Genomic DNA, 70,004 nt, shown 5'->3' with positions numbered 1-70,004 from the left:
AGCTCAACTGGCTTGGTGACCTTCAGCCTTTTAAACGAGTGACGTGCTCCTGACCTCTCAAGGACTTTTCTTCAGACCTTGCTGAGCTTCTGAAAGAATTTGGAAAGGAATTTCTTGATGTAGAAATAGTAACGAGAAGCTTATGAGATATCACTGGAACAAGACGGAATTATTTTTAATGGTAGATCTCCTGCTAAAGTATTTTTCCACCAACCAAAAGACTTGAGCTTGAACTTGAGCTTGAACCTCCTTGAACACTGTGTGGACACAATTACTTTCTATCTCTTATCATATTCCTTATCTGTGGAATGTGGAAGGACATCAAGGACTGTTGGATGCTGGATTCATAGCAACTTTGCCTGGACGCTATCTTCGATCGGTATTTAGGGCATTTTCTCGTTAGGAACACTGATAGTTTCAGGGTTTATGGGAAATAAAACTGTAACCAATTTTTAAATGAAATCTGAAAACTAATGAGCAAATTGATTTTCAAAAGAAAATTGTAAGGGATTTTGCATTTTCTGTCATGCTAACTGTTCTAAAGGAAAATTGGAGAATCCCATTGCTAATAATGGGATTTTCTGTAGAATTCTGGCTGTTGTGTTTTAATACCTCCAATGTATTTTGTTATATTTGATATTCAAATCCCTAAATGTGTCTGCTTGTCTTACCTGTCCATCGTGGTTATTTTGTCCTTCAACTTGAACTAAAAGAATAACTATTTTTTTTTTTTTACTGCTGTTTTCACATCTAAAGAACATGAAGGTGTTTTAGGGGTGGGCACACCCTGGATGCAGAGTGTACAAAATTGTGTTAAATAACAAAACCATCTGCAACTGGTGCTTAAGATGCCTCCATTCAACTATTTACTATCGTTACACAGTCCTACAGACCCAATCCAGCCTTGTTTTTCCACCAAATCCAATTCCAAAGTTCCCTTTGGCTCAGGTCTTGTGAGAGATGGTTATCAGAGTGCACAGCCCTAGTATCAGCACAAGTGGTTGGACAAGAAAATCAATGCCATCATCAAGAAACAGAAGGGGGGGAAAAAAGGAAGATTCTTGGCTTTCAAATGAGCTTTTTAATATGATGGAAATAAGTCTTTTATGTTACATAAAAGCACATGGAACAGCTCCTGAATACCATATTAGTTTCTTCAAAGCTATTCTTGACTCCAGCAAAGACTGGGAGCAGTGGATTGCAGTGAATGAAGGATTCAGTGAAAGAAAAGAAGCTAAATTAAATCAACTATATGACAACACTTTTTAAAGAAAAAAAAAATTTAAGCTTTAAGGCCAAAATTAAAATTCAGCCAGAAAGGATGAAAGAGTATAAAGCAACAGGCAGGCATTACAATAAAATAAGTTACAATGTTGATTACAATATAAAGCAAAGTCAAAGGCACTGGGAGCAAAAGATGGCCACAACAGAGAAGTCTAATAAAAGGTAACTATTAGAAAACCTCATATTTATAGTTGTATATTCAAATTAGGAGGCATTCCTTCCCTCTTAGAGATATAAAAGAAAACATGGGTTGAAGATTTTGCTACACCCTCCTCAATGTTCTCTAACAGAAGCAAGATTTGAGCTTTGTAATTTAAACAAAATGGAAGTATTGGACATCTGCTGCGGAAACATTGCTCAGAAGGAATTTTAAAAAATTTTCTTCAAAAACTGAAGGCTAATAAATAGATAAAAAAGGACCTAGTAGGAGCAGAACTGGGCAAGTAGAAAATCATTATAATCATATTCTGGAAGATAACATTATTTATTCCAGGAAAAAGGAGCTATTTTTATTACCCCACTTTACCACACGCTTGTGTAGTTAGAAAGGCCACAGACACCAGACACAGAGAACCTGCATTTCGCTCAAGGCAATCCTGTCTAGACAATATCACCACCCTGAATCAGGATGCTGCTGCAGGAGTCGTGAATGAGAATGGCAGTAGATGGGAACTTTGCAAATATCCACACAAACATTGGATAAGATCATCGGAATAGGCTGCCGGAAGATGTGGAATCTCTGTCCTTGGCTTGGAAGCAGTGGCCAGTCAATGTTACAGACAACTTGTTCTGGTGTTGGTGGCAGTCCTGCTCTGAGTGTTGATCTTATCCTGGCAAGAAGTCTGACTAAAGGAATTTAAGAAGTGCTCTCCAACCAGCATTACCATGATTCTGCGATTTCACAATAGAAAGGAGGCTCATTGTGACAAGCAATATCAACGTCATCCTCCCTCAACTCCAATGATACAATCTGGATTATTAAAAATTCATGTTAAGTTTTCAGAGATTTACTAGACATTAAGGCACAGGTTTGTACTTTGCCTCCATCTTATTTAGGGTTGCATTGATTTTATTACATAAAAATTCATTGAAATGGGTGATGCAGGCAGATGCCAAGCCTGACTTCTTTGTGGGTGATATGTGTATTATTAATAAATTAGTTGGAGATATGCACCAGAAAACAAATGGTATTGCATATTCTGGCAAGCAAACAGTACTAGTTAATAAATACATGACAAGTTATGAAGAATGGCATATCTAGTCAGATGTATTTCTTTGGAAGGTAATCTTTAAAACCATAACTAAATTCCCTTTAGGTGAGGACTGCAGCTTCATGACTGCTAAGGTATTCAGAAGACACAAAGCAATGAGAAATGGTATGAATGGCCACCCTAACTAACAAGAATACCAGAATGGAGATCTTCAGAAGAAAAGTTTTAGTCTGTTTGCATTGGAATCTTGGGGAGAAAACCAAGTCTTTCCATGGCAGGATGGACAAGTCGGATTCTGTGTAAGAATAATCAAGGTGAAAAGGACTGGCCTGAGGAGCAAAGCACTGCTTTTGTTCCCGTGGGTAGCTGGACTGCTGCAAGCAACCCAACGTGTAGATAATGCTACAGAGCAGCTGGAGCATTTCTGGGATGCTGATAAAAGTCTTTTCAGCCAAGTTTATTCATTTGTTCTCATGTAGCAAGAGACTGAAAGCAGATTTCAAGTCATGCTAAGTGCCATCTTTGCCATCTTTATATGTGAGTATCAAAGATCTGAATGAAAGAGCCCAGGACAAGGCTGGCTCATTCTATGTGACCTCCTGGGCATCTGACCAGTGTAGGAAGAATTGTGCTGATGTAAATGAAAAGAGAACTTGGCCTTTTCTGGGTGAGCATTTCATTGCTGCCTGTATAAGCTGGACTAATAATAGCCCACAAGTGCATGAAGATATAAAATTTCAAAATATTTATGTGCCTGAGGGATTTACCAAGAACCATAAGCTGTTGGGTGAAGGGGATACAGATAACTCAGCAGTTTAAATACTTTTTCTGAGTCTAAGTAAGGACATTTGAAACTCTGTCCCAGACACCTCCCCAAAAGGATTCACTTCTCTGCTGCTTTTGCAGTGCAGCAGGTGTACCCTGAGAGTATCACAGTGTCTGTGTTATCCATTATTGTGGAGAGGATCAAACTCATTGAAATAGTTAAAATTATTACTCCCATGAGCTTGTTTACTCACATGTACCATAGCTACAAAGTCAGACCCTGAAACAAATAATTTTTGCCTGTGGAATTGATTTGCATGTTATAATAAAGGCACTTCTGATGTCTTTTAGCCGAGACGGGGGCTGAATATCAGCTGTGCCTGTTATCAGGGCTTTGCTTTATGTTAAGACAGCCCTGCATTGTGCACTGCATAATGAATTCCAGAAAACACAGCTTCTTATTGTTGACAGTTATTGGGGGCTCATTCTCCTAATGAGACATGTAAATGTCTTTCATTAACATTAAGGGCGACTGTGTGCTTGGCCCCTGAGGAGAACAGTGCTCTCTGTCAGCTGTGGCAGAAAGATGAAAATTACAATGAAAATGCCATTACAGTTATTGCAAAAAATCTGCCTTTAAGATGTCAATTGTCTGGACAGCTTTGGGTATCATTTGCAGAATTATCCCTGTACCCTCTTGGCCTGCTTATTTCCTTGTTTTGGACTGATACAATAAATTCTTAAATGTCTTTTTATACCCATGATTTAAAAATACAGAGGAAGGAACTGGGTGTTAGAGCCTGTTAAATACAGGCAGAACATGCAGACCAGGGCTTAACACATAAGTGTGTACTTTACTTTAAGTCATCCAACTGAAATCAGTGGGACTTCTCAAACTTTCAAGCAGTTCAGTAGTTGTTTTACCTGACTTTATGCCTGGGCTGTTGTTACTGACTGACCAAGGACTGGAGAGGTGAGTACTGTACATCACGAAACTCTTGAGTACAGGAATCCACCAGACAGGTTTGTAAGGGGTTCTTGAAGAAACTCATTGAAAACTCTTACAGAAAACATCCCCAGAGATTTTCCTTAAAAAATACATGCTTTAAAAGCCCAGACATTTTCTGGGCCTGTCCATCTGTCAGTCCATATAGCACCTGTGGATGCTCCCCATCCCTGCAGCCAGCTGGCAGAGAACAGCGATGTCCCTAAACCTCCAGAGCAGGGCCACATGCAAACTGCAATGGTGACAGCCTGTGCTGACCCCTGCCAGCTCCAGAAATGACCTGAGAGAGTCCCTGTGGAGCAGAGCCAAGCCTGTGCCAGGGACTGCACCACAGAACGAGCACCACAGATCATCGATTTCAACACCTGCACATGGTCCCTGGTCCTCGTGCTCTCCTGGGAATGGCACAGCCCATGTGCTGGGCAGGGATGGTTGGAATCCTCCCTCCACGGGCTGTGAACTCAGGTGCTGTGGCTTCCCTCCATTCTGAGCACAAAACAAGATGGTTCTTGCACGGGCTGCCCTACTGTTTCCTCTCCAGAACAGCAATGACCTGACCATGCAGAGGTCTCACCAGGATGCTCTAATTTTGATTACCGAAGAGGCTAATGATTGATTGGCTCTGGGAGTATTTCACAGGACAAATTCTTTTCTCTCTACTTTGTGTGAAATTCTTTTCATGTAACTATCTGATTTTGACAGTTTGCATGAGAAAAAATCAGCATTTCATGAAGAATCAGCCCTGTGATCACAAATGTACGCACACCCCCTCAAATGTGCACAAGGTTCTAAAGTTGCACATGTGTTTACCTACACGTCCACACATATATAATATGTGCATGTTTAAAATATATAATATATATGATTAAGTGGATAATACACCAAACCCTCATCTCACCTAAATGACCTTTTGGAAGACTAGGTGGGAAATTTTCCAAAAACACAGTGTGTGAAGTCTATGCCCCACTGAAAGGCACTGAGTCAAATTTTCCAAACTATTTCAGTCACTAAAAATGCTGACAAAACACCTACTGCAAAAGTATCTAGGCAGAGTGTATGTTGAGTTAATCTCAAGTCCACCAACTCAGAAAGCACCAAGAAAATCTAGTTGTGAAGATTTCTCTAAACACCTACAGCAAAATCATTTAGATGCTTTTCAGAATTCAACCCTGAATAATTGAGTGGAACAGTTAAAATGGAATTTAAAATCTTCATACAATGGTATTTGAAAAATAGTTTGGAGAACAGACAAAGAGAGTCTCAAACCATATACAGTCACAGTATCCAGCAATGAACAGTGCCCTGTTTAAAATGGAGGTGAGAAAAACATGGACTATAAAACAAAAGCAAGAAAAACATTTCATTGGGCATATTTGAGAGGACTAACACACAGCTAAAAATTACTGGTAACCTTCAAAGCTGGTTTATAACCCCGAATAGGTTGTGATAAAATACGATGGCACATCATACTTTTCTTGTTGGGTTCTGTTTCTACTTAATTTTCTGCAACTGAGCAAGATCAGATGGTCTGAAGTTGCGAGTGCAGGATCCAAGGCAGCACAGTCCCAGTTCTGCTCTGCCTACAGGAACAGTGCCTAAACATAATGGATTAACAGCACATTCAGTGACTGTTGGAAAACAAGCAAGATTATTTACGACCGTAACGAGGCTCAGCAAACATCCAGCTAAATAGAAGGAAGTAATTCTCACTTCACTAGAGCAATAAACACAATGGGGTGCACAGATTGACTTCTAATTTTCTTCATATTTAGCAAATCAGCAAAATGCAAACTTAGGGAAACAAAGCCTGCCCTGAGCCTGGTTCTCATCATCACAGCCCATCTGAAGCTAGCTCCAAAGACTACACGTTACATGTGGCAGCTGAATTTATTTTAAAATGGAAGACGGATCTCGTACCAGCCATCAGCCTGATGCCCTGAAGAAAAGAATGAGAGTGAAGATCTGTGGATTACTTTTTCACAGATAGAATCAGGGTACACTTGTGACCTTCACAATAAGCCTCTCCAGGTCACCCACTGTGAAGCGCCACGCACAGGATCACAGCTCTTACACACACTGGTTATAACAGCCCGTGCCAAATTCCTACAACAAAACTAGATCCTTCCTATAAATTGGCAAAGTAGTCTTATTCCTCCATTCACACCAAATGCCCACTGATCAGAAGCTCTAAATGACCCATTTGACCTATTTTCAGTGCATGGTGCTGTTGAAAGGACCAGAAAAGTTAACAAAATTTAACATAGATACCCCTCCAACCATTAGCATCCTTCCCTCCCTTTAAGAAATTTCATCCTTCCTTCCATTACTCTGAGAGAGAAAAGGACTGACGTACCCCGTGGCGATGTTCGTAGTAAGCCAGCTTGGATTTGGTCAAGACAAAGAAGCGCACTTTAAAGTTGGAGGGTGAAGTTCTTCTCTTCTGCTGGGATTTCTTGATCAGCAGTTCCTCCAGGAGCACACAGTTATTCATGGCTGAGCCAAGAATGTTTGTCTCCCAGGACATGGGAAGTCTATGCTGTGTGCCCCGTCAAAGAAAGAAACACGAGAAAGAAGAGAAGACAGTTAATTAAAAAAAAAAAAGTGTTCAAGAGGCGGTGTAGGTGCTTTGAGATTTATCTTCCCATCTACAGCAAAGCTTCCTTTCTGCCAGACCATAACCACATCCTCTCTGAAGTCATAAAACAAACAGCACATGTTGAAATATACGCTAAGGTAAATGTTGTGGAAAAAAATAACACTTGAGGGACGTGCAGTAGATGTGAATCAATGATTAAGGATTAATTAAAGGGGCATGGCATGATTAAGCATCTCTCTCCTACTCGCTCATCTGGTAAATACAGTTAGAAATGCACGCGCCCAACATGGACGTGCAGGATGAGTGTCCCTGCTGTCCTCCTAGATGTAGGTCATGCATCCATATTTCTTTAGTGAAGGAATGATGCCTTTCCATTTAGAGTATTTAACACAGGGATTTCATACAATGGATTTTGAGGGGGTTCCCCATGTAATGATTTAGTTGACAAGGTGGTGTTCAGGTGAAGGTTGGACTTGATGGTCCTGGAGGTCTTTTCCAGCCTTAATGATTCTGTGATAACATGAAAATTCCTACTATGTAAGCAAAGAAATTATATCTACAATATACTTGTATCAGGAATGATAAATATTTGCAGCTGGTAGATATTTAAACTGACAGTTACAATAACCGACAATTAATTAATTATCAATGGTTACTTTTACTTAGGGATTACTGACTGCTTCAGGTGCATCTGATGAGGCTGTGGCTGGATGCTGCAGGAGGCACAGGCACAACATGCCCTCTGTGGATGCCATCAAGGCCAGTGGCATCAGCAGTGAAATGGGCACAAACACCCAACCAAGCACATCTGGTTTCCTCAGGCCTCCAGAGCACCATTCAGGGCAGTCAGCACCAGGCTAATTATAGAATTATGAAAAAATTATTATGTATCTAATGCAGTAGTACAACAGTACTGTTCTACTTTAAAACAAATGTAATTCATTTTTCTCTGCTCTTTAATTTTTAATATTTTGTGTATTTTTTGTATTATTGATGTATGATTGTATTGCTGATAGTATTGGGGCTTGGAGAGATGGAGTCTGGTGGAACGTGGGTAAACAGCAAGATAAAAGAAGTATTTTCATTAGTTTGATATTTCTGAAAATAATTCCAGTGATGAAAAATCATTTATTGGTGATGAGTTTAATGTAGCATTAGGGTATAAGGAGGCAGCTCCCTACTGCTGATGTATTTTTAGACTGTTTGCAAGCTCAAAAGAAGATGCTAGATTTATTTTAAATACAGTTCACGAGGAAAAAAATACCAGAACAAATATCAGAATTGCAAAAAAGTGAAGATTTGGATTTGTTTTAGGGCAGTTCACAGACTGAGGTGGGAACCATAGAATATACTGTTTATCTCTCCCCAAAAAAAGTGGCATATCCCTTCCTTGCTTTATATTTTTTAGGCAGTAGGCTCAAGGGATCATTTAATGTTCCTTGCCAATTTTGTTCAATGCTAATTAAGAACCTGCATTTGCCATAAAACCACAATTTAAATATAGCACTTAATGAACAGATTTGTAGAGACTTTGTTGAAGGCAATGCAGAACCATAGGACAGAAACAAGGACAAACTGAAGCTGTTTGCGCAGCTGATGCCTATAAAAAATAAAAATAAAATATTAAAAAAAAAAAAAAAAATATAGTTGTCTTGCTGAAGACAAGATGCAGCAGGTATTGAAACATTTGTCATGCTGAAGTCCAGAAAACCTCTGCTTCGTTCTCGGCAGAGTGACTGAGTGCCAAGAAACCCTTGTGGTGAGATGACACAAGTGTGTGATCTCCTAAAAAAGCATCACTGCTGTCAAGGGGGATTTCATACCTATTTGTAGCCTAGGATCAATGCTCAGGCCAAATTTTCCAATTCTTCTACAAGCCAGTCTGCCTCATGCAGTAGACGTGTACCAAATACGCAGAGTTTGATATGAGTTTTCTAGAATTGAGCCTTGTGTGAGCAGCAGCTATTTGGATAAATTCCAGACCCTGCACCTCCAAAATATAGGACCACCTTTGTGTGCTCATAAATTTCTTTATGCTTGAGAATTTGCTGGTTTAAATTATGCTCAGAGATAATTTTTGGTAATAAATAAAAAAAAATGTGCAGTAGGATGCCCTGATAAACTTACAGATTTCACTGTGCTTGTAACACTGAATTATCCCCAAAAAGATTTGGACCTTGATCAACAAGTATTTCACTTGATTTGTGTCAGTACAGATGAGTTTATAATGACAGTTTTTAGTGGCATTGCATTTTTAGCTAGTAACACGTATTTAGTACTATGACTCCTTCTAGTCTCTTCTTCACACTAACTGTAGTTAGTGTGCAGTTAGCCTTATCAGAAAACTGAACATAAGTAGAAATACAAGGGTGTGGCATTGCAGCTCTACAGAAGAAACAAGAAGCAGAGGACAGCAGAGAGTTGAGAAGCCAACATGGGGACGTCTGAGGGGAGTGATGCTGCTGGAGATGGAGGATGTGGGAGGAGAGGAGATTAACCAAGGTGGTGAGTAGTGGGGGGAGAGCTAAGAAATTCTTTGAACATAGTGACTGGCAGCTTGATTTGTTCATAAGAGATGAGTTCTCAGAGGGACACAGAGAAGGGAGCAATTTGATCAAATACACAGATAGGGGGCTTGGCAACTGCACTTCATTTGGTGCAAATATGGCATGATGTGGCACCATGTCTGACAGGAAGGGGCTGTGAGGGACCAGATATAAGGTAAAAGAGAGAAACAAGGAGAAACTGAGAATATAGATTTGACACAACACATGCAGGAAGACGCACAAGAAAATAAGAAAATAATTGCAAGAAAATAAGAAAATAATTGCAAGAAAATAATCATAGATTTTGTCTCAGAGTGTTAGAACTAGGAGGACTTAGCAGGAGGGATCAGCCACTCTGAGTTTTACATGGTTTAAAGTGAAGGTGGGCCAGCTAAGAGAGTAAACAGGGAAAAAATATGAATGACCCTGAGGCAGGAAACAAGTCAACACAGCCAGATTTGGTTAAACATGGGATTTGATACAAACACAGATTTCATATAAACACAGATTTGAAATAAACACGGGTGTTGGTTTCAGTGAAAGCTGCTAACTAGTTCTGGTTTGCAATATCTTTGTCAGCTGATAACTCTGCTGAACTGGGGAGGAATGTAGGGGCTGCCATATTTTTGTATCCAATCTTGCCACAGATGTACCCCCTCATTTTTCTTTTTTCACTTTAATTCCAAACCCTATGTGTAGCAAGCACACAAATACTTGAGTGTAGCAAGCCAAAACCAGAAGCGAATGCTAAGTCTAAAGAATGTATAGCCAGGTTGACATGGATAAACAAAAACCATATGGTTTAAGAATTGTATTTATATTTAATTGTCCATTTAGGAGAGAGCAACCTGTTTAAGTGTATTTGAACTTCAAAGATCATTATTTACTGACCAATTTTTAAATAACATTCTTAGTTCCTTTCATGACATAAATAATTTGTCATTATCCATCTGGGTGAATAAGGGTTATAACCCTTTTAAAGAAGGCCTCAGGCACTGAAGTGCTTCAGGACCCTTCTACAGCAGAGTAGGATATATAACTGATATAGATAGATAGATAGATAGATAGATAGATAGATAGATAGATAAAAATGCACCACTTGCCTAGGACCAAGTGGCTGCAGAGCTGGAATATGTGAGGATATCTGCAGAGCTCTACACACAAACTACAAAGCCTTCCTGAAAAGGCTCCTCAGGAGGGCTGGAATATCCCATTCACACAAGTACCTCATTTCTGGAACCTGACCTTGTAGGATGGTAGAGTTCCACACTGAATGCTCCTTTCAAGAATTTTGGCAGCACTTTATATTGCACGGTACAGAAATTCTGTATCCTTAGTAGAAAAGAATTAAATATAACTGTCCTGAATATCTTAAAACCACTGTAAGACTAAACTTCAAGATGAGGGGTGATGAATTTTTTAGGTATACTACATCTTCTCTGCTTCAGTGCTTTTATAAACCTTGCTACCATGTATCCTTTGACACTTTTCTGTCCATACACAGGAAAATCTGAAATACTTGAAATTATTAAGATTGAAGTTTGAACTGTTGTGTGCTCTAAATACTCTTCTGTGCTGGGCAAGTTGAGGTTGCAGATAAAGTTCTTATCAACTGTGGCCTCAATGGACTCCCTTTTTTCTTTCAATCACCTTTGTTCTTTCCTTGCTACCTCCTGCAAACTGCTCCATCTCTGTTTAAAAAAAAAGTTATTTTATGGATTGGATTTTTTTCATAGGGGTTTTACCCAGATTATGCAGTTCTCACTTTGATTACTGAAGACTGTGAAAATCTCCCCACCCGCACATCCTGCTCTGATACTGAAGTTTATATCCTGAAGGCGGCAGAGAAATTTATAAAGTTAAATATAGATAATTTTTGTTGCTGTAAAAAAACCAGTCCGTAAGGCGGAAACTCTCTCTCCACTCTCATAAATTGACCTATATCCTTCTATCATGTGCAATATTTGGGTCAGGCTTACTGCCTGGGTGCCAGCTCTTCTTTTACACCAGCTGCTCAATATGATGATTATTACTCAACTTCCAAGCTTCCATAATTCAACCCATTTTGCTACTTAGCTTAGAGTGTGAGAAACTCTTATTTAGGTTAATCAGCTGTCTTGCTTCTTCGGCAGTTCATTATCACACCAATAAACATGGCTCCAGTAGACCCAAAGCACAAGACAGAAAGCCGCAGAAAGAGGGAAGAATTAGCCTGGTCTTTATGAGCCAGATGCATCCAGCTCTCCTCGAGGTCTTACGACTGCACCTTTGAATCTGTTCACACTGCTCCCAGTGACCCAGGGAGTTGCTCTTGTAGAAGCAGAGCAAGATTCTCCTGCGAACTGCTTGGGAGCCCTGGGAAAGTAGATGCCTTGTTCTGAGCATCTGCTGGGAGGATGTAGTGAATTATCCATCATTTGAATGCCTGAAGTGAATAACTCCCAGGGTTGGCAGTAACATAGAGAACATGTTTTATCCTGAAGAACTTGCACGGGGTTAGGACATGCTCTTCTGTGACGAAGGGACAATTAAGCCTTTCCTCAGCTGTTCTCACTTAGGCGAAAATCCAGAAAGGAAAACCGCGTTTCACGGGGGTCATACCCAAACTGGGAATTTGTTCCAGCTTCTTTTATTAGTGCCTGGCTATTGTGGTTCCTGTTTCTGTCTCCCTCTGAAGACAAAGGTGGGACTTGCACTGCTGGCAAAACATGCTGCAGATCCCACGGTTTACCCTGGCGATATGACATGTTTGCCATACCCATGTCACTGATGGCTGGACAGGAATTGCTTCTTCCTGCCATGCAGATGCATTTTTTTTGAGACATGTTCAAATAAGCACTTACCACAGGCATGTGAGCAAGAAAACACCCAGCATTAATGTCTGGCTTAAAAATCAGGTCGGGGGGCTGCTTCCAGAAACAACAGTACAACTACGAACATAGGAAAGAGTGCTGGCTGATTCTATCAAAATACACCTGGATTTTGAGCCCCATCAGTTTACTAATAATAGTGAGATACCTGTTTTATTGCTAAATAACCATGAAAGCTCTCTTCTGATCTTTGAATCTGTTTGAACCTTGTAACAGGCTGTAGAGCAAGAAACAGTTCAGCTGTCATTGCACTGCACTGCATGTTGGTGTGCCCCAGTTTTCACATGATGGGAACATTAAACTCCTTTCCTACATTAGCAGGTGTACCAATAGGCTGCAGCTGATATTTTAGTCCAAGGAGTCAGGAAGAAAAGGCTGCACAGCTCTGCACTGCAAATTCATTAACTCCCAAAGCCACAGCGGGAGACAGGGAGATGGGAATTAACCACAGCAGATGGAGACATAAAGCTTGGTTAAGTCTCCTTCACCCCCAACAGACTCCTTTTCTCTCACCCTCCTCCCTGGTATATCCTGCAACAAAGCTTGTAACCAAAAAAGGAAATTCCTGAGCTCATTGCTTAACCAGGCTGTAAGGTATAACCATAACCTACACCCAACAAGAGACTGGAACTGAGTTTGACTTTGGGGCTGTTTTTCAGTCAACGTGAGAAAAGCACACACATTTATTTAATTATTTATTGTTTAGAGTGCAGTAGCAGCAAAAAAATGAAAGAAATCTGTTGTAGCACAGAAGAGAGCAGTGCTGTTCTAAGAGCATGCTTGAAAACGGGGTTTATATTTACTGTGCTTGTACAATGTTTGCATTCCAGTTCTGCTAAAATAACAGCATACTGCAATGGCACACACTGTACACACTGCTGCTGAATTAACAGAACTGGAGTGCCTGCTACTGAAACATGCCAATTTGCATAAAATTAGTTATGAAGAAAATGAAAATAAACTTAACCAAAGCTGTAAATTAAGATATTGAGTCTTCGAGGCAGAGAATGTCATGGTACTGCTTCACCATCTGCTGAGGGGTGTCCAAGTTCATTCCTACAAGTTGGAGATGATGTAGGAATTGTACTGTGTTATCAGTGGTAGACTTGTACTGGATAGTGTCCTTATTTCAGAAAAGAGCTGGAATGGAGCAGAAAGCAAACTGTAGAGTGCTACACTTGACACTCATCATCATTCTTAATTTCTCGTTTAGAACCACTGTAAGAAGTGTCAACAGCTCCCCGTGGGCTGGAAAGTGTCGTCCATGGGTCTTCTGAGAACCAGCCACACAACCAAGAACAAGACTGAAACATGCTTTTCTTATTTCATTAGCTGACATTATATCCCCTCTGTCTTGGCCACTGTCATACAGAAAATGGGTCAAGGATATCACAGAGATCAAGTAAAAATCCAAGTGCTTGGCTCTCACTGCCTGCTCCTGTTTGAAGTCACAGCATTTTACATCCTTTCTGCATGGCTCACTGAGTGCAGGGCACTAGAGAATCAAGCTCAGCTCCTGTAAAAAGAATGTGAAAGCAAAGTCTGGAAAGCCCAGTAAAACCAAAGGTTTGTTGGTACCTCCTACTACACGGGTTATCTCATTTCTGGAGGCGATAGCTTTTATTCCTTGCCCGTCTTTCCGAGTATGATGTAACAAGATGATTTGAGACAAGATAAGAGCTTTCTGCCACGGAAACGAGGAGAACCATTCCCCTCCCCATCTCCCCAGCCTCCTCCTTTCCTTCTGCCTATGCACTCTCCTCTCTCAAAAAGCTTGCCCTGATGCTCACAGGGTACACACCACAGTTCAGAAAAGCTGAAAACTTAACCCAGAAAAACTGCAGTAATGTTTTCTGTGGGGTTTGGGGCTGCATCAGTTTGCTTTGCAATCCAATGCCCGATGGTGATGGTACAAGCAGTGACAAGAAAGGACTGCACGGCCAGTGCAGGGGCTGGAGGAGCAGCGAGGGAATAAAGGAGAGAGGGATGAGGAAGAATGAATAGGGGTGAAGGAATGAGACCTCCTTTTCTAAAGCAGAAACGTCTTAGTTACAGCATGGAGCTGCAGCCTTGTCCGAATTCAATAAATTGCTTATAAATGAAAACAGATCAGCCTATTTTATAGGCAGGCTTGTATGCACTGTAGATTGTAGAGTGTAGCTTAGTTTGGAATATATAAATATTCAAGTCATTGTAAATTGTAAAGTGTAGCTTAGTTTGGAATATATAAATGTTCAGATATTCTGTAAAATGTGAGCCGTGCATCTTTTCAAGGTTTCTAGTCAAATAAATGTTAACTATTCTGGATGTTCTTTGCATCTTTTTAGAAATAACTAACAGGATGCAAAGCAAGTATCATTCAGTTGCAACTTTTTTGGGGCAGTGATCGATCTGGAAGAGTGAATCTGTAAATGACGCTGCGTGTGTGGCGATGGGTCCCGGTCACACCAAGGCCATTGCTGCCATCTGCTGAGGGAGAGAGAACAGCACAGAAACGGCCAACAATCCTTCCCTGCTGGCCATTCCAGGGAGAAAACCCTGCACAAGCGATGCCAGCAAGCCCAGCTCCACCTGATCCACGGAAAAACTTAAACCCGCGATGTTAACTTCAATTCCTCCTAGAAGAGAACTGAAACAAAAGCAACGGAACCCAACCGTTTGGCCACACTATGGTCAGATTTAGGGTATTCGGCTACAGGAAGGCTGCAAACACTTCCCGGGAGACCTCAGAACTCTTTTCCAACCTAATTGATTCTGTTATTCTGTGATTTCTGTGATTTCTGTGATTCTGTGTCTCCCAGCAGCGGGGCCACCCTGACCCAGCTCCAGCCCCGTCCACCCCCGAGAGACGCCAAGCGGGTCTCTCCCGCCCCGGCAGGTCCTGCCGCCTCAGCAGCGGCTTCTGGAGGGAGCCCCGCACCCTGAGAGGGGGCCACAGAGCCCTGAGGGGGCCACAGAGCGCTGAGGGGGCCACAGAGCCCTGAAGGGGCCACAGAGCCCTGAGGGGGCCACAGAACCCTGAGGGGGCCACAGAGCCCAGAGGGGGCCCAGCGGCCGCGGGACAGCCCCGCCCGGCCCGTGCCCGCCATGCCCGGAACGCCGCGCCTGGCCCCGCCCCCGAGCGAGCTGACTGGAGCAGCGCTTGACTGCTGTGCGCGGGAACCAATCAGAGTGCGGCACCGCGGGGCCGCGAGCCAATGGGGAGCGAGGGGCGGGGGCAGCCGGGCGGAAGCGGCGGCGGCGGCGCTGAGGGAGCGCGGCTGGCAGGTGAGGGTGGGCGGGCCAGTGAAGCTTCTGAGAGGGTCCGTGTCCTCCGCCGGGTCGTGGTTTCGGCTTTTGTCTCTTCAGTACTGGTGTGGCGAGTCCCGCTGCGGGGTTTGGGCCTCCGCAGAGCCCGGTCCGGCGTAGGGCAGAGCGGCGGCGGGTGTGGGCCCGGCTCGGTTCCTCTTGTGGGGTGCGAGTGAGGACGGGAGGCCGCAGGAGGAGCTGCTGAGGTCACTTGGTCTGGTCAGCCGGGAGAAGAGCAGACTGAGGGGGGACCTCACCGCGGGCTGCAGCTTCCCCCCGAAGGGTAGCGCCCATCTCTGCCCTCTGTGCCAGTGACAGGACCTGAGGGAACGGCTGGAGCTGTGCCGGGGGGGTTAGGTGGATATTAGGAAAAGGCTCTTCCCCCAGAGGGTGGTCGGCCACTAAACAGGTTCCCCTGGGTCTCTTTGGTCATGTAGCCCCAAGCCTGAAAGAGTTCAAGACGCCTTTGGGCAACGCTCTCAGGCACAGGCGGGGATTGGTGGGGTGCCGTGTGCAGGGCCAGGAGTTGATCCTTGTGTGTCCCTTCCAGCTCGGGATACTCTGTGATTCTGTGGGGTTTGCCCTCTAGGCCCCAGCTAAGGAAGGGGGTCTCCCTTCTCCCTTTGGCTGCCGAGTTTACAGACTGGTCTTTCATATTTAGGAAATTAAGTGTCCTGTGTGCTTCTGGTGCAGGTAATCCTTAATGAAAAAGTAATAGATTTGCCAGGAGTTTTCTGTATTCAGCACATGGATTTGTCTCTTCTGGCTCATTCTCTTACAGCCACCTCCCATATTTTGTCTTTGTTTATGTTTATATTATAACCTTGTGACACAAATTGTTAACGCCAGTTTCTTGGGTCATTCCTTAGGCATTTCATCTGGCAAGAATGGGTGAGCCTCAGCAAGTGAGTGCCCTTCCTCCGCCTCCCATGCAATATATAAAAGAATATACTGATGAAAATATCCATAAAGGCCTGGCTCCAAAGCCACCTCCACCTGTGAAGGACAGCTACATGATGTTTGGGAATCAGTTCCAGTGTGATGATCTGATCATTCGGCCCCTGGAGAGCCAGGGCATTGAACGGCTGCATCCTATGCAGTTTGATCACAAGAAGGAGTTAAGGAAACTTAACATGTCTATCCTGGTCAACTTTTTGGACCTCTTGGATATCTTGATAAGGAGTCCAGGGAGTATAAAGCGAGAGGAGAAACTGGAAGACTTGAAACTGCTTTTTGTCCACGTCCATCACCTTATAAATGAGTATCGCCCTCACCAAGCCAGGGAGACACTGAGGGTCATGATGGAGGTGCAGAAGCGCCAGCGCCTGGAGACCGCAGAGCGATTCCAGAAGCACCTGGAGCGAGTCGTGGAGATGATCCAGAACTGCCTGGCTTCCCTGCCTGATGATCTGCCTCATGCAGAGGGGGGACTGAGAGTGCAAGTGGAACCCATGGATACTGATGATGGCAGCAACTGCATTGGACAGAGCGAAAAGCAGAGGGAGCGTTCTGGAGGCAAGAGAGATCAGGTTTTGGACAAAGATGCAGCCATGTGCAGCATTATTGATGAAATGACATGAAGAGAACACCTTGTTTTGTTAATGTACCACAGTGAGAGGCAGAAGGGGTTCTGAGGCTACATGTTGTATTTTGTTTTGCTGTTGTATAAGCAGACAAAGCTTTCGTTGTGCACCTGTTGGAGGCTGTGAGTGACTGGGCAGATGAAAATGTTTAATGTTTTGTGACCTGTGTTTTTTTCGTAGAAACGAAAAAGTGTAATTTTTGTTAAATGTCTCATGTGAGGTGGTAGGCACAGATTAAAGTTGGTTTTTCCTGTTGTACTTTCTTTTGTCACTTCCTGCTTGTTTTCAGTATGCCATTTCATAATTCTGTATGCTCTGAGTCAAGAAAAAATACCTGCAGAAATGGTGTTTGTTTCTTGTACAAACAACACACAGGAACTTGGAAAACAGGCACACAGAAGCTCAAATTACATCAAGGCATTTCCTATGGTCTGTGTTTGAGGTGAAATCTAAAGCAGGTGGGTTAACTGTAGTTCTGTAACTCTCATATTCTTCTACTGTGTGACCAGAATGGCTTTCCTGGGATCCTGGCCAGCTGCCTTTCCTGTTCTTGCAGAGCAGTTTCAGGATCCTGCTGGTAATTAGCAGAATTGTTCCTCTAGCAGCTCTCTGCAGTTTCCTCTTTCCTCAGAAACCTCAGGAGCAGAGAGGAAGCCTTTTCTTAAGGAGTTCTGCTTCCAGCTGCTGCATGTGAAAATCACCCTTCATCCCTCTTTCTATCCATTCTTACCTACAGGTGTGTTGCTAATTATCTCTCAGCTATGTTAATCCCTTGGTTTTCCTAATTTTCACTTCAGAAAACGTGTTGGTATGGTGCCTCTGTTCTCCTATAAGGTAGCCATTCAAGGCAAGGTTCCAGTTCTATACCATCTTCCACTTAAATTCATAATTCATAATATAACTCCTTAGTACTTAATTGCATCTGTATATTCATAAATAACTCCTTAGTACTTAATTGCATCTGTATAAAACACTGTGGGGTAGATTAGATGCTTCAGCAAAGAACATTTCTTGGCCCTTGATCACAGGTGCAGTTCTAGTCCAAACAATATAAAAAGACCAGCTATCCTTGAGGAGAGTGTGATGATCCAGGCACAGGGAGAGGGTCCAGGGAACAGCGTTTCTCAAAAGCTGTATTTCAGCATTTGGTCAGAGTGAGCCTTGAGTTTGGGATGACATGGTTTCCACACTACTTTTTCAAGTCTCCTCTGTATTCTGGATGTTTTACTTTGCATTGCAAAGGCCCAGGTGCATATGGAATTTTTAAAAGTCAGATGAGAAAAGACAGCCACTCCATTAGGCTCAGCTGTGTAACAGTTTTCCAATACTACCAGGTTACCTCTGCCAAAGAAAATTTGCCAGAAGGTGCACTGAGTTGCTTCTAAGTATTAGAACCAGAAACTTACAATTAAAAGCTTGAGTAGCTCATCCTAGAAATCTGTTATTTAGCCAAGCCCTTTCCACTTGCCACAGTCTGCCACATACTATGGAATCTTTAATCCAGATGCTACCCACTCTGGCAAAGGCAGGTATGGGCAGCAATCTGGGGCTGTGGATTGCTGATAACTGTGTCAGCCCAGTGCTGCTGTCAAGTTTCACTTACTGTCACCAAACAGATCTGAAAAAAACGAGAAGCAGATTTGTGTGGTGCTGTGAAGTGTTGTCATCTCTCAGTCAAAGCCCTGCCGGCAGGAGCTCAGTGCGCTCGTACCCTGCCCCAGCAGCACTTGGCTGTGCTGCAGGACACAGCCCAACCTCAGGCAAAACAGCCCAGATTGGATTGAGAGGCACCCACAACTGTGCCTGGAGATGATGTGCTAAGAAGGAAACACAGAAGTTCACAAAGAAGATAATTTTTCTTGAATGAGAAGGGTGAACGGGAGCGTTGTTTGTCGTCTTCAGCCACAATGTTGTCTTACCTCTCCCTGAACTGGGTTCTTCTGGTGCTGTTTACAGGTAACCAAAGGGGCATAAACAACTGGATGGAGGTGGGTGGAGGTAACATGCATCCGTGATTCTGAGGGTAGCAAAGAGAAATTTTAATTTGCAACAGGAAGAGAGGCCACATCACAGAAGCTGCAGTTCTCTATGTTAAAATAGAACTTTATCACGGTGGCTCAATAGAGTTCTAATGGCCTCATCTCCTTTGGAAAACAGAAGCATGCTGAGGGTATGATGGTTTTAAAAATGCTCCTTCTTGGGCTGGCTGCTCATTTTGCTTTTTTAGTGGGCATTTTTAGATAATGATGATTTGAGCAGAGAACTTTCAATTGTTTTAGAGAAGGTGTAAAAGAACGACATTTCACTTTGGCAGGCTTTGTGAAGATGAATGCTTAGGTAGACAGTGAAAAGATCAGCTGTGGCTTCTGGTGTTTTTTAACCAATATGAAATTTTATTGGGACAAATTGATAATTTTTCCTTTCTTTTTTTTTATTCTGAGGACGTAGTCCTAGATTAAGAGCAACAGCCATGAAAACAACAGGTTGGGAAGTGGTACTAATAAAGACAGATAGACATTAAAAATTTGGTGCTAAGATAAATTCAGTAGAAAGAAAAGGGATATTACAGATAATTTTTGTAGTTCTTTATTAAGCCTTTTATGACGAGTTTCTGTTTTAACTTCCTTTTCATATTAAATAAGAAACATTGGTTTCAGAAAATTGTTTCCAGTGTGTTATTGTGGCAAAATCTCTGCATGCAGGTTTATTTTTAAATATAATAGGTTAGGAAAATATCTGAGCTGGACTGGGCAAAACAGCTTTTTCACGGTGATGAATGGGCTACTGGGAGTTAGGGCTCACTGTCTTGACCTGCGTAGTGTGACACAGCCTTCTGGAAATGTGACAAATTTATGGGGAAGCAAACAAGTTAGAAACTGCGTAAGAATTAGAGAATAAGGTAGTGGAAGAAAAAAGAGAGTATTTATAATATTTCTAAGAAAAGCCCTGAAAAATTTCTTCTGATAAGGGTGGGCAAAATCTGCCTTTAGGCAAGAGAAAGGAATTCATTCAGCAGTGATCATTCTGATGAAACCTGCAGTTTAGTTCATTGAAAGGGGGGAAGAGTTTCCCACTGTGGTTTTGAGGAAAGTCCGTGTCTTACCGTTCACACGTGTGTGGCTTGGGTTAAATGTACATGAAGGAAAAAGTGAAGAGCCAACAGACTGCACCTGGCTCAAGAGACGCCACAGAGTTCTTTACTTCATTGCCTGCCTGCAGAGGCTGCAGAAAATGTTCTTTCTCTGAACATGTCCCTGGCCTGATCATTACCCCTCACTGCATCACTCCTGCTGGGACACGTCTATTTGTGCAAAATCTGATCCAGCAATGCCTGGTGTTCTTTGAGAGATGGGAGGTTTCAGGACATGCAAGGTGCACAAGAAACTTCCACTTGTGTGTCCTGTGCTGAACAATCATGTTTGTCTTTTTGTCCACAGGCCCCACAGTATCGGAATTAGTTGTGGTAGGAGAGGTTGGTCAGGACGTCACTGTGCCCTGCCACTACAGTGTCCGGGATGGAAATGGCATCACATCCATGTGCTGGGGTCGGGACAGGTGTCCCAATTCCAAATGTTCCCGGCCCATTATCTGGACAGATGGCTGGAGGGTGACAGAGCAGCACAGCAGCAGGTACCAGTTGAAAGGGGACCTGCACAGGGGGGACGTGTCCCTGACGATCGAGGACGCCAGGGAAGCAGACTCAGGGATTTACTGCTGCCGTGTGGAGGTCCCAGGGTGGTTCAACGATCAACTGATTAATCACAAGGTTGTGATAATGAAAGGTGAGTGCAGAGGAGTGCTCTTGTGCGAGTACCACTGTGGTAGATCTGCTCTTGGGTCTGGACTTCAAAGCTTGTGGTGCAAATGATTTCTGCAATCATCCATAAGACTGATCTTGAGGACCTTGCACATCTGCTGTTAGTGCTGCCTCAATTAAGCTGTCTTTGGCAATGTTGTTATCCCACTGCAGACACTGCAATTAAAAAAGGACATGATGTTTTCATGGAGCATTCCTAGAGACACTGAAGAATTTAAAAGAAAGGGCAGCATAAAGTATTCATCCAAAGCTTTGCAATTGCTGCACCTTTTTCATAGACAGCTGTGTTTGATTTTCCCTGCTTGATTCTAGATTAAAGCCCAGGGAGACAAAATTGGTATAGAGAAGCTTTTTATCAATTCTTCCTTTGATTTTTAGTTTTTCCCTTGCTTGTGATGTTATACAGAACGAGTGGCTGAAAAGTGTACTTGTGCTTTGCTAGCAAACATTTATTATGGAAACACTGTCTCTTTCTCACTACATAAATGCCCAATAAGGTTAATGATGTGTTGATTTTGTTTTATTTTTTAACATCAGCAAGGATCTCTACTGCAAGTCCTCACACTTACACCTCTGAACAGACCTCAGGTAACTTTTTTCCAAGTGTTAACCTCATTGCAAATGGGGAATCTTAGGAAGGAAACAAAATGATGATAGAAATGTCTTGGCTAAAATTTACTAAACATTACCAGAGACCAGATCAGAACTTGGATTTAAATTCTGCTTGATATTATACAGAGTACAATAGAAGGAACATGAATATATGGGAGGAAGCTGCTTCCAGGTGTGATGTTTAAGTAGATGTTTTAGTGGTGCTGCAAGGTTTGCTTTTATTTGACTGTTCTTTTGGTTTGTTGGGGTTTTTAGTGGTATAAAATCTCACCTCATCTTCTAGAAATTCATCCCATGAATGGTAAAACACAACTCTTTAGGAGTTTGGTGTACCCACTATTTAATCAGAATTGTTTTATTGGGCTAGCTTAAAAGAGCATCTAATTAAGGCTCCTGCCTCCAGTAGCAGCCAGCAGCAGATGATTAAGGAGGATGGTAGAAAAATGACATTAATTTTGTGATACAGTGCCAAAGTATTCTTCCACCCTGGTGTGTGTCTCAGAGGCTGCCCACGGCCTCTGTGCACATTTAATAACGTGAGGTCCCTCATTGCAGTGGCAGAGACAGTGCTCAGCTGTTACTCACTTGTTTTCTACATTCCCCTCACAAAAGGATAAACTTCTATCACGTACCCACTCAGCTGCATCTTTTTCAGGTGGAAAAAGACAACTTTAATTTCCACTGCACAAGAGAAACCATGTGGTGTAGCAATGGCTTGTTCTCTGGGTTCTGGAAGAAAAAAAAATCAGGGATGCCATTTGTATTTCTCCCTCTGTCTTGGATGTTTCCAGCTAAGGAACTCCAAATTAGTGTTACAACAGCTGCATTTCCTTTTTGGAAGAAGAAGTGAAAACTTTCTCAGACGGTTTCTATTCTAGTTGCAAATAACATAGATTCCATTCTTAGAACTCAGGGGTTTTCTTATCCCCGTGACCTCTTCCTTAGCTGATGGTGGAACAGTGTTTGAAGTTTTCAGAATCCAAGTTAGTGTGTGCATGTTCACACTGCAGGAGATTGGAAAAGGCAGGTGGCCTTGTGCCTCTGATGTAGAAATACTCCAGAATCTCCAATGGAAGCTGATGATCCTATCCTCCTCAAAACTTCTGGGATAAGGGTAACAATTTAAAACACAAAAACAACCAGCTGGGGTTGGCACAGAGTGAACAGGAGATTTTGTTTTCAGGAGGTTTTTATATCATCTGACAACATGTGGAGAAACTGAGACTGATGATGGAGAAGACAACAATTTGTTAACTTAAGTATGGCAAATAGCTGTGCTCAGGGAAACTACCTCAGAATGTGCTGCAGGTCCTTATGCAAATATATCCCATTTTGTTCAGTGTGTTTACTGTATAGCTGCCTGGGACTTTAAAGGTATGCTTTCTGTGATTCTGCATCACGTGCTGCTTCCAGGCCCTGAGCTAATGTTCATCAGTTTTCACCTGAGTTTGCTTTATGCATCATTTTTTGCTTCAAGGCCAGGTTGGATGGGGCATTGAGAAACCTGGTCCAGCAGAAGGTGTCCCTGCCCATGGCAGGGGGTTGGAATGGGATAGGCTTTAAGATCCCTTTTAACCCAATCTGTTTAATGATTCTATGGCCACTGCTTCTTGGCTCCAGAACCAACTGGTAACTCCTTCCCAGTGATAGCAGCAAGAGCCAAGTATTTCTTGGAAGGAGTCCAAAGCTCTGAAAAGGGTGGAAGAAACTTCAATATCAGAGTTTTGTGCTGCCCTCTGAAGGCACCAACCTCTTATGATATGCAGAGACTGCTGACAGACACAGAAGTTCAGGGTCCCAAGTCAGCAGTACAAATTCTTCTCTGTCAAGACAGAAGAGTTCTCTGTGCAAGTGATGTGTTTGTCTTGCCTTTGCTCAGCTCCTGGCAGCACCAGTGAACCCTCCTTTACTGTCACGAGGACCTGGCCAGTGGTTTCTGCTTCAGAAGCTCCTCAGAATGTAAGCATCAACCTTGCTGTAGCACACCTAGAGTGGATGGACTTGAGAGGCTACTGGGTCATCCCTCCAGGTCACTTCCACTGGTTTTGTCTAATTGCAACAGATCCTTGGTTTGTAGTCTGTGTTTTTAGTGGTTATAAAGAGTGCTTATGTGCTCATTATTAGAGAGGGGGGAAAAAACCCTGCTTAGCACGCATAAAGTACTTCCTTCTAGAGGAGGAAGGGCTTTAGCAATATGTGTATTTCCTTTCAGGCCTCTGCTCCCTGCTCAGGCACCTCAGACTGCTTGGATGGGACTGCAAACCTGCAGGTACGGCAGGATGTGGGGAAGAGTGGAACCTGGGCCACCTGAGAGCACAGGGGTGCCCTGCACTCCCCGTGCACTGGGGGCCAAACAGGCAGCTCTGTGTGTCCTGCTGAGTCCTGCAGCACAGGTGGGAGGGTGTGATATCATGAGATATCTTACTCATTAAAAAAATTCACCAAATATTATTAAACCTGAATAAATGAGATTTGTCCTAACTTCAGGTCTTCTGAAAATCTCAAAGACTGAGTTTAACAGCAGGGTTCACACAATTGTTGCAGATTCTGCTTGAAGCTGGGCCTGTTTCTCAAGTTAGGCTTTTGGTCTCAGGTGTACTTTTCCTGCAGAGTTGCAAAACACACCAAAGGCCTTTGGGTACTGCATGGGCTTCTTGCTGTCAGTTCCACTAATGCTCCTTGGCTTGTGTTTGACAGAACACGTCTGTATCACTTCCCAGTCAGCAGCATCCAGAGCATGGGCTGTACGTTGGGATTGGCTCATGTGCAGCACTTCTGCTCATCCTGATTTTGGCTCTGTTCCTCACTAAACGTAAGTACTTTTCATAGGCAGTTACTCAAGGATTGCTCAGGTTTGTCCAGTCACAGCTGTGGCTGATGCCACCTCTCCCACTTCAGGGCAGGGAGCTGAGGTCCCTGGAAGCCACTGCTGTGGCTGCTCACAATGGGAATTTCCTATCCTGAGAACATTTGAAATTCCCTTATTTAGTTTCTTACACTTGAATTTATCTTCGAACCCACTACTTTACTTGCTTCTAATTGTTTAAACAAAATTATTTGTTTTAATTATTCTTTTTCATTCTTTCTTTACTTTCATTCTGGATGGTCCTTAGAATATTTTTACAACACGAAGAAGATGGGTGGCTCTGCAGGGTAAGTTTTCTGTTCCTGCTTTTGCTAATAGGACAAGTGAGGTTGCAGAAGAAAAATGTCAGTGTGCTGACCATTCCACCACATACTTTGGCTTTCTTTTTTAACCTCAAGTTAATAGAAAACATTATAAAAAGAAATTAATAAGATAAATTCAGTAGAAAGCTGCTACTTTTCATTACTTAATAAGCAAAAATGTCACTGTCAGTTCATAGCATCAGGGACTTTGCTAACCACAGGTGTGAATTTTCTCATAAATGGAGAGATGACTCATTATCAGTCATGATCATGTGTTTATGCATATTTTGCGTTTTCTAGTGAGCTGGTTGATCTGTTCCTCTGTGGTTTTATTGTCTGTTTTTAGTTTAACACCATGATTTTTACTCTTTTGTGCAGCTTTGTTGCATTTTGGAGGCCACAAGGCATGAGGAGCCATAATGTCCTGGAAGATGAGAATCATGCAGAGGAAAATGTTTATATCGTGCACTAAGGACTGGATGCATGGCTGCCTTTGTCATTGCTGGGACATTAAATAGTTGGCAAAATGTTGGCTGCTCCCTCTGCTCAGCAGCTGAACGTGACTGCACTACTGAAGCATTATTCACATCCTAATAATAAAACAAATAAAAGCTACACTTTTAATTAAAATCTTTATCAGCCTGTTCCAGAAACAGAAACCGAAACTGGCATCGGTGGAACTTTCCATTTCCTAAGGAAAGTTACGATTATATTTATTATCTGCTTCAAATTCTCGCTTCCTTTTTGGAAAAACAAGAGGATGTGCCTGAAGGGCACAATTGTGTTCACTGTGGATTCTATCTGCCACCTTCCACAGAGTCTGTGCCATCGGAGGGCACAGACTCAGAGCTGTGTGACAAAGATGTCACATGGCCAGTCTCAGTAGTATTAGTAATTTAATACACACTTAGTTGTATTTTCATTGAAATCAGGTATGGCCTGTCCCGGTAACAGCTCAGTAATACAATATTCTGATTCCTGTCCACCTGGAATTAAATCTGGAGGAGCTATGGCTGCTCACCCCTGAGGGGATATTCTTGAAGCCTACAGCATCAGTACTTCAATAGACAGAACACTCACAGCTTGTGTGCAGAGAATTATGACTAAATGTAAGGTTTTTGGCCAAGTACATCACTATTTTTCTGTGGCTTTCTCCTCAGGCACATCTTTACCCTGAGAAGCCCTTGGGTGAAAGGTCTCACTTCTAGGTCTCTGAAAAAAACTGAACAGCTCCCCTCCCCCGCCCCCCCCAACACACACTTAGTGAAGTTAATTAAATTCTTTCCTTAGCTTGCAGAGAAATCATGGACATTGCACAAAATATTGGCTGGGAGTTGGCCCTGCCTTCACACATCTCTAGATATCAAACAGCTCTTAACTCCTACGAATGTTGAATATGTTTGATGGATTTTACCTCATAAACAGGAGGTATCTGGGGCCAAATGCCTTTCCTCCATTGTTCCTCAGTTAGTGATGTGCCTCAGCTTTTATTCCCTGCAAAACAAAATTTTGATTTACTTTAAATAAATAAATGGAGTCAGCCCTGTCAGTATGAATTGCTGAGCAAGAAACACAATACACCCAAATCGTCTTTAAGTGGAAGAATAATTGTCCCCAGTTGTTTTTAAGAACACATTTTAAACAGAGGTTGGGAACTTCCTGAAAGAGCAGAAAAGCAGCACTGGCAGGAGAGACACCAAATCTTACCAATTATTGGTCAAATCATTTAGCCCTGAAGCTCATCCCAAGGAGCAGTGTGGAATTACCCAAAACAGACACTGACACCAGAGGGAAAACTCTCAGATGCATCACAAAGTTTCTAACATGGAGTTAATTTTAAACTCCAAAATGATTTCAACAATGCAGTGAGGCATAAAGGCACAATAATAAAATCAGTAGGTATTTATGTTAACAGCTGAGGCACTTGAGGCCATGGTCTGCTTGTGCTTTAAGGGGAGTGGGGTCAGTGGAGAAGTTCCACCAGCCTTGTCCCAGCTGGTGGAGATGGGAGGGCTTGGGGTGGCTGGGGAGGGCGGGGGTTTCCTCAGGAGTTCCACAGGGTCTGGCTCAGGTGGGGTCTTGCAGGTGAGTGTTCTTGCACAGACTCACAAAGGAGGGAAAGGCTCATCCTGCTGAGGAAGGAAGAAATGGAAAGCAAACTTGGACAGGTGACCCTGGGATGTTTTGTATTTTTACTCCTGTGTTCTCCTGGATCTCTCTGTTGTAGCAGGCTGAAAAGGTTGAAAACGTAGGGATGAATTAATGGCTGACTGAAGAATGGGAGCACAGATATTGGGTGATCACTGATCTTAGGGCCAGGAAAAGTGATGGACAAAACCAGCTCTGTCGTTTTTTATCTTCACATCATGTGTAGCTTTGTGCAAGAAGGTGCTGAGACCAGAAAGGACCTGCTGGTGTCAGACTGTATTTTTGCTCTTGACTATTAACAACAATTACTAACCCCAAATCTCTGCCCCTGCTGCAGACACTGCTTTCCTTCTGCCTGGCTGAGCCTGTTGCTGCTGCAAGTTCCTGCCCCTGACAGGAGCCAGAGGAAGTCTGATCTGGTCTCTGAACTTGGTCTCGGAAAACATCTTCAGCAATTTCTGCTTTCCACAATTTTACATAATCAGTCTCTGCTGGGGTCAGAGTTAGATGTGTGGGGTTTCCAAAATCATCTGATTTCAACTGCTTATGCTCTTATGGAGTTTGTGGTCCATCCTTAAGACTCCGGATCATAAAAGATGCTTGTCCGTAAGGATTTTTTAAATTAATGTTACAGACTGATTCAGACTAATTCTTACATCAGGAAGTTTTTCATGTAAAATAAAGTTCCAGAACATCTGATAACCAAAATCTTGAATCAACCCAAATCTTTCTGCTCTGCAATTACTTGGTAAACAGACTTTGCAAAGTTGTTTGGAGCAAGAACTTTGCCTTGGATATGCAGTGTGATACACATCCACAAAGGCAGAGCTCCCTGGGCTTTTTCACTATCTCCACTTATGTCAGTGGATTTTGGAACAGGCATTTCAAAATGAGCCCTAGAGACAAGCAGGTGGCACTTGGAACCCATTCACCCCTCAGGAGATCGTCTGGCAGCACGTTGAGCTGATGAGGCTGATGAGCTGAAAACTGTCTTTTTTGAGACAACTCTGCCTTTTCTGCCTGCAAGAAGCCACTAGATAGCAGTACAGAAGCAGAAAGCAACTCGTGTTTGTGGTTCTTCCCTGTACCTTTGGATTTTGGATGGCCTTTTTCAATGCACTCTGCTGCTGTTGGCCCAGCCCTGCTATAGGAACAAAGCTGATAGGATGCTGTGTTCATCCTGTGCCTTTCCTGGTTGCCTGTGACATACTGCCTAGTTCTGTCTGGACAAGCTTCGTGGGAATTTTTAGCTGAATAAAGACGCAAATTTGTGTCCCAGGTGAGAGTGAGCTTCTCCCTGCACTGGCATCAGCTGAGCATCAGCTCACAGCCACTGCTGGGTGGTGAGTAATGGGAGAAATTTTGATCATTGCAGGGAAAAAGTCTCCAGGATATTGGATGCCTCAGGTTTCATTAGTCCTGTTCACAGAGCAGCTGGGGCTGTGTGTAAATGGCGTTGTATGAACTGTATCTGGTAGAATATAGCAAATTAGGTTTTTTACTGATTGCCTTTGCTGCTAAAATTTTATTTGCTTTTTTCAATGCCAGCAAGTAGAAGGGTGATATTTTCATGAGCTTGACTATCATGGTAAGCCCAAAATCTCATTACTAAAAGTGTAATGCCTGGTTAAAAGCCCATCATTTTATCATTTGAACTTGGAATTGCACTCCAGTTTGCACTGTGCTACATTTATTTGCACAGAATTTTGTCAGTCTGCAATACTTCATTCCTGACCTTACTGCCCTGAATTACTTTTGCTTTATTACTCAGCTGTTCCAGAGAAGAACTTCCAAAGAACTTATTTGTCAATTGGTCAGAAAGAAATAAAACAGTCAGAAGGAGTGAAATATATTTCTTGAAGATGATGTTGCATTTCTTTGGGAAGGATGTGGTTTTGGCAACAAAACATTTCCAGCTACTTCCTCCAAGGCTGTTATTTGCAAACAGAAAATATGAAGCTGGGAAAAGAGAAGGGTCTTCAAGCAGAAGGCAGAAGCAGGGGAAATGAAGGATTAAGCAAATATAAGTGAAGACAAAGTCTGAGGGGAGATTATACCTAATATTTAGGGGTGTAAAAGCACAGAATGTGTTCTTGCCACTCAGCAGCCCGGAACAGAACTGGGCCTTAAGAGTACCAGGGAATGGCAAAGCAAATAGAATATTGAAATTTCTGGTGGTAGCACCATGCTGAGTGTCTTGGAAGAGGAACGGAGAATTGGACAGCCTGTTCCAGGGCTTACTGCCCTCTGGCTAAATACTTCCCAATGTCCAGTGTAAACCTCCCCTGGTGAGCTTGGAATCATGCCCATGTGTCCCATTAGTGGACACCAGGGAGAAGAGATCAGCACTTCCCTGTCCACGTCCCCTCCTCAGGAAGCTGCAGAGAGCTGTGAGCTCCCCTCAGCCTCCTTTTCTCCAGTCCTGGAGGCCACAGCCCCTCATTCACTCCAGCCCTGCCACCTGCTCAGTTGGCCTCGTCTGGGCACATTCAAGTACCTGATTGTCCTTCTTAAATTGTGTGGCCCAGAACTGCACACAGTGCTCCAGCTGGGGCTGCACCAGTGCTGAACGCAGCAGGAGATCCCCTCTTTGGCCAGTGCCTGTCCGGAAGCGTAGGAAAGAAACGCTTGCAGTATATAAAATCTGGAAATGGAGAAATGAGACTTCAGTGGCACTCAGCACCTCTGGAAGGGAAAAGATCTGGTTTTCTCTCCTTCTACTCGCTGCCCCGGTGTCTCCGTCAGCCAGAATGTCCCGTTTTGTGCTGTTTCACTGGATTATAATACAGATCTTTATAGGTGAGTCTTCACCCACTTTTTGTGTGTTTGCTCAGAAAACTAACATTTTTTAAATTGAAAACCAGCAACGCTTGTTTTGTGAAAATGAAACAGTGAAGAAGATCATGATTGTATATAGAACTTCAAAAATTGTCTTAATTTACTGAGTTAATACTCCTTGAGGTTTGTGGTTTTTTTCACTTTTTAAAAATGTATGCAGTTTCCTCTGTGTTAGTTCCCTTGTTTTCTTCCTTTGCAGAGCTCCTGGATAATGAGAATGGCTTTTTGTTACCTGTTCTTTAACGCAGCTCAGTGCTGGGAGTGTGTTATCTTGAGGCTCAGTAGCCAGTTAAATGCCTCTTTTCTGTTTATCAGTCATATCCTCTGCAATCTCATCAGTAAAGAAGCCTCAGTAAGGAAAAAAATAAAAAGGATTGATGGGGCAAAGATCCCAAATACCTTCTGCAAAGTAGGAAAATTATTCCAGGAACAGATCAAGGGAAAAAAAAAATTTAAACATCTGTTTTGGCTGGAGGGTGAATGTTTTTATCCATCTAATGACCAGCCTGTGGGAGAGAAGACAACTACAAGAGCAACTATTGGAGTTACTGCTTAGTGCTGACTGCCCCCGAGGGTGGGTCCAAGGGAGACTACACAAATATGAGTATACCTGAATGATCTGGCTGATTACGAATACCCCTTTCTGTTGGGGATGGTATGTTAAATACCTGGGCTCCATTTCTCTCTCACTGAAGAAGGACTGGAAGTGGCAAACCTCACAGACTTCAGTGGGACCAACCAGGCAGAGCCTTGGGTCCAATCTGGATGCCTGGAAGGTCAGGGCCATGGAGAAGGGCAGGGTTCCCCTCACAGTAAGAGTAGGGTGTCACAATGCAACAGTCTCAGGAAGCCCTTAATTTAAAAGCCATGTTCATTCCCTTCTATTTACTATTTCGAAAATGTGTCTGTAGAAGATGCTGCACCTGGGAAGTAAGTTTTTTAATCCTTGCAGAGGTTCATGCTGTTGAATCCAGGCTGCTGCAGTATTGAAGCTCTCCTCACCAGCCTGCAGTGCAGGCAGATGTTGGCAACATTAGCGTCACAGAAATTAAAAGGGGATTTGAAATTGCAAAACCTGTAACTTTCTAGCAGGAGTACTAGAGGGAAACTGCACTGAAGACACTCTGATGCCTTGTGTCTTTCCTCTTCTTTTAAATTATTTACTTATTTATTTACTAAGTTCAGGGCTCTGCTTCTTTCAAAGACAAGAGCAGGCAAATTTTCATTTGTTAAAGGGTTGCTTAACAAGGCTGCTTTTGTGCTGTGCAGAACCAGGCTGAAGTAAGATCAGAAGATGAGTCCATTTCTCCTCAAGAAGCAGTGACGTGAATTCTAGCAACAATTTCTGTTGGTTTTGCACATATCTTTGTTGGGGTGACTTGAAAATATGTGTTAACCTGCTCATGACTAACTCCTTGCTCCCACAGAACTACTTTAAAGGTCACCTGCATGTCTTGTTCTGTCTTCATAGAGGCTCTTTTCTCTGTTTGTTTTGCTGTTTCAAGGCAAGCCCTTTCCAAGGGCTAAAGCCACCATCTCTCAAAGCCTTATCCTGTATTCAGGAATTCAGTTTCTGGCATATCTTGCCTTCCTTTCACTGCAGAAGCTCCTGCCGTTCAGGCAATATTGCCTGTTGTTTTGTCTGCCTCTATTCTTTTCAGCATTTGGAGCTGTGGAAACCTGAATGGGTTGGCTTCTCTTGCCAGTGGGATAAGCAATAATGAATCTGAAATGTCATCCCAATAACAAGTCATGAGGCAGCCTGCTGCAGACTAAAGCCTCACCTAGGGAATAGTCCATTAAAGGGAAAACAAAAGAGACATGGACACAGTTGGAAGAATCTGTTTGCTATCTGGGAGTCATGCCAAAAAGGAAAGGCATTCAAACAGCTGGCAAAATAGAAATGTTTGGCAGAGCAGGGCCAAAGCTGGGGATAATAGCAGCAGCAGCATGTCCTCTTTGAGGTAAGCAAGCTGGCCATGAGACATCAGATCTGCAGGGCGAGGACAGGTCTGGTTGCTCCCCAGGTCCCTCAGTTCCTGCTCCACAGTATGGAAATGATAACATGGGGACAAAAGATAGGTAGGAGGACTCACACAGACCAGGTGAATGTAAACCAGGAAAGATTTGTTCCTGTTTGGGAATTTTTCTTGTATAGTGCCTTTCATGAAGAACAAATCCTTTAAGGCAATCTGGGAAATCCATAGACAGTTAAGAGGGAATAATATGTAGCAAAGATTCAGACCAGATGCCAATGTGGGTGTTGGCTGTAAACACCAACTAAAGCTGGTCATTAAGAGTAAGAGGACAAGGAAAGTGTGTATATGCTCTTTTTAACATCAGTATAACACTAAAAACTAAAGCTTCTGTGTAGACAGAGTTCCTCAAGGTAAGTGGGATTAGCTGGCAGGGCTTGCTCAGTGCACTTTCTGAGAACAGCTTCCCATAGACAGATCCCACCGCTCTGCCAGCTTAATTAGGCCCTAATTTCACACATGAATAGGTATTTTGGACCCTGCTTTTGAGACTGTCAATGAAAGGCAACTGTGACAGCATTTCCTTTTCAAAGGAGGTGATGGTGGACCGAGAAAACCAGATGGCTTTCACAACAGGTTTCTGAACAACTTTCAAACAGCATCCTAGGAGAGGAGATGGGATGGTGGCAGAGTTCTCAAATTCCTTTTGCAGAGGCCCAGTCTGTGCTCGAGCTGCCAGTGACACACCCCAGCTTTGCTCACCACGTCTGATGTATTTTATGAGCCTCCCTCCAGCAGCTGGCCAGGACCAGAGCAAGGAGCCCTGCAGCAGCAAGCAAAGCCTGAGAGCTCCTGGCTGTTGCCTGTAGTGCCTCAGGCCACGAGCTGCCACAGGCTCCTGGAGAAGTCTTGTGGGATCAGCAGCTGTGGCCTGCCTGCAGGCTGGAGTGTTTCTTCACACATTGTTCATCATTGTGTCGTGTAGGTAAGAGTCACCATCAGAGACTGACAGTGCTCACCTCTCCTTGTTCTCCCCTGACAGCACACACGGTGTCTGAAAACGTGGTTAAAGGAATAATAGGACAAGCTGTGACATTGCCTTGCTCCTACCAGGTGACGCGGCGTGAGGACATCACCGACATGTGCTGGGGTAGAGGCCCCTGCCCGAGCTCAAAGTGCAGGAACAAAATTTTGCACACCACTGGCACTAAGGTGACATTCAAAGTATCTCAGAGGTACAACCTCCACGGCTCTCTTTACGTTGGAGATGTGTCCCTCACGATCGGGACGGCGCAGGCGGAGGATGCGGGAATATACTGCTGCCGCGTGGAGATCCCCGGCTTGTTCAACGACATCAAGCGGAACATACGGCTGGAGGTGGCCAGAGGTGGGTCTGGGACCTTGGGGACACAGCCAGCAGGGAGAAAGCACTCCCTGGGTAGTGAGAATTGGGGCCTATGTGTGCTTTGTTTGTTTGTTTTGGCCAAAAGTGGTTTTTTTTTTCCCAAATGACATATTTTTCAAGGGAGATCTGCAACCGGTTGCCAATTTGAGTCACATTCAATGTGCAGTTTAGATTTTAAAAAAACCCTAAATTTTACCCCTTTTTTGCCTTTCAAATGAATATTTCACTTCTCATTGTGTAGCTATGCTTGACTTTTTAAAAGAGGATGGAATTAAAAAGGGATTTGTAATTTGAAGAGCCCTCGGAATGAAATTCAGTTTTTCATTTGGGGTTCACCCCAGCACTGAAGAGACTTTTGTGTCATTCATGTCATAAGGAGACCCACTAGGATGACCCACCCTTAAGGGTGCTTCCTTCCCCTTAAGGGTGGGTCCTCAACACCCACATATTTGGAAATTTTGCCTCAGAGTCTTGAAGGGCTTCTTCCCCTTCCTATTATTTTTCTGAGCTGCAGGATCAAGCAAGATCTTGCACAGATAAAAAAGGAGATGATACCCACCCTCCACAAAGCAGAAAGACAATGTTTTTACTGGCTTTACAGAGTGCAGTTGGTGTACACAGCACATTTGTTTGTCTGTTCTAAGCAATACAACAGGAGAGAGGGTGAAAAACACTGCAATTGCTTGGTTGCCCCTGAGGTTGAGGGCAAAAGTCCCAGTTGCAAAGATTAACAAGGAGCTTGTAGCTGAAAAACCGAGCTGTTTTATTTATTGTATTTCTAAGAGCCCATTGAAAAGCAAAATAATGAAGTTTGCAAGCTTTAGGGTTCTACCATGCAAAGTTCTGGCACTTCCATTTCTACAAAGGGTCAAGGAGGGGGTGTTTGAGACCAGTAAAAGAAAAGCAAATCTATAAATCTGTGAATTTCTCTGAGTGGTTGTGCTTTCAGCTAATTAAAATAGCTTTCTGAATAGTGGCTCTCCCACCTTCATTCTCAGTATTTTAGCAGCCAGATAATTTTTATTCATTTCTGCGTTGGCTTCTCTCTGAGTTGGTTGTGAATGCTCTGACCTGGCTTTTCCCTTGGCTGGGTTTTTTTTTCCATACAGCCCCTCCAGTGACCACAACCACCACCATGGGCCAAGCTCCGGTTTCTGCCGAACATTTTACAGAAACAACTTTTGCTCCTCAAACAACCTCTGATCTCCAGCCAACACCAGAGACTGCAGTCCTGCTGACAACCAGCACCTCTGCACCAGCAACCACAGCCACTGAGTCTCCAGCAGTAACTACATGGGAGACCTCTGCTCCCCCAACAATTGCTGTGACAGAAGATTTTATTTTTCCAGTAACAACGGTGGAAACCAGTGCTCCCCCAGATTTTCCAACTACTTCCCAAGCAGCTGATGTGATGACTGAAGATGACATGTTGTGCTTCACGCTCCCTGGAAGTACAGAGGGTAACCAGCACCGATCCTTTCCTTCTTCTGTGTAGCAGAGGTGGTCTGTGATAGCCTGACTGACATCACAGAGGCTCTCCAAATACTTTTATTTGCATCTGGGAAGTCTTCTCCCCAATGCCTATAGGTGTGTTTCAGGGGATATAAGCAGACACAGGTCAGATGTTGTAGGTGGTGCAAAATTGGGGTGAACAGCTAAGGCAGCAGAGGGTCAGGCTTCCTTCAGAGGAGCTTTAACATGGAGGAATAATGTGACAGAAACCTCGTGAAGTATAACAGAAATAAATGGGAAGTCCAGCACCTCAGCTGGAGTAAGAGAGAGTCACTTAACTGTGCACCCATTTTTTTCTTGATTTGGGAAAGCATTGAAATGGTTTGGTGAAAAGGTTAGGTTAGAGTATGTTCTGCTTGAGAAATAGTGAGAATTCAACATGTGTTTAAAATTGAGTATTTACATTCTCATCTCATATGAAAGCTGCTGGTGTTATTAGTGATCAGAGTGACCTGTTACCAAACCATTTGTAGGCTGCTATTTTATCCACATTACTGACTTCATTTCCATAGATTGATGTCTGCACAAATTTGAATGCCATGTGGAGACGCTCCTCATTAGTGATCACTTTCTACTTTGTTTCAGTGACTACTGAATTCCCAGTTACATTTCCAACTGCAGAGGAAACTACCACCTCTGTCATGATGGAAGAGGATTCAGTCATGGGTGAGTAGGATAATGCTGTAAGGGCAGAAATTGGCTTGTTCAGAGAAATTAAAAAGTTGGTGTAAACAAAACTATTGAGTATTCTTAAGAGTGTTCCAAACATGTACTGATAGTTATTCGTTGCATCTGGCAGTAAGAAGTGTCAGAAATGGTTAGAAATCAGGATGTAAGAACAGCTGAGAAAAACATGGTTTATACCTCCAAAGGAAGTTGATTTTGAATCATTCATGACTGTCAGGTATCTCGGGTCTGAGAGAAGTTAAAAATCAAACCTTTCAATATTGCTGAATTCTCAGATATCTGATTTGTCATCACTGTGAGTTCATTGAGATTTCCATTTTTAATCCTTCCCTAGTGTTGCGCCCTCAACAAAGAACTTAGTGCTCAAATTCAAGGATGACGTATTGTATTTGGCCTCTTAGTTTCAATAAGTGCCAAGAATCTCTTAATTTTTAAACCCACAGTATTTAGATTTTTACAGGTCTTCTTTTGCTAGACCTAAAGACTTACAACAGAAAGAGTGTTCCTTAATGCCCCTGGAGAGGGCTCACAGAAGAGGTTAAACTGGTCTCTTGAGGATTTGTGAGGTTTTTTCACTCCTACCTCACTTGTCACCCTTCTGATAGAGGACTAGATAATGCCTGTATTTTGTCATAGGAAATATGAAGTTTTACAAAGGGTCTTGCCTCTGGGATTCTTGGGGCAACTTGAGTTGTGACAGTGAGCTGGAAAGAGGCACCACAAAAGCAGATGTACCCTGTTGATGTGAGTCACTCCCACCCGTGCAAAACCTTGTGTCAAACTACCACAAGATGTGAAAATGCTGCAGCACAATTGGCTGCTCCCTGGTGAGAGCCATAAGCCAAGTCCAGTTCTTGACTCAGTCTCCTTTCACTCTGTGAAATAATGCACTAAATGGACCCGGCTCAGGTTTACTGTAAGGTAAGGGAAAGCTGATTTGTCGCTGAACATTATCCTGATGTTAGAACAGCAGGAGAGAAACCCAGGGCTGAGAGCCCTCCATCTCCAAGCACAATTTTTGGCAGATGGGTTGGGTTACCTGGGGTGGATGGCTCCTGCTGCCCAGGCTCTGATTTAATTTCTCTTCTCTCTTCACTTGTTTTCCCCCAGCTACAACCCTGCCAGCATCAGCCACATTTCAGACTCCAAAAAGACCTTTGCTCTTTCAAGTATCAAAATGAGCAGCAATAGTTGGTGCCATCAGCCAGGCTGCACATGTTGCCATGAAATTTAACTTTGACTTGTGGGACCTGCATTGTCACTGTTACATCTGCATTTCTCGTGGAAGTACAGATCTACGAGAGAGTGGAGTGTCATAGAACAGGCATATGACAAAATGCAGTGTTCACACATCCCTGGGATTTTTGGCACTTCTTAGGGTTTTCTTACCTGTATTTGTTTAGCTGTAGTGCTTATTAGTCATAACCTCTTTTCTACCCCTGTGCAAATTTCTACTTACACTGAGCTACCATGGCCTGTCCATGTCTTTGATACAAAGTACAAGCACGTGGGATGTGGAGACTCATCAACACAGCTCTCACAGGGGACTGGAACTGAGATATTTGGGGCAGATTAGGTTAATAACGGGATAACATACTCTGAAAAGTTAAAAAAAAAGAAGAAAAATAGCAATTTTTTCTAATGGGATTATATATTGGAGAGATTATTTATACAAGTATGTAGTGACAGGGCAATGAGGAATGGCTTCAAACTGACAGAAGGTAGATTTAAATTGGATATTAGGGAAGAAATCTTCTCTATGAGAGTGGCACAGGGTGCCCAGAGAAGCTGTGGCTGCCCCATCCCTGGAAGGGTCCAAGGCCAGGTTGGATGGCACTTGGAGCAACCCGGGATAGTGAAGGTGTCCCTGGGGTTGGAACTGGATGATCTTTAAGGTCCTTTCCAACTGAAACCATTGTATGATTCTATGATTTGTGACCACCTGATGACCCCCATCGCTCTGTGACATTCTGGGTGCCTCATGCACACACAGTTTCCTTTGTCTGGCCACAATCAAACTGAGGCGGTTTCTCACTTACACCTTGTTTACTACCTCTGCTGTCTATGCCACCTTGTCACGTTACACAAGTGACAACTCCTTCACAGCAGACAAGTTTCTATCATCTCATTTCACAGGCTGCCCCTGGGAAGCCTCCTCTTTCTTGATGAAGGCTGACACTTCCCACAGCTTCCTCAGTACCATTTGTGGTGAAAACTGATTGTTCTCTTTGGGTTGTAAGGTGCTTTTGCCCTTCTCATACCCTGAGAGTTCATTCCTCCTTGACTGAAGCAGCGACAGCCTCTGCAGCCCTCACTCCTTCAGGTGACTGTGCCAGTAATAATTTCAATCTCTTTCATTTTCAGAGGTTTCAGCAAATTCAGATGGCAATGTTGAGAAACATGAAGATAGAGGACATAAGGTAAAACTTCCTGTGAGTTTCAAGAGTGTTTGAGTAGAAATCAGGACAGCAGGACCTTCTAGTGATTTTCAGTGTATTCATACTAAAGGGACAGCTTTTGCAAACACTGGCTTGAACTTTTGTTTAAAAGCTCAGGAACCACCTGCTCCTCTTTTCAGTGGATAGAGCCAAAGCCTGAGCATTCCATCTGGCTTGGACACTTCAGAAAAAAACTCATCCCCTGGCATCCCTGTGAGAGAGGGGAGGTAGCATCCTTGAGGTGTGACCAGACAAAAGGCAAGTTAGGAGGGTGTTATTCTTCCCTAAGAGAAGGATGAGGGTGACTGAGCTCCTACTTCTGCTTTGAACACCTTATTGAGAAGTTCATGTTAAGTGGGATGAATCTGGTTTCAATATTTCAGAATAAAGTTTATTAAACACGGAACAGGTAATTCATGTTGTTTATCATGATCAACTTGGTGTGTCTTTTCAGCACTTTGTACAGGCAAGCTCAGAACAGCATTGCAGACTGCAGCCCAGTGCTCTGAGCCACCAGTACAGCCCCTCCTGTGCAAACAGCTCTGAAGCAAACCTGCTCCTAAAGCCCTTTCATTTTCTCTCTTCTCCCTTCCAGTTTCCCAGCAGTGCCATTCTCATTGCCTGTGTCATAGCAGGGTCCATCCTTTTGGTATTGATGATCTCGTTGGTTGTGAAACGTAAGTATAATAATAGAATAAGCTAAATTATTCTAATGCTGGCCTGATGCACGTGTCCTCCTGTGTCCCTGCTTATTCTGGGAACTCTGCCGCAGCCCTGGTGCCAGTGCTCTGTTCATTTTATGGGAGTAGCTGTCCTTACTCCAGGACTGTGGCACCATGAGGGCGCCAGGGAGGATGAGGAGGTGGGGAGCAGGAGGAAGCTTGTGCAAAGAACCTGTTCACTCACTTGTTGCAGGTCTGGCTCATCCTGTTGGCTCTCTCTTTATACTTAAGTGGCCCCATAGTTTTCTGGCATTGCTCCCAAAACACACAGGTGTAACTGAAATCAGGATGGGATCCTTTCTTTCCTGCTTAGCCCACAGAAATTTCACAGCTTGCTACCATTGCTTCTGAGCTCATTTGACAGATACATTAGAATTATAGATTTTGTTTTGCCATTGTAACATTAATATTATTTTGCTTCCAGGTAAACATGCAAAGAAGTTTATAATAAAAAGGTAATCCATTTTGTAATTTCCTATTAAAAGTTCCAGTGTAATTTTTCTTAGAGACAGGAAGGTATTGGCCACTGATTGTAATGGGTGCAGTACTGGCTTGTGGTGCTGATTACCAAAGTTGTAATAGGAGGAAGTTTCAGGTAACTTCACTCCAGAAATTCAATTGTGGTTCCTGGGTGCTGCTTCTGTGCAGGAATGAACAGGAATCCAGGGCACTGGAGAAATTAGGCAACTGTCACTGCAGTGTAGTGACTCCAGCTTAAGGAAGAGCCTCATTTGCTTTAATTTTTGATTGAGTACCAGCACGTGATACCTTGTGTACGTGTAACTGATAAGTTACTGGCTTATCTTGAAAAAACATATTTTCTGTGCACAAACCACAGGGGAGTCCAGTGAAGTATCACCCCTTTTCCAAAGACCAATAATTTTTCAGTGGTAGCTGGTCCCTCACTGCTTACCCCACCTGGGAGACAGGGATTGGGGGCCAAGGAGAGTCTCTTCTCTGAATCCCGTGGTGGTTACCCTAGAGCTGCCATTACAAGGTCTGAGCAACCCTTTCCTATCCATGAGAAGAATGCAAGCCAGGTAAATACCTCCCTGGTGTAAAAAGTAGGTGTTACTTCATTGCAGTCACTGGACTCTGTAGCCTCACGCTTCCATTTCCATGGGAACTTGCTGATGTTACAGATAAGAAAGGATGCTCTGAAGCAGCCAGGTCCTTCTGCCCCATCCATAGTGACCTGTGCTTCTCACTGCAGTGCTGGACCACCAGAAGAGGCTGAAAAAGTTTTCAGTGGTGCTGAAGGAGAAAACAACGTTTTTTCCCTGTGAAGAGCTCCTACATCATCTGCAGATGCCATGGGAAATAAAAAGGGCCTGTTCCATGCTGTATTGAGAGATACTTGTGAGCCCTCAAAATATCAGTGGGTGTAAAACAAAGGCCAAAGCTTCAACTATGAAAATTTAAAATCTTTGTGCAAATTTTCCCTTATCACCCTTAAAACTCATTGCATAAAGAAGCTTATTTGAGAAGGGGCTTTATGCATTATTCATGGCTGCTTCTGGCATCTGCCTTCTTACTAACAACATGTTGCACAATTTTTTCTCCATTTTTACTAATGCTCTTTCTTGAATACAACTTGTACTGTGAGGAACAGAAGAGATCACGTGGAAGGCTGCCTATCTTCAGATTGCCATAAAGAAAGAAAAGGAATCATAAAATACAGTTTTTAATGCTTTTATGTAATCAACAGAAAAATTAAGCTACAAGAGTTCTGTGAGTTTAAATCAAAAATGCAGATTACTTAAGGGGTACCACTACTTCCTGTGGTTCAGCATGTTTGAATAACCCTTGGAGAATATGTTAATAAACTTTGTAATTTGTCTCTGGCAATTGTATTTTTTATGCCACATCCTAAGGCATTTGAACAGGAGTTAGTTATTCCCCAGGTGTGGAAATGATTGGTGTGCTGTCTCAGCTCTCCAAAGAAGTACTGCAGCATTTCCAGAAGTGGGAAAATGCCCAGAACACCAACCTGGAGGGAAATTTCTCTTCTCTGCCCCCACAAAGCCTGGTGCCACTCATTTCTAAATCTGTTAAGGAAGAGGGATTGCCCATGGAGGCTGGGGGATCATCTATGGGATACACTGTGGAGCTTTTGTGTAATTCCCTGGGGTCCTCACCCATTCTGCTGCAGTGACTTTGGGAAAAGGTCCCAATCCATGACAAGGTTTGTTCTCTCTGCTGCCTGGAGTTCACCAATTCCAACTCTGGGCAACAACAGCTTGAAGTAAGAGCACATTGTGGCAACAGCATCGGATCAGAAGCCAACACGGTCTGGCAGCTCTGGACTTCCCCTCTGGTCATGCTCGGGACTGTGGTGAGACTTTTGAACTCTCCAGCATCCTCTCACAGGCTGTGAATTGGGGCAGGCAGGCGAGGTTCCTCTTTGAGGTCCCTCTCAGTCTTGCCTGGGTTCAGAGCCCTGCCCTGCACCTTGCTCTGGTGCTGTTGTGGGAGGCAGAGGAGAGTCCCCAGACCATGGATGTGGCCTGTGGGCTCCCAGGCTGGGTTTGCTCAGCTGAGCCCTGTGTCTGTCCCACACTCGTGACTGTGGCTGTCACCACCCCAACACAGGGCACTTGGTGAGCCCAGGGGCCTGGCATCTGTCACTTCTAGGCATGAATCCCACATAAATCTGGAAGGAATAAAAGGAAACAAAAACAAAATATCCCAAATAGTTTTGATGTACTCCTTTGAAAAACCCAAACTTTTCTTTTTGCCTTTTTTCCCCCACCCAATTAAACCTGCTAATTAAGTCAACAATATCTCCATTGCAGCTTCCAATTGGCAGAGTTGGGCCAATCCTTTTGCTCTTACTAATTAGCTCTTCACTAATGACTTCTTTACAGCAGAGCTGCCTCTCACTTGGGAAGGTTCTAGCACATTTGCTGTGGTGCTGGCCGGACTTAAAAGCCCTGCTTTTGGGGAGCTGCACAAGGGGAGAAGAGATGGGAGCCAGCAAAGTGAGTTTGATCTGATCAGGTATGTGGAAATGCAGCCCTGAGAAGCTGTAGGGAAGCTCTGAGTGTAGCTTATGCCACTGAGCATCCTTATTTATCTTTTTATCCACCCCAATTACTGAGGCAGAGGCTTGGGTTTAGAATGGCAATTGGAAGCAAGGAATTGGGGAGGGTTACGTTTAAATGAAAGTTCACTGATGTTATTTCTGAGGGCTCGGGCTGTCAGTACGTTCAGGGAAAGGTTAAAGGGAGCCTTTTAAAATGTAGCTGGAGGAAACAGAAATGCCGCTTTCCAAAAGCAACAGAAGCCCCAGAATGTAGTCCCTGGGTCGGGTGGAGAAAAACTGGATGAAAGCAGAAAGTTTTTAGAAAGAAAGGCTGTTGGAAAGGATGTCATTGGCATCTGGAAATGCTGGCCTTTATTTTTAAGACCTTCACCTTGGAAGGCAAAAAAAATGTGCGTGAGTAAAGAGAAAGTGCTGTAGCCAAGAACACCCTCTGGTAACACATTAAAGCAATACACAGGGCAAAGCAGCAAAGCCATTTGCTTTAAAACCACCCTGCATTTCCCCAAAACTCCAGTCTCTCCATCCTGGCCTCCCACCACCTCTCAAACTGCCAAGCACCACAACCTGAAATCACCCAGGTCTGAGGCCTCTCCCCAGAACTTGGAGCTGCTGGAGTTATCTCAACATTTATGGACTTGCACAGGGAGTCTGTGGCAGAGCAAAGCAGGTTCTAATTTGTTCAGAGTCCATGTCAAGCCTAAATGTTGTTATATCTGGGAAGTCTGGCTCAGCTCTGTGGAGTAAGGCAGTTAATTAATGAAAGATTTAGCTTTTGGTCCAAGTAATTTTTACTGGCCCCCAGTACTTTGTGGACAATTGTCTGTATCAAAATGACCAATTAAAGAGGGGAAAGGAGGTCTGATGTGAGGAGATAATGAGTGAACTGCCTGATTAGTATGGAGGAGGTACAGAAAAGCAATTAAAAAGGGAGAGCTGAATATTTTGGGATATGGGATTGACTAACGAGGAAACAGGAGGAAATACTGAAAAAAAAAAAAGGCAAGAGCTGAGTTAGGAATACAAATCCTTTAAAGAGAAACCAGAGGAATAAATTAAATGTCATTTTGAGATTAATAAGAGACCTCTCTTAATAGACTTTATTGGAGCTGACTGTTCTGATGGTCCCTTTCCATCTCAGCAGCACATTTCATTATGTTTCCAGGTTTGTTTCTTAGCCTTAATATGCTTTTCCAGGCATTTTTTAAGGTTAATATAAATAAATCTCTCGGTTTCAAAGGTGAAATGTAATTGGGGCTTAAGAAAGAGCAAGCAGAAGGGAAGAATGTGGCTGAGTACATTGGAAATTAGAAATAAGAATAAATAGAATCATGGGACTTAGGGAAAGAACAGAGATAACCGCACAGTGTGAGATGAATGCATGAAAAAGTGGAAAATTTTAGCCTGGTGTAAGAGGAAATGGGATGTGCTGCCATAGACATGACAGCAGATGGCAAAATTGAGCTGCAGAGACTGAGCAGAGAAACATCTGGAGAGATGAGAAGAGGCTGTAAAGGTGATGCAGATTTGCTGACACCAAGCAGAATCAATGCAGCCTCCTCCAGTGAGGACAGAGGTCCCAGCCAGGAGTTCAGCTCCTGGCTGGCTCCAGGGAATGCTTTCAGCACACTCGGCCTGGGCTCTGGCTCGTGTGTCCTCTAACAACACAATTTCCTGCCAGTCTTGGTAACACCCTGGTTTTCTTGTGCTCCTGGCATTGTGGTGGCCACACACTTCTTGGTTTCCTCTTCCCACTGCTGTCTAACCCCAGCTGGGAGCAGTGTGGTTTTGGTTTCTCTTGCTAATTTAAAACACAAACCCCAAGACTCAGCAGCTCCTGCAATCACGCTGTGGAAGCAGTGACCTGGGAAAGGAAGTATCAGCCCTAAACCATCCCACAGCTCATCTCAGCATCCGCTCCCTCCTGCCATCAAGCAGAACAGGGGTTTTGGCAAGGAACCCTCCAAAAGATCACTTTGAGGACTGTTTAGAAACTTAGTGGAGCACTGGGATTAGGGTGGGGCTTCCCACAGAGGACCTTCATCTCCTCACCCTGTAATGTAGAATCACAGAACCAATGAGGTTGGAAAAGACCTCCAAGACCATCGAGTCCAACCCATGACTGATCCCCACCTTGTCACCCAGACCAGAGCACTGATCACCTCTGGGGATGGGGACTCCACCACCTCCCTGGGCAGCCCCTTCCAGTGCCTGACAGTGCTTCCAGTGAAGAAATTCTTCCTGATGTCCAACCTGAACTTTCCTTGACTCACCGTGAGGTCATTTCTTCTCGTCCTATTGCTGGTTTCTTGGGAGCAGAGCCTGACCCCCACCTGGCCACAACCTCCTTTCAGGGAGTTGCAGAGAGCAAGAAGGTCCCTCCTGAGTCTCCTTTTCTCCAGGCTAAACACCCTCAGCTCCCTCAGCCTCTCATCACAGGACTTCTTTTCTAACCTCAACTAGAGAGCTCCAGTAGTGTGAAACTGAGACAGGAAAACCATGAGGACATGGGGAAGAGAGAGGCAAATTGGAGTGTGCAAATACCAATGGACAGATTGGGGAGGAAGGTGCTGGGAAATAATCTCTGGTAAAAGTTCATTGCCTTTAGTCTTCCAAGCACTGACCCTTCTCCAAGGGGAAGGAAAATCTACCACTTCCCAAAATATCTCTTTATAATTTTTTTTTTTTTTTAGAAGAAAAGAAGCTGAATGTTCTCTGGCTATTTCAAAATGCAGCTTCTTTTTTTTAAGTATCTAGAAAAAAAAGAAAATTTTATGGGGGTGTGTTTTGGGGTTTGCTTGGTGGGTTTTTTTTCTAATACCTAGGAAAAGAGATGTATGGTAGGTAATGCAAACCAGGGAATAAATCCTGTCTGTAGTTATGTTTTCTAAAACAAACTACACTAAGGCCTGACTCTCTTCTCTCATGTACATGTCCTGTAGTTCTACTGATGTTAGTGAACATTGAATCCTGGAAGGTAACCCTTTTTCATGCTTAAATCTACATCTAATGAAGATTCATGGCTTCAAAGGTGCTCTCAAGCACCAGAGCCAGTGTCATCCTTAACTAAGCCATCCAGTAGTTAATAAACATCACACAATCATCTGCATATTTGATGCAGGGCAGAGAATTTTATGGAGAAATCTCTAGCTTTTAATCCAGTGATGAATCATTTATGGGATTTTGGATTATTCACTTTGTGCTGAATTAAGTTGTCTCTTTTCACCAAGTGAGCCCCCGGACGTGGGCTGCGTCACTGGCCAGGCTGCAGTGATGGATGGTGCTGGCATGAATTATTTATTGGCCATTTTAGATCACTTGCCCAGCAGTGAACTAAGCCTGTTAATTTTAAATCTGTTCGTCCCCATTCCTAAGTGCACAAAAAGGTTTTAATGTCCATGAAATTCATCTCTTTTCCTTCCTCCCCCTCCTTCCGGTGCAGAGGTGAATTACCCACGAGGTTTGGGTTGGGTTAGTTTGGGATGCAAACTGGCCCTTAAGGGGGTGCAGTGTCCTGACATGGGGGACTGTTTGTCCAAGCTGGGTTTGGCTCTTCAGCTCTCACTTGTGTCCTTTAAAAGCTGTGGAATGGAAATGATTGTGATTCCTTGTCATACAATCCTTTTTAGTCCACAGCAGCAGTGCAGAGAGGATCAATGGACCCAGTTAGGGTGAGCAGGGAAACTCCTGTCGGCTGTAATGATCAAGCACTGATTTTTTTTTTTTTAATTATTTTAAATTTTATTTCTCCCTGCAAGCCTCAGACAGTGCTGGGGCAGAGCTTTTTCCCAGGGCTTTCCTGTGAGCTTTGCTTCAAGGACAAGGGACATTCAGCCTCTCAATGGAGCAGAGAGTCGATGCTGCTTTTGAATTCTGCTTGGTGTTTTATGCCCTTGGTCCATTATCTAATGGGGAATATGATGAGGTAATTATGGAAATACACAAATTGCAACCTCATGAATACCAAAAAATTCGTGATGATCCATGCTAAAAGAATGCATAAAAATGCAAATCATTTGTAAATGGGGAGCAGTAAATCTTGTTAGTATTAGTAACATAGAGCATTTAATTGCATCAGGTCTTGATGAATTCTAACCAAAGCTGTCTGAAGAGATGGTTTTAGGACTCTTACCCTGTGAACTGTGTACCACGAGGTCAAGGGGAGCTGCAACTTGGATCCACTTGGTGGATCCACCTCTGGCTCCCTCTATAAGCACTGCTTGGCTGGTTCTTCTGTGGGCTAACAAAAGGATGGGGATTTATCTTCAGGCTTCTCTCTGTTTTCTTGGCATTGCATCTCATTTTGGTTTCTGGGAGGTGCTCCCAGCAGCATTCGGGGGAGGAAAGGGAGAAGAAATTCCATCTTTGTTCAGATTTTTGCCATTTTTTGTGCTGCTGTTGTGATACATCGGGCAAGGTGTAAAGGGGATTTTGTTAGGAGTCTGCTGGGTGAAGATTCTATCTGGAAACATGCTCACAAGCTTTCCCAAGTCATAACAAACTCTTTTGTTCCTTAAACTTTCCCAGGGTTGTCAGTGGCTGGGTATTTGGTGAAGTTCCTATTTATCAGCTCTTCTTTCTCTTTAGTCCATTCATTCCCTGTCTATAGCTGAGTTATTCTGCCCTAATCAAAAGTACTGGATGGCACTTCCATACATAAACCCTGCAGCTTCATAAAACCTGATGAAGGAAAGAGGAATATTCCAAGAGAAAACAAGAAAAGGTCATGATTTACTGCTACAAAACAGCTCCCTGGATCTTATTATCTTTGCTGTGTAGAAGCCTGGAGATCTAGATTGGGCTTTATAATTCACATTGAAATTCAATGTATTGCATGTCTCCTGTAAAGCCACATTTTTGAATGATACTCAAACCCTATTAAACAGGTACTCATTAAACCTCAACACCTTATAAATTCTTCCTGAGTTTTGTTGACAGTACACATCAAACACAAATCCTTAAGTGCTTTTCATTTTCCTGGTAGTGGGCTATCATAATGCATCACATGACAAAATAATGTGTTTACATGACAGATTGAATGCTTGATCTGCTGCATGAAATGCTTCAGAGCACCAGAAGACAAAAATGTAACGTTATACTTCCAAGTGTCTATTAATTCTTAACTAATAATAAATTACAGTGGGATGCTGATAGAAAAGGATGAGAGAGGCACATGCACACGGGAGGAATTCATGAGGATCAGTGACGTGGCAACGAATACTAAATGCAGACATCATAGCTAGAGTGAAAACACAGCTTTTCGGGGCTGGCAAGAGACTCACTGCTGCTCCACAGGTCTGGGTTTCTTCTTCTGGATCCTGAGAGCCCACACAGGCTTGTAGCAAAGGTCACATCAGATTTACTTTCACCTGTGCCTCCCTCCAAAATGGTGCCAGTTTGTCCTGTCCTGTCCTGGGAATTGGCCAGGCATGTGACCAGGACTAGAACTGAATCTAGCTCTGGGAACATGAGAGTACCCTCTGTGTCACCCTGGGGCTGAAAGGGTCACCCATTTGTCCCTCTTAACCCCTGTGAGCAGCGTGGCTTTCCATAGCCTGCTGTATTTATGGATTGTCATCCTGTGTCTGGCCTGACTGGGGCACCATGGGATGGCTCTGGGGACCTAACAGATCCACAGCAAGCCTCTGCATGGACATTTTGCAGGGATGAGGGGTTCACTGAGGGCCAAGGACAATCACCAGTCCTCCTGGGGTGGGGACAGACAAACAGAAATCAACCCTTGCTTACAAACTGCCTCCCACCAGCAAAAGAAAGTAACCAAGTTTCTGGTTTTTTCCAGCCAAAAGACCCTTTCCCCCCCTCCTCTCTTTGGCTCTTCCACCTGGGAACATCTCCATCCCTGCACCTCCTGTGCTGATCTGTGTAACCTGCCCATGGCACAGGGCATGTGGCTCCCACCCTCATCCTGCACAACCCAGCCACTCCAGCAACTCCAAATCAGACCCCAAGGTTGCTTTGCTCCCACATGAATGAGCTGTTGTGCTTAAAGCAATGATTTCGTGCTTTGTTTTGAGCATCACTTCCTACTCCCTCTCAAAGCAGAGCACAGACAAGTCTCAAGCCATTCTGTGCAAAATTGTTTTTTTTTTCTTTTGTAAACCTCTATGTACACCATTTTTACTTTTGTTGTTCGTTGCTTTCACCAAAAATGGTTGATAATTCTGGAGTTTCTTTATGAGGAATTGTCCCTCAACAGGTCTCATTTCTCCACAGTGCCAGCTCCTTCCCTCCATGCATCTCTACTGTAATTCACAGCATCGTTGACTTCCAGCCCCAGCAGAAAACTGCCAGAATTTGGAATTTCAAGAGTGATATTCAGCCACTTCACAAGTTTAGAGTATGAGGGCAGCTGTGTCCATTAATCTTTTAAAAGAACCCAAATCTCTGGTTTTTATTGCAAGTGGGAGCTAGGAAGGAATTGGTATGTGGGAAAACAATGCTGTAATGATGACATACAATCAAAGGGAGGGTAATAAACCTGCTATTCCTCTGTACTTACTGGGGGAGTTGGCTGGGGAGCAGGAGCTGAGGCTTGTTTTAACTACAGACAGCTCTCTCTTTTCAGTTTTTATAGCTTTCTCAATCACTTTGCTCATCTGCTGCTGGAGGCTTTTATTTGCTGATAAGGGCTGTTAAGCAGTTGGAAAGTCAGACCAATGAAGTTATATAAAATGCAGAAAAAGGGTTTGTGCCAGGTTAGAGCCAAGATGCTGGAGGAGGGAGGGAGATGGGAGGGCTCCAGCCCCTCCTCTTGGCAAGGGAAATGTCTGAGAAGGGGACAAATTACAGTAAAGCAGGGAGAGATGTAGTTTGCTGCACTTTGTCCCTCTTTCTGGAGGGGACATATATACATATTTAAGTATATATATACACATAATTGTATTTTTCCCTGTTCCTTGTGCTGATGGGACAATGGGTTCCTCTTTCTTAGCCTTTTTTCTCTTTTTCTGAGAAATTTCTGAAGCCTCATTTAACAGGAAAATGAATAATTTATGTTGATATGCAATGGGAAGAGGGCTGAGGTTGCTTTGCCCCAGTCCAGTGGTCTGAAGCAGCATCTTTTAGTGAGGAAATGGCCAGTGAAAAACCAGGAAGTCTTGGAGGCACACTAAAGGCTACTTCCCAAGTGACTTTGTAGTACATTTCCTTATCTGGAAGAAATCAATGATGGAAATGGAAAAATGACCAGATTTTAACATTGCACTTTTTCTTTGAACAGTCCTGAGAGCTGTCTCTCTGCAAGCCTGGATGCAGGGAATAGTGTTGTGTGAACCTGGCATTTTCAGTTTGGGTTTGAAAGTTTATTCTGTATAGGATTGTTTTTGTTGCTGTTTTGTTTGGTTGGTGTTTTTTTTTGTGGAGGGAACAGTGATTCTGGGACTGCTTTGTTCTGCTTTCTCAGCCATTATTTATTTGTTCCTGTTTGCCCCTTTATGAGAGAATTAAAAATTAATCTGGAATGTCATGTCTGGAAGGTTGTGTACTATATATATATAAAGAAACTGATCTATTTTTTTAAATTTAAGAAAACCCAACCAACCAAACCCAATACAAAAAAACCTGTTCCTCATATCCAGCTACTGTCCTTCAGGTCTCTCTTGTAAATTGCTAACATAGTTCAGTTGACCTGTCAGCACTTTTAACAGTTCATCCAATTTTCTGCTTTTTAAAAGGTTTCTAATTTGCTTTTCTTTCATGTCTCCAGAGTGGAGGATTCTCTTTAAATCCTGTATTTCTCACCACCTCTTGGCAGCATCAATTATTGGAGTACAGCATCATCTAGTTTTCAAACAAATTCCTGGAAAAGCAGGCATACTTTTCAAATGTCATCTCCATTTTGGTCATGACCTGAAAAATGAGGAGTGTCAGGTTTTACTAAAGTGTTTCAATTCCCTTTTGCTCTTTCTTTTTGCTCTGAAGCAAATTGGAAACACTCTGCAGTCCCTTCTTGTCTCACCTCTCGCAGATTGTGTATGATAGGTAGGTAGGTAGGTGCCTTTCTGCCTCCTACTTTTAGTCTTGAGAAATTTTCATCTAACCCCAAGGAAATATGAAGTCAAAACTGATGACTCTGCCTGGAAAAAGTCCACTGAGATGTGACAGCTCCTCCTCCCCGGAGCTGATCAGCAGCGCAAACACCTTGGGAGAAATGCTGCTGACTGCAGCAAACCATTCACTTCATTTTCCTTTTCCTCCTTGGAAACAGCTTGTTCAAAGCCTTCTGCAGTCAGGAGCCTGAGAAAATAGTTTAGAAAGCTCTAGGAAAGGATTTACTCTTTGCATGAGTTGACAGTCTGCAATCTTCAGTGCAGAGCAATTAATTGAAAACCAGGGAAGGAAAGGCTGTTAAAAGGTATCATGTGAATCTTGGCTCAAGGCAGTAAAGCCCAGCTTTCAATAAAGTTTTTTTCCCTGTTTTTCTTCTTGAAAGATGTGCAAGTTCAAGGAACAGAGATCTGAGAGGGTTTGGATGGCCATAAAGCTGCTTGGTAATGATGGACCATCTGCTGCTGCAGAGCAGAGTGAGTGCAAGGTGTTCTGTGAAAGCCTGGTGGGGCTTTGACCAAATGCCTCTTGGAGCAACTGAATTCCTCTATTTCTACAAATGTACATATTCCCACGTTGCTACTGCATCTCTCTTCCCTAGCAGCCTGGATTTTGGGTCCAGCACACTGGGATATGGTCTCAGCAGAGCAGGTTGGTGCCCCTGGCTCCCGCCACCTCACCCGCAGTAGCTGCTGCACTCACTCTTGCCAGATTTACCCTTCTACTTCCTAATTCAGAAAATCGCTTTCCAAACTGTGGTCTGTTAGCTGTGTATAGCATTGGCACTGAAAGTGATCTGAATGTCACTTCAGGACAGGGTGGTATGAATCCTTTTAGAAAAAGTGTAGCCAGGGAGTCTGCCCACACACTCACTGGCATGTGCAGTGTGCTCCCTTTCCTACCCTCTGCAGGAAGGATTTGAGATCTCCTTGGCTGATGTTACATTTTCTGATGCAGATGCATTAAAAATTGATTAATTTTTTTTTTTTTTTAAATCAGGCTCCGCTACTTTCCTGCTGGGGCTATTTCTGTAGAACTAGATTTAAATGTCTCCTATTTCATCATAAATTGTATTGACCTGGTAAAATCCATGCTGTTTTCAGCAAAGTCTGTTCCATTTGGAAATAAGATATCAATCTCCTGACTTCAGACAGTTTTTCTAGAAAACCCTCATTTGAGGCACAAGTGGGGTCAAGGCAAGGTAAAAATTGAGATCCAAAGCTTACTGTGCTTTCTCCTCATACCAAAATCTACCACGTTAAATCCACCCAACTCCTAGAAACTTCTACTCCTTGGCACTTGTAGTTGTGGGTTAATGAAATCCACACTCTTAACAGACTCAGCTGCCATCCTGCTGAACCATCTCTGAATCCCAAGACCCAGAAATGAGGGCACAGCTGGCCCTCTCCTCCAAGGGGCTCAGGCTGTGATGTGTTCCCAGGGTGATGTCATGCCTCAGTACAGAGCTTCCCACAAAATGGAATGGCTGCAGCTTGCTTTTAAGACATTGCCAGAGCAAGGAGAGGTGCTGAGGGCAAAATCTCTTCTTTACAATGAGTCACAGTGTGTGCTCATGCATTGGAAAGCAGGAATTCATTTCTACCCTTCTCCTGAGAGAATCTAAACCCACTTTTCCCAATGGAGTGGCTGAGCCAGTGGCTGCTCTGGAGTAGGAACACTTTCCTCCATTGTCTGGAGCTAGAATATTGCAAAAAATTTAGAGCTTTGGGTTCTACTGGTGGAGGAGAGAGAGAAATGACTGCCAGAATGGAGTGGGATCCAGTGAAAGAGAGGCCTGGGCTCTGAACTCTACCCCCCCATTGCATTTTCCTTTGAACCAAATTCACAAGGTTTTGGACCAGGAACAAAGTCCTTTTCTGTGACTGTCTCAGCAAGCAGATTGTACCCAATGGATCCCCTGCCCCTTTTGCCTATTAAGAATCTTGCAGGTAGATCATTCCTCTGCATGGTCCAGCTTTGGCTGGATCATTTCCAAGGCAGGTACTAATCCTTGTGCAGTGCCCCTCTTTCCAGGCCCTTCATTCCAGGATCTGGATGCACTCCAGTAGCCAAACACCTCAGAAACTCAGGCCCAGAAACTGCCATGCCCAAATTTCAGATGCAGAAGGTACTTTCATCCAGCCCTGAGTGTATGCACAGAGGAACAACTGAGCTACTTGATGAACTGATTAAAGATTTATAGTTCTTAGAGCACAGAGCTGTCTTTTGGGGAAAATCCTGGATCAGAAATCTATCTCTGTCCTCACTAATCCACGTATTAGTCTCTCTCATTACTTTCTATTGATTCATTTTCATTTTGTGTTGCAGCACTGGGTCACCAATGTGTTTCTGATATTACAATACATTATTTAGCTGTCTCTTGACTCTGGTATTTGGTGGCATCTGTTAGCATGGTTGACTCTTCCCTGTCTATTCATTTAGTGATGGTACCTTAATTTTTTCTGTTAACAATACCAACATCCTACTGATCAATTAGCTGGTCATACTCTGATTGAATCCAAAGTTAACTCTTTCGTGCCTTCTCTTTTCTTTCCACTTTACTACCTGCAAAATGTCATCAGGAATTTTTTTTGCTCCTCTGAGTTTCCAAATGATGCAACCCCCACCATTCATGGTGTCACCCCATGAGCAAAACAGAAAGCAGGGAGCTCTCCTGTGCTCTCACACAGCTCTAGGCTGCCATTCAGCCACTGAGGTGAAGTACACGGGACATTTAGGGAGCTTTACAGGAGAGTACCCAGACTGTCACACACACCCAATGTAGTAGGCTCAGACTTCTGCCTATTTTCTCTCTTCATCTATTTTTGCCCAAATATTTCAATCCAGGGATTCCCCCTCCCTCAAAGGAAGGGAGGATGGGACCAGACTTTTTTCATTTGGCATTGTTGGTGTTATTTTAATACAAGTAGAAATCCTTTTTGCTTCCCAAAGCCTACCACATCCCACAAGCTTGTCTCCGAGGATATGGGAGCAAATCAGCAAGTGACTCTTGCTGTGTAGTGAGGAACAAGTGGCTGCAGCAAACAGCGAGGCCAGTGCTGGGCTCCTGCCTGGCTGGACGCTGGGATGAGCTGGAATTGCTGGCACAGGCATGGGTGCAGATGGGTGACACGTTCCACAGCTGCCTCCTGGCACAGCCCTTGTCTTTCCCAGAGATTGGTCCCTCTGAAGAGGGGCTGCTCCACATCTCCCTGGGCATGACCCACTTGTCATGATGGGACTTTAATATTTTAAAATGTCAGAGAAAGTGTATCAGCCCCACTGGTGGAGAAACCTTTTTTCGATGTTTCCAGGCTTGTAAAAGTCATGTTGCAAGGGACTGCAGAGCACTTCTGTTTAGCTTCAAATCCACTTGCAACGGCTGGGCTGCACCATCTCCAGTGCTCAAAGCAGCTCAGCACAGCAGCCCCTCTGAGCAGGCTGCTTTCCCCACCTCAGCTGCTTCCCTTCAGGGTGTCTCTCATCCTGGCCATTCCTGAAATGCACAGCAGATGTGAGTAACAGTCCCTTCTTGGGATTTCTCATCACTTTCCTTTGCTGGACTGCCCCAGCAACAGTGACAATACCTCTAGCATCACTCTCCATCAATTAGAAAATCCTGGGTGTTCCCTAAATTGCAGCCATTCCTCTCACTTCCTCTGGATCCACAACAAGAATAACAACAAAAGGCAGCTGGGCTGTGCTGTGTAACTCCTTCCTTGCTCAGCCAGCACAGCCTGTTTCACAAGGTTCGAGGACACAGCAGCACCTTAATTCCAGGACATCAGTGACACAACTGTGCCAATAACTGCCCCATCCCACTGCTGGAGAGAAAAACTGTTGGAGAGACATCCCAGCAGGGTTCTGGGGAGGCTTGGCTGCTGGAACTGTTACTCTGTGGCTTTCCTATGGGTGCTAATGTGAACACAGAGGTCTTGCAGGTGAACCCACTCAAGTCTTTTTAGAAGAGTAAATACCCCTATATTTTAAATTTCTTTTTTCTTTTCCACCTTATCAACCATATGAGGTTCTAACAGTGCCTCTCTTCACCCAGCACCAGCAATTCTTCCCTTGGAAAACACTCATTTCCAATACTGACTGGCTTTGACTTGTTTGTTTGTTAAACAAATCTCACCTTTAAGATGTCCCGTGGACTCTTATGTTTTCTAAATCTCAAATTGTTTTGTACCTCTCTTTTTCAGCCAGTTCAATTTTTTAATCTGCTTTTAAAAAAAGCCATTGGCACCAGAGTGGAGCCAGCATCCTGGGTTTCTCTCACCAGTGGCACAATTGGAAGTAAAACTCACCTTTTTCCTTCTGCTTGGCTCTGTGTGATTGAGCTGGATGTGTCCACACTCCATAGTTCAAGTACTTCCCGTGACAGAAAATCTATCAGGCACTAATGGAAGATGTTCCCATAGTTAATTACTCCCTTTGGTTTGTAGAAAAATAATAATTAGACAATGACTCCCCATACTTAGCTTGGATTGATCCAGTTTCAGCTTCCAGCCATTGGGTCTTGTCCTGCCCCTGTCTGACAGATTAAAGAGCTCTTCCTTAATAGAAAATCATGTGGATACTGTAGAGACCTCTTAACCTTCCCTTGGTGAAATCAAATAAACTGAAGCTCTTTTGTCTCTCTCTGCAAGGGAAGTTTTCCTGACAAGGGTCAGGCCAGGCCAGCAGGGTCCAGGTCAGAGATCACAAACCACGAAATTTCTGTGTTCTTGGCCCACTTTCTGGAACCCCAAAATAGATGTGAGAAAACTCACAAAACACTCAAAACTGTGAGAAAGGATTGGACGTTTAAATATATTTCCTCTCTCCCCTCCTCATGATTCAAATTAACAGAGAACTAATGGACAAAATTAGTTTCATCTGTCTCCATGAAAACACAGGTGAACACTGAACTGTATTAAATATTACTTCCTCCTAGGAAAAGTGAGATTCCATACAAATACAGTTAATTAAAGATTGAGACCAGCCAATTACATGAATATATACAAGAATGATTTGAATATGGATGCTACAAGATTGGAGGAGGGAAGAAGGAAACCTATCCATGCCCCTAAAAACCCATTTGAACAGCTTAGTGCTGGAATTCATGTTTAACTTAATAAAGGCATTTACTGCTAATGAGATGATGAATGTGCTGGAAAATAGGACTAAGTGATTAAAATAGGAAATTCATTACATGTAGCTCTTGGCAGGGGTGGAAATGGGAAGGAAGTGGGCTACTGGGAGTATGTGATGGGAAGAGCTGTCCTGGCAGGTGGGTGCTCAGAGAGGTGTCTCATAGTCCTTTTCTCAGTCTCTTTGGCTTCCTGACCTTCCTTCTTTCTTCCTTCCCTCTCTTCCTGATGTTGCTGACTGTGTTGCTAACGAGCCCTGATCGTGCTGTTGCTCTCTAGGTCTGCAAATGAATATAAATGAAAAGAAGATCTCTGCCCCGTGATTTTACCAACCTGTGTGCATTTGCTTGTCCAGAAACAAGAGTGCCAGAGGCCGGGTTAATGAGAAGCTGGTCACAGGGGCAGAATCCTGTTGAATAAAAAAAGCATAATTTAGTCCTTAGATCATAGGGGATTTGGGAGATTCTTGTGTTGTGCTGGTATAGCTGGGTGAATTTCATGGGTTTAGTGACCTCCAAGCAAGGACAAAAAGTACTGCTTTCCATCTAAAGCCATTCCCTGCAAAAATAAGACACAGTTTCTGGACACAGAATGCAGGAATTGTTACAGAAACTACGTATGGGACATACATTTGCAAATTTTTCATTCATTATAAAACATTGATCAGATTAATTCAGTGTTTCCACTCGCCTCTGGAAGTGACCTTCTCCCAGGAACAGGCTGCTGGAGAATTTAATATTTAGATTGCTGCAAAAACTACCTGCAGCAAAAACTGCACCAAGGAAATGGGAACACAGGAGAGTTCTGCTGCAGCACAGCCTCCATTGCCCTTTCCATCCAGGTTAAGGATCGTTAGGAAACAGAACCCCTCAAACCTCACCTTGGAACCGCAAAGTTGGCAATTCTGGGCATATTCCTGGGACAGCAAAGGGAGGTTTGGCTCTGCCTTTTCTTTCCTTCCGTGCTGAAGGGATGAAACTTTGCCTTTCTGGGCATAAATCACTTTTAGTCCTGGGAGCTTAGGAGGAGAACTCCTGAGGAATTTTTTGCCTTTCTTTGGGGTGTCTGTCTGGCTCTGCCAGATCACACAGTTCAGACTTTAACGCAACAGCGGCCACTAATACCTTAGAGGAGGAGAAAATAAGTTAAAGGTTGTTTTGATTTCACATGTACAGGCACAATATGTGACAGGGAAGTAAAAAAAAAATCTGTGATAAGAAAGACGGAATCTTTGGGACTGTATCGTGCAGAACAAGGGCCGTGTGTAACATGGGAAGGATGGCGAGGGCGAAGAGGAGGGACAGCAGTTCCCTGAAAATTTTTGGCCATTAGGTGACACTCTTCTGCTGCGTTTCCAACAGACACAAACTCCTTCAGTTCGGGTAAGCCAAGTGCAGCTGCTTCCTCAGTCTACAGGTTTAATTCATGTGAGAACTTCACAATAAATTTTTTGATCAAGAACCTTCCACTTCATCCAATTCCTGATTAATTTGATTCCCCACTTTAACGTGACTGAAAATGCAGGAACCAGCTCCCTTGAGCTCAGGATAAAAACAGCCAATATATTCTGTTTGATTTAAATCTCTTTAGGTAGCAATTGTGAGATAATTCGATCATCAGCTCCAGGGTGTAACCGCTGAATTTGTGCAGAGGGTGGCATTTTAGCACTGCAGAAGTTAAAGGAGTCCAAGAAAAATACATGAATAACAAGGAAAAAGAGAGGGTCCAACAGGGAGGCGTTTTGCTGATATTTCTGACTGTGCCACTCAATTATCTTATAACTTTGGTCAAAACAAGGACTCTGAAAGCAGCACAGAATAATCCCAAAGTCAGAGAGGCTAGTTTGCCATTTTCTGGAAGCAAAGTCTGTAGAAATGCATCTGTTCTAGCCACTTCTCCACTGTCTTCTGCAACAAAAGACATATGTGTGCTTTGCCAACCCTCAAACCAGCAGCATTGACCCCTCAGATTGCATCCACCTTGTAATGACTCAGTTGAGAATGATGGCTTACACGGGGAAAGCAGTAGCATTCTTTTTTTTTTTTCAGGAGCATTTGAAAGATTTATAGCAAACTTAGTTCTAGGGAATTAACTAGATTAGCACTAATTAAAGACTATATTTTAGATTTAAAAACCCAGTCACTATGGCCTGCAGATGTAAAACTCCTTGGTTTTTGCCCCTGACTAAGATTTTGTTTGCTGTTTCTGCAGTCAGCAAATGAAAAGCTCCAGCTTTCTGCAGTGTGCCTTGCTGGGAGGAAAATTGTCAGCATATGAAGTGAAGGAGACTGGTGGGGAAGACATTATTTATTCTATTTTAATCTTTTTAATATCCCTGTATAAGGGACATGGAGCCTGCAGGGATCTCTCCACAGGTGACAGAGTGCCTCTGCCCAAGGTCACTTCTTGATGCCTCTGTTTGTTTGGTCTGGAGCCCACCCATCCTCTTGGATAATTCAGGAGCACATTCAGGCCCAGGAAGCCTCTTTAATGAATTCAGGAAGCAGCCAGGGCTCAGCACTTGGGGCTGCAGGTGGCTTCAGACCATCGGAGTGCGGGGCATGGGCTCCTCCAGTCGGGACCTAAACCATGCTGGTCTGACAGCAATTAATTCCCACTCAGTGGGGCAGGAGAGGGAATAGGCACCACCAGGAGGCTGCCAGACCCATCCCAGTGTTTCTTCTTCTTCATCCCTTCAAGATAATTATGCTTGATAAGAGGTGAGGGACAGAGATTTAATTTCTGCTGGGAGGGCACTCTGACATTTTTGCTCCTTTTTGACTTGTTTTCCCTGTCTAGGGCCAGATCCCGGCTGTTTTGCAGGATTAACTGAGCCATTGATGCTGGAGTAAAGGGCTGTTCAGTGGGAAGTCAGGGGGATCAAACTGGGCTTGGAGGAGCCAGTGCAGTTCTGTCTTTACAGGATGGGCACTGTGTCTGCTCATCAGCTGAGACCTTCCCGCTCATGGTTCTCTTCATAAACACCAGGGCACAGCATTTCCCTCTCATCCCAGGTCTCTGGTGGCGTGCCTGAGGGGTTTGGGTCTCTTCCAGGCTCCCATCACAGCATCTGTACACTGCAACTCAAGAAATTCCACAAGACCCATGAACTCTCCCTCTGCAGAAGCCACCAGCTCTCATCCTCCTCCTGCCCAGCGCCTCCTCCCTGGGAGGATCCACGGGGCTGCTCCAGCCTCGCTGGGATTCATCAGCTTGCTTACAAGTTTTCAGAGCAAAATCAGCTTGGTAGATGTGCTCCACTAATCTGCAATGACTTTGGTGTTGGTTTTTCATTTCGTTGACATACTTGCATTTTCTCTTTTGCAGTAGTTTAGCTTGGTTTTTTTCTTTCTGTCTCCTTTTCTGCATCCGTGTGAAGTAGGCAAGGCAATTTTCTGTTTAAATTGCTTCTGGGGAAGGCACATTTAAAGGCATACAGATGCTTGAAAGGCATGTTAAAGACTTAAAGCATCATCTTAGGGACCCAGCTGTACACTCTGAGTCCTCCAGGATGTAAAAAAGGGCCATAATCTGGACGTGATCTTCTGATGCTTTCAGGAAAGGAAAGAAAATCTTTCATGCACAGTAATTTTTGATTGGCTATCGTGGAAAGGTTTCCAACCACAGGTTCATTGCAACAAGCTGAAGGAAGCTTTTGACAGCAGGTTATGCCATCAGCCATCAAATGCTGGCATATTAGATCCCTCAATAAAAGAAAAAAATGTCTTGATGTCCTCTTGGATTCCCTGTTTCTGACCTGCCCTCCCAGACAAGGGTAGCAAGCACTGCATTACTGACCTCAGTGAGTTTGTAAAACTTTCTGCCTGGCTTTTCTTCTCTGAACCTGAACTGGGCTGGTGGTTAGACAAGATTTGTGTCCTCCCTCATGAATTCCTGTTTTGCTCCCCATGTTAGGAGCATGGGCTAAGATGAGACGGTCAAACTTGGAAAATTACTTGATTTTGGAATACCTCTTCCTGTTCAAAATGAGCTTTAAAGAGCAAGGTTGATGCCCCACAAAGCTGTATTTTTGGATTAGGGTTTGTCTGGTTGGTCAGTTGAAACAGTCAATATTTTCCATGATGCAGAATAAGTGCAGGAATGTATTTGTGTGCAGAAGCCACACCACGTTGCTGCTGAAGCTGTTGAAGTGCTTCATCTTGACATTTTCAGATTAGAAGACAGATGTTACCAGGAAGTTTATGGGATGACCTGTGTTTTTCTTTAATGAGAAATCATTAGCAAGCAAGCATCCACAGAATGTCTGAACTTAAATGAAATGGGATTTTTCTGATAGAAGATGTTTTATGGAAATTTACAGTTGTTTTTGGTCTTTTGGTTTTGTCTTTTTTGGGCAGTTAATTGACACACTCCTTCTGTGAACATGCTTTTAATGCTGCCTGTGGGATCAGACCAGAGCATCTTCTTCCCACAAGACTTCCCTATGTGCTGCTCTGTGCCACACTCCCAGGGTTTTTGCTCTATGGAGATGTTCTGTGAGAGCTGCCCATTCTTTCCCAAATGCTGCAGCAGAATTTGGGCTGGCCTGTGGATAAAAGTGAGCTGAGCCTTAGCAGCTCAGCTGGCTGTAGCCTCAGTGCCAGTGAAAGAGGAGCAGTGCAGGAGGTCTGTGAGCAGAGGCTGCAGCTGGGGGAACCCCAAGGACTGTTTGATTGTGGCTGCTTGTGGAAATCTTGTGCAACAGCACATGAGGATTCTGTCTGTGACCATGTCTTGCTGCAAAGTCTGTGGTCAGAGATGGGCTGTCTGGGACATTGGGCAACTCAGATGTTCTGCACTGTTATAATCCAGAAAAAAAGGGTAAAAAAACGTTATAATTATGTGTATGCAAAATCTGGTCAGGCTGGTATCTTTTCTCACTATGGCTGTGTTGTGCTTGTTCTGTGCTACCCCTGAGTGCAGAGTATAACAGGGATTGTCCCTTAATTGCCTGCTGATTGATTGAAAACATAACTAAGGTGTTACTGTGTAAGTCTGTTTCCACTAAATTAGGAGATTGACATTAGCAAATTGATATTAAACAAGATTTAAGGCAGCAGCAGCTCCAAGTGCAATCCCTGCTTGTCCTTCTGAAAGCCCTGGGCAGAAGTTATAGTCCTACAGCCCTGTATGGGAAGAACAGTGTTGGGTCTTAATCTCAGCTCTTCTATAGTTGGGCAGTGAGAAAAGCTTGAAAAAAGCCACCTGAGACCTCAGAGGACAGTGTCAAAACCAAAAGTGATCAGTGGGGGCCCCCAGTGAGGGGGGGCTGGCACAGGAAGCCTTATGGGAAGGTTTGCTCATTGTTACACTCATTTTCACTGCACTGTGTGATTATTCAGGAGTGATGGTCTTTGCAGTGCCACTGAGAGCCCATCATTCCCCACAGCTGCTGGAGGAAGGGAGGATCCAGCTGCAGGGACTGAAGCCCCTGGGACTCTGGTCACACACTGCTGTGGCCTGGGTAGGCACCATCCTAAATCCACAAGCATTGGGCTGGCTTGAGCTCACTTTGTGTTTCCTGCAAGCATCACAGTGATGCAGAAAATCATGCCTGCACGGTGGTATTTAGGGTCCCTTCCAAGCCAAACCATCATCTGCCCTCATTCAGCCAGTGGGTTTGGAAAACAGCGACACAGAGATTCCCACATTTGAAAAGCTCTGAGTTTGCTGTCTTTGCACAGGATGGTTTCCCTGAAAGTCAGATTTATATATGGACCGAATTAGAATCCCTGCTTGATACTCAACCTGCAGACCCGGATCCCTGAGGCTGCAGGAGACCTACATTTTAGTCTTTCTGCTGCAGGTGGCACTCCTGTTCCTTCTCTTTCCACCCTCCCAAATCTGAAGTGATGAGTTATTTGCTATGGTCCAAAGGGCAGCAGAAAAGCCTGACCAAATTTAACTAAACCAGAAGGGCAAAAAAAGGATTTTGAACAAAATGTGAGTGGCTTGCTTGCCCTGCCCATCCCTTCTCAATTACTGAGAGCAAATAACTTTCATGTAATGGCTATGGGGGAGAGGCGTGGAGAGAAATCAGAAAAGTCTTTTTGGCAAGAAACAGTGAGCTTCAGGCAAAAAAAAGCAAATGAATTCCACAGTGTTTGCACAAACTCGATGTGTACTTGGCTGCCTTGGGCTCCAGGACTGGCCTTGCAGCTGACCCTGGGCAGCAGCAGTCTGGCATTCCAGGCTCTGTGCTGGGGCCTCTTTCACATTTAATGTCCATCCCTTGCTCCCTGCCTTGGAGGGGCAGCTCTCCACAGTCTGGGCCAGTCCCCCAGAGTATCTGCCAGCAGCTCTGTCCAAACTTTCCTAAGTCAGGACAGAGAATTCTCCCTCTTAGCACCATGGCAGCGCTTCCTCTCCTCCAGCCTGATGTGCAGGAGGTGCAATGGAGAAGATCCCCAGGACCCATCACAGGGGTGATGTCTGTAGGGTGGTCAAGGTCAGTTTTCTCAGGCAAAATTTGGGCAGCCAGGTTTCTTCCATTTCTTAAAATCCAGGTGGAGCTTTGTTTTCCTTTGTGAGCTGTGGTGGGGTGGTGGGGGAAAGGCAGCCAGAAGCAATTAGCAGAGCAATACAATTATCAGGTAAAAGGAGAGACATGGTGGGGTCTCTTCCCACCATCCCAAATAAGCCAGAGAGGGAACACAGTGTTTGGGTCGGTTCCACCTGGCCGAAACTGTCCATGAGATCATATTTATCAAAAATAACATCAAAACTTGAAAACTGGGCTGAAGAAGCTGAGATATTTTGAGGTTTTATCCAAGGGAACTTTGAGAGGTGACCCAGCCACAGCCTGCAAGTAACAACAGCAGGCAGAATAGTTTCCTCATCTGAGGGAAAGAATATAAGTAAATTTCAAAGGCTGTAAAGAGAAGCGACATAAATCCAGGTGGGAAATAAGGCACGTGGAACGTGTTCAGTGGCTTCCCCGGGCAGTAACAGGAGGGTGCAAGCAAGATGTATTTCTTGTCTTTGTGCAGCACCAGATGCACTAATCTAAAAAGCCCATAAAAGTCTTCCTGCACTTGAGCTTGATTCCGTGCAGTACAGGAAGAGTAAACAGAGAGCAAAAGTATATGGATTGAGTTGATGGAAATTTACTTTTGACTGATTGAAACTGAGGTGACATAAAGCAGATGGAATTTTTTCTCACCACTGCTAGCTTAAGGAAATGAAGCCTTTCATGATGATCCAATTTTTTTTTTTATTAATTTTCATAGAAGGAACACAAAATATTGTGGCTGTGAAAGAGCTGAATATGAAGCAGAAATAAAATATGTACATAAACCAGGATAACTGACAGGCTTAATACATTTTCAATTTATGTGTGAATATAGACAAAATTCCCCTCTTGCATAAACCAACCCCCCACCCACAAGGTGTGACATGGGGAGCATAAAATCAAAGTGATGTGCAGCCCCTGAGCTGCAGACAGGGTGTGGAGTGGTGGCAGAGGGAAGGAGCTGCTGGGTGGGATCATCCCTCCCTCTTTCCATGCTCACCCCTGCCACAGCCATCAGACTTGCTCAGGACCTGATAGCCCCAAATCTTTGGGCTTTTTGTGCAATCTCTGATGCTCTCTTCATCAGCATCTTAGACATTCTGCTAGAATCAGAGAAATCATCAAGGTGAGGGGGTTGATTGTAGTGGCTGGAAGTGACAGCAATTTGGAGGCAGAGCTGGTGTGCCCAGGATGGAGCTGTTTCCTTACACCTCCCAGATCCACAGAGGACACTTCAAGATTCTGCTAAATTTTACCAGGCTCAAGGCAGATCCCCCGTGACTTCAGAGACATCAGTGTGCCATAAAACCACCTTTTGCCAGCCCATCCTGCCTGCACTTCACCCCAAATTTTTGGCTTGCTTGTATAAAATAAACCCCAACAACAACAACAACAACAAAAGGGATGAAAGGAAAATAGAACAAAAAAGATAAAAAAAAAGGAAAAGGAAAGAATAGAGATACAAATACAGAGGAGCAAAATAAGAGAGGGAAGAGATTAAAATTTCAGGCACCCACACCAGTAAGCTGCCGGACTCTTGGGATGCCTGGCTCTGCCCAGCGCTGCCTTTTTAATTACTGGCATAATCAGGTTGTGCAGTTAATCAGCACCCTGGTGCAGGAGCTCACACTCACACGGAGGCTGTCCTCTGCCAGGGCTTTTTTGGGATTTGTTTAGCTGCACGACACAGCAAAACCTCATTAGGAATTAGACGGGCTCTCCACAAAGGATAAGTTCTGATGAGTGGGTCTTCTCTCTTCTGCTTGAGCTACTGTAAAGGGCTTCTTGAATTAATGTAATGTAAGCAGCCACAAAAGCCTCTCAGCTCTGTGCTCTCCTTCCCCAAATGGATGTTTGTTAGGATTCCACTGCCTTACCCCGTGTTTTTCAGCTCAAAATTGGTAAATATTTACCAGAGCCCACCAGGGACTGCTCCAGATCCTCCTTCGGGGTGACTGTCCTTTTGCTGCTTCCCCCTGGAGTGTTTGGGTGGCTGTAACCTACTGGGAGAACAGGGCTCTGCTATGCCTGAGGACAAATATCTCCCAGAAAAATGGACTAGGGATTTCCCCTGGCTTTTGAGAATTGTCCCTGTCTACCCCTTTAAATCCTCCCCTGGATTTCCAGCAGTGCCTCAATCTAGATCTTTTCTAGGAACAACTTTACAGGAATTCCTGTATCCAAAAGCTTTCTAAAAAATGGCTTTCCTGTTGCTTTCAGGTATTCTTGAATTAGAAGGTTTAGGGCAATGGCCTTCATTTTCCAAAAATTCCTCCATCTGGAGTCTTCCAAGGAATTTGCATACTGCTTTCCAGAAATTTCTTGGGTTAAAATCTCTCTAGGAAGGTTCCTGGTCCTTTTACGCAACTTTCTACTACTTTTTATTAATTTATCCAGCTGATTTTCAGATTTTTTTTTTTTTAATAACTTAGCATGAAATTTTCTCACAGCCTTTCAAAATGTGCTTTCCAGGAAAATTCCTGTTGCTTTTTGTGAATTCTCCCCATGGATTGTAGGAATTTTCTTGTTCCTTTTTAAGAATTGTCATACTACTTTCTAGGAATTCCATTCATAGAATCATAGAAGCTTTTGGGGTTGGAAAAGGCCTTTAAGGTCATCAAGTCCAGCCATCAACCCAGCACCATATTCACCATTAAACCATGTCCTCAAGTGCCTCATCCACACGTTTTCTGAACACTTCCAGGGATGGTGATGCCACCACTTCCCTGGATAGTCTGTTCAAATGTTTTACAACCCTTTCTGTAAAAAGAAATTTCCTAATATCTGACCTAAACTTCCCCTGGTGAGACTTGAGGCTGTTTCCTCTGGTCCTGTCAACTGGTGCTTTTCATCTCGGCTGTTTTCCAGAATATTAAATTAACAAATTAATTAAATTAAAAATTAATTGTGGTTTTCTAGGAATTTCATTGAACTTCGTTGAGATTTCCCCCCCACTTTCTAGGAATTGACATGGTGCTTTCCATCATTTGCCCTTACATTTCTAGGAATTCCCTTCAAACTCTCGAAGACTTTCCCCCAGCTGCTCTCCAGAAGTTTGAGTGGTGCTTTGGGGGAATTTCCCTGTGCTTCCCAGCAATTTTTCTGTGACTTTCAAGGATTTCTTCTATTGCTTTCTAGGCATTTTCCCACTACTTTCTAAGAATTTGCTCTGCTGCCTCAATTAATATTTGAGGTGAAAACTCTGTAAGCCACTTTCTGCTCTGGTAGCATGTCCTGGTGCTAATGGGGTCCAAATTAACAGCACACACCATCTGTGACCATGTAAAACAGACCAATGAGGCAGGACAATGGTGTGCAGAGAGAAATATGGCAAGTCTTGCAATTTCTCCCATGATTGTAACTTGATTCTGCTGTTGCAATTTCTGCCTGTGTCCTGTCAAGGCTGAGATCTGGGGAGAAACTTCTATGATTTTAAAAAGATGATTGTTGTTGTGGTGGTTATTTTTTTCCCAGTAGAGTAACACTTGAAAGAGTTTTGCAGTTAGAATTGCTAATGTTGGAGTGTGGTAACAGCCAGGCATGATGTAGCCTTTCTCTTTGGCACAGTGATGAATTGTTAGAGAAAGGAACTGATTCACTTTGCTAAATTAGAACTGATGCCACAGGCAGTATGAACGCTAACATCCATGCAATTATGCAAAATATTTGTACTTTTTTCTACATTAAGTATGGTACAAGTGTACAAGACACAGAGGCTGTCAGAAAAAACACACACAACTTACCCAAAAGGAAAGTTTCTTATCTCCTTGGTTCCCAGCAAAGGTGTGGTGGCAGGTTTCATATTCTGGAAGAGTAAATCTGCTTTCCACAGTGCATAAAATAAAGCAGAATTCAGGGTTTGGGGTCTTGCTTCACTTGTATTCACATACCTGTGGTGATGACACTGAAATCTTTGCAGCTCTACAATGTCATCAGATCCATACTTTTGTCTCTTTGGGGAAAAAGTTAAATCCTGGTAGTTTAAAAACGAAATCATCCCACAATGTTCAGAGCTGCCAAAGGAACTGTAGGAATCACCAAAATATATGATTTCCCTTTCAGCTGTGTAAAGTTTTAATCTGAATTTAATTGCAGTTGAGGGAGTGCAGGTGGTGGTAGTGTTTCTATAGTATATTAGAGCTTCAGCTCTTGCCAACTTGAAGGTGACTTCTCAAAGGAAAAACTTTCTCAAGAAGGGTTTCAAGGTCAGTCGTGCTTATTTTAAACCAAAAAGGCAGCTGTTCAAAAAGATTCAGATCAGCACAATCCTTGATCCTAATGAAACTTTGGTTTCATATATTCCCTTTAAAAGACATTGTCACTTTTTCCTGCTCATTATTTATTGAAGAATCTTCATGCCTGTGAGAGATATTTGACCTCTGTATGTTAAAAGTCGTTCGGTAGCAAATTCTTTAATAGAACAGGCATCTTCCTTCAACAAGTTGAACCTTGGCTGATGTGTGTGTAAAACCATCACTTCCTGGGCAGCAAAATCTCACAGTCCTGTGGGGGATGCTATTTTTTCATCAGGTGTGAGAAATAAATGACTTTCCATCAATATTACCATGGTTCTGGCAGTCAATACCCAATACCTGTGCTTATTGTCCAGGTTTGAGACAGGAGTATATCCTAATGAGATCCCTCCAGTGGTACAAAAACCCGGGCAGTTTGTTCCCCTTTCTACTTTTCTGAGAGCCATTGGATGGGGAGGTGTTTTTAGTGAGTCAAAATGTCTTAGTTAGTCTCAAAATATCTCAAGAGCTTTGTATGCTGTGAGGTGCTGGGCTGGATCTTGCTGTAAAAGGGGGGTTGATGTCTCCTTTAACACACTCTGAGCTTTAAGGGTGCTATCATCAGCAAAGCAAGTACCAGCACACTGTCACATGGGCCAGGCCAGATCCTGTACCAGGAGAGAACTGGGGGAAAGGAATGTCTGCTGCTGCCTGAGACAGAATCAGGATTTAGCCCGTACACGTTTCAGGTTTGTTGTTGGTTTGTTTTCAAAAAGAGAAAGCAAAAATTGGTGATTCCAAAGTGCCAGCTCATTGTAAGCCAGTAAAGCTGCATCCAGCACATCTCCTAATCCACCTCATTCACAAAACCACCAGCTAATCCTTGCTGCTGCTTGTGATGATCCACAAAGCTTCAAAGCAGTTCCTTTTTCAGATGGCACATTAAGCAGAATTGGTTCTGCTGTAGGTACTTTAGAGCTCAGCACAACCAGCCGTGTTTCAGTGAGGAACTGCAGCCAGTGGATGTGACAGTGACAGCCATGGGACATCAGAGCTGTTTGCTGTCTCCCCTCATGAGTGATGGGGTCAGAGCAGGTGTTCCCATGGCCACAGTCGATGCTCAAGCCTTTGCAAGTGTGGCCTGTGCTGCTGGAAGAATTAACTCCTTTTCCCAAGATCCTCTTTATCATCTTGTGTGTTATATGAGGGTTTATGACATGGGACTAGTGGTAGGTGCTGCCCCAAAGAGGACATTGGGGTGTGGGATGGTCAGAGACATTTCAGATCAGCTTTGAACCAGCTCTGTTGCAGCAGGAATTGGGATTGTACTCTTCCCTGAGACTGTCCAGACAACTCCCAATGCTGAGGCTGAGTCCCACCTCTTAGGGATAAACAGATATCACTTGCTGTTCTGCTGAGAGTCTGGCTGCAAAACTCTGCAAGGGATTCCTCACAGGTGGATCTCAGCCCTACAGGTGTAGCACCAATGTGTGTCTGTGTGCACACACACGTACAAAGTCCTGGTTTGTCGTGCAAAGGCATTTTAACCTGTCAAGAGAAGGAAAAACCTATCCTTAAGAAAAAACAACCTAAACCCCAACCTTCCCAGCTCCTGTGTCGTGGTTTTACCCCAGCTGGCAACTCAGCCCCACTCACAGCCGCTCATTCCTCCTCCAGTGGGATAGCGGAGAGAAGCAGAAGGGTTAAAGGGAAAAAACTCATATGTCAGAGACAAAAACAGTTTAGTAGGCTAAACAAAAGCTGAGCAAGCAAGCAAAGCAAGACAAGGAATCCTTTCATCAGTTCCCACAGGCAGGCAGGTGTTCAGCCATCCCCAGAAAAGCTGAGACCCATCACAGGTAACAGGGACTGGGCTGCAGCCCAGTTTAAGCCCGGGGTTTAAGAAGCTCTGTTAAGAAGCTCTGTTGTAAAATGTTTTTTCAAGTGATCTAACAACTCCTTTTTTTTTTTTTTTTTTTTTTTTTTTTTTTTTTTTTATAATCAAGGTTACCATGAGACCAAGTCGTAATTGCTTGACACAGACTTTTAGCACCTCTAAGTCTTGTCTTCATAGTCAGGTTGCTTTAAGATGCCACAGATAATGTTCCCCAGATCAGATCCCTTCCTCCCTTGGAGCACTGGATGCTGGTGAGGGGGAGGCAAGCAGTGTGTGTTCACCATCAGATGGGATGTAGGTCAAGGAGAAGGTCTTTTTGCAGATGGGTGAGACAGTGCTCTTCAGAGCTGTCATCTCCTTATTGGTTCATTTCCTGGGAAACAAGAGCTGAAGTGGAAGGAAGTGGTTTCCAACTGTTGCTTTCAAGCTTGACAAGCAACTGCAGCTGCTGGTGGGATAGGAGGGTCCACAGTGAAAAGCCTGAAGTGCTGGTTATCCCAATTTTAAGCAAGATATCTGACTTTTAAGCTAGAAGATACCAAAGATTTAGCTTGGGAACAGTCTCTGAAGTTGTTTATAATTCCTTCTCATGCTGTGTCTGGATGAAATATTTTTTCAGTCATGAAATGTATTCCCAATCCCAGAGAACTGCTGAGAGAGAAGCAGTTAGTATGTGATCACCAACCAGCAGTTCCTTCAGACTTGCTGTATGTTTACACCTCTCCTTCTCAGGAGTTTTTGATTTCAAAAGGAGTCAAGATGCATAAGAAAAAGGCTTTCTCTGTCTCCTACATAGATTGGGTCAGCACAGGAGAGGCAAGAAATTCAGCTAAGCAGTGGCAACTGTACCTGGGAGGTGTTTGGTCAGTATTTGATCAGTATTGAGAATCATAAATAGCTCCAGCTCCAGGATGTGAGTCAAGCTGGGGACAGCCAAACTCCCGTGTCAACAGTGCAGAGGCAACAATAAGAGAGAGGAGGAGAGACTACCACAGGGAGAAAGCTCAGGAAACAATCCTTCACAACAGACTTTCTGTGCTGTGAGATGAAGAAGGAGCAGCTAATTGGAGCATTATTTTTCTAACAGAACCTCACATCTTCCTCTCGATTACATGTCAGCAGCTACGCTAAAATAATTGGAATAACACCTCCATCAGCAGCGGTTCAGATACCATGGTGATGAGTGCTAACAGAGAGACTGCTTAGATAAAGGAGGATGCATAGATGACAGATTGGTTCAGTTAAATGTATTTTAAAAGTCAGAAGGATTTCCACCCGTGGCTTTCTTTTGAACCAAACACTAAACCAGTTACTTTAGCAGTCTTCTGCCTAGACAGGTGCTCGTTTGCAGAGTTTTGCATTTGCTGTACTAAGGATCAGAGATCCAAATTCTCTTTTGTTTGAAATCAACAGAAATTTTGCAGCTATAAATTGTGGCCTGGTCATGAAATCTTACTTATTGCTGGGAATTCAGACAATATACACTTCTCTACCACATCTGCTATGTGATTTGAAGGAATTTTTTATGTGATCCTTTTCAAGATGTGTAGGTCATGAGTTTTCAGAGTAGCCTAATGAGACCTGGAAGCTGGTTCTGAAACATGGCTAGAAAATCTGTAGGTAAACCTAGGCAGCATGTCTATAAATGTTTCATTGCTATGAACATTTGCTGAAGATCTGTTCCCCAGGCACTAATTACAGGGGACAGAAATGGATTTCTAAAATTCTCTTTTATATTTTTACCTAGATAACAATCAAGTAAGATTAGCAAAACTGTTCTTGATTACGATTTTTCTTTTCTCTTTTTAAAACATCCAGAGCCAGTGATTAGGGAGTTTAAGTGATTAAACCTCTGATCTTTCTATGACAGGCCAAAGTTGATGGGAACTTTATTCTCTGAACTATATCTCAGGTAAATTAATGTGTTCATGAGGGAACTGGGCTGATGTACCCAAAGAAGAAACCAAACTGTAGTAAAGGCAGTCACTGTATGCCTACCAAAATGTAAATAATCCCCTCAGTGTGGGACTTAGTGTTCCCAAACAGAGTGTGAATCTCTTGGCAGTTTAAAGGGAGCTGATTTGTCCCTCGGAGTGCAACATTTCTTCACTGGTGTCCTCTGAAAAAAGGGAGCTCAGCCATCTGGGACAAGAGCTTCTCCACCTCCCCCCTTCATTCCTGCTCTCAGAACTGGGACCTTCCATCTATTACTTACCCAGCACAACTTACACTGCCTGACAAAGCTCTGCAGCTTTCACCAACAGGTTCCTCTGCAGAGTAGAACCTACAAATGCTTGTAAGACTGCTTGTGAGAACGCTTGCTTACAACTGCTTTTAAGTGCTAATTGGGCTGTTCAGTCACTAAAATGCCACCTGCACTGAAATGCAACACTGTGCTGAATTGTGATCGTTTTGTTTAGGAAGCTCTGGGGGGAGTAATGAAATGCTCTGGTTTCACAGAGCTGAATAGAAGATCAAAAGCTCTGCTCAGTGCAGAGGTGCTGATGCTCATCCAGAAAATGGAAGCGTTGACCTGTACATTAAAGCAACCTGCATGAGTTTTCAGAAACCAAAGTTCCGTTTTATAAGAGGGATCATCCTTCTCTTTTTAGCAGTGTACAGGAGTTAAGTTTGCTGCTTGATGGGTTTT

General features: G+C 43.6%; 4 protein-coding genes across 10 annotated transcripts in view; 3 read left to right on the top strand and 1 right to left on the bottom strand.

Moving 5' to 3' along the window:
- Positions 1 to 6,933, bottom strand: part of LOC121657848 (tyrosine-protein kinase ITK/TSK-like) — a 25,514-nt gene extending 18,581 nt beyond the window's left edge. Inside the window, exon 1 of the mRNA XM_042013991.1 lies at positions 6,620 to 6,933. Within this exon, the coding sequence (XP_041869925.1) occupies positions 6,620 to 6,790 (171 nt within the window). The 5' untranslated portion in view covers positions 6,791 to 6,933. The remainder of the gene's footprint in view (positions 1 to 6,619) is intronic.
- Positions 6,934 to 15,495: 8,562 nt separating this feature from the next.
- On the top strand, positions 15,496 to 17,407 carry LOC121657846 (mediator of RNA polymerase II transcription subunit 7). 2 transcript variants are annotated; one of them, XM_042013987.1, is made up of 2 exons: positions 15,496 to 15,545; positions 16,436 to 17,407. In XM_042013987.1, the coding sequence occupies exon 2, from the start codon at positions 16,454 to 16,456 to the stop codon at positions 17,144 to 17,146; it is 693 nt and encodes a 230-aa protein (XP_041869921.1). In that variant the 5' UTR covers positions 15,496 to 15,545; positions 16,436 to 16,453; the 3' UTR covers positions 17,147 to 17,407. The 2 variants fall into 2 exon arrangements, with proteins under 2 accessions (XP_041869921.1, XP_041869923.1); XM_042013989.1 differs by having other exon boundaries at positions 15,544 to 15,580.
- Positions 17,408 to 18,801: 1,394 nt separating this feature from the next.
- Positions 18,802 to 25,361, top strand: LOC121657845 (hepatitis A virus cellular receptor 1 homolog). Of its 2 annotated transcripts, XM_042013985.1 has the most exons (8): positions 18,805 to 19,105; positions 20,587 to 20,931; positions 21,504 to 21,554; positions 23,458 to 23,537; positions 23,791 to 23,847; positions 24,276 to 24,390; positions 24,692 to 24,731; positions 25,125 to 25,361. In XM_042013985.1, the coding sequence occupies exons 1-8, from the start codon at positions 19,057 to 19,059 to the stop codon at positions 25,216 to 25,218; spliced, it is 831 nt and encodes a 276-aa protein (XP_041869919.1). In that variant the 5' UTR covers positions 18,805 to 19,056; the 3' UTR covers positions 25,219 to 25,361. The 2 variants fall into 2 exon arrangements, with proteins under 2 accessions (XP_041869920.1, XP_041869919.1); XM_042013986.1 differs by lacking the exon at positions 21,504 to 21,554 and having other exon boundaries at positions 18,802 to 19,105.
- Positions 25,362 to 29,545: 4,184 nt separating this feature from the next.
- LOC121657850 (T-cell immunoglobulin and mucin domain-containing protein 4-like) lies at positions 29,546 to 40,316 on the top strand. 5 transcript variants are annotated; one of them, XM_042013994.1, is made up of 8 exons: positions 29,546 to 29,693; positions 32,751 to 33,095; positions 34,223 to 34,573; positions 35,211 to 35,291; positions 37,677 to 37,732; positions 38,346 to 38,427; positions 38,897 to 38,927; positions 39,686 to 40,316. In XM_042013994.1, exons 1-8 carry the CDS (start codon positions 29,645 to 29,647, stop codon positions 39,756 to 39,758), a joined length of 1,068 nt encoding a protein of 355 aa, XP_041869928.1. In that variant the 5' UTR covers positions 29,546 to 29,644; the 3' UTR covers positions 39,759 to 40,316. The 5 variants fall into 5 exon arrangements, with proteins under 5 accessions (XP_041869928.1, XP_041869927.1, XP_041869930.1 ...); XM_042013993.1 differs by having other exon boundaries at positions 37,677 to 37,744; XM_042013996.1 differs by having other exon boundaries at positions 37,677 to 37,744; positions 39,615 to 40,316.
- Positions 40,317 to 70,004: the final 29,688 nt, after the last annotated feature.

This window comes from Corvus kubaryi, unplaced genomic scaffold (genome assembly GCF_017639235.1).
Source record: "Corvus kubaryi isolate FWS band 111438036 unplaced genomic scaffold, C.kubaryi_AGA036_p1.0 split1-37374, whole genome shotgun sequence".
NCBI lineage: Eukaryota > Metazoa > Chordata > Aves > Passeriformes > Corvidae > Corvus > Corvus kubaryi.
This window is presented reverse-complemented; position numbering and strand designations above follow the sequence as displayed.

Excerpts from the sequence above, each read along its gene's own strand:
- LOC121657846 (XM_042013987.1), top strand. The coding sequence starts at position 16,454 with ATGGGTGAGCCTCAGCAAGTGAGTGCCCTTCCTCCGCCTCCCATGCAA.
- LOC121657850 (XM_042013993.1), top strand. The coding sequence starts at position 29,645 with ATGTCCCGTTTTGTGCTGTTTCACTGGATTATAATACAGATCTTTATA. Across the intron at positions 29,694-32,750 it reads TATAATACAGATCTTTATAG|CACACACGGTGTCTGAAAAC; the intron begins GTGAGTCTTCAC and ends CTCCCCTGACAG. Across the intron at positions 33,096-34,222 it reads ACGGCTGGAGGTGGCCAGAG|CCCCTCCAGTGACCACAACC; the intron begins GTGGGTCTGGGA and ends TTTTCCATACAG.
- LOC121657845 (XM_042013985.1), top strand. The coding sequence starts at position 19,057 with ATGTTGTCTTACCTCTCCCTGAACTGGGTTCTTCTGGTGCTGTTTACA. Across the intron at positions 21,555-23,457 it reads CACCTCTGAACAGACCTCAG|CTCCTGGCAGCACCAGTGAA; the intron begins GTAACTTTTTTC and ends GCCTTTGCTCAG. Across the intron at positions 24,391-24,691 it reads GGCTCTGTTCCTCACTAAAC|AATATTTTTACAACACGAAG; the intron begins GTAAGTACTTTT and ends GATGGTCCTTAG.